This window comes from Simochromis diagramma, unplaced genomic scaffold, assembly GCF_900408965.1.
Source record: "Simochromis diagramma unplaced genomic scaffold, fSimDia1.1 OVJJ01000410.1, whole genome shotgun sequence".
In the NCBI taxonomy this organism is placed as follows: Eukaryota; Metazoa; Chordata; class Actinopteri; order Cichliformes; family Cichlidae; genus Simochromis; species Simochromis diagramma.
The window spans coordinates 62,602-134,690 of record NW_024387237.1 but is presented as its reverse complement, the minus strand read 5'-3'; the positions used below and the strand labels follow the sequence as shown (position 1 = coordinate 134,690).

The following is a 72,089-nucleotide window of genomic DNA, read 5'->3' as shown; positions in this document are numbered from 1 at the left end:
ATGGCAGCTAGAAACAAAGTGAGCAGCTAGCTTGTATTTGTGTAAAGTCAAAGATAAAGAGCAGCTGTACCTGGGCCTCCTTGTTCTGATGGTTGATTTTCCATAACTGACATCTTCAGTTCTCACTGCTGAGTCAGCTAAATCAGTTTCTGCATAATAAAATACATTTAAATTACTGCATGTACAACAACTGCAACAGTACTGTATTATCACACACAGCTATAGGAACTATTAATTTACTTTCTGCAGCATCAAGAAACAATTAAGTGATGATGTTTACAAACTGCATCAGCTTTTCAGAGTTTCCTCCTCTAAACACCTGCTGCTGACCACAAAGCATTGGGGGGCATTTCTGAGAAAAAGAAGCTGGACGACCACAAAGCTGCCATCTTGTTTCAGTGCAGCCGGAGATACTTCACCACAGAGCACAAAGCAAACACTTTCTCACAGCATGAATAATATTATTAACAAAGCAGCACACATTGCAGTGAGAGGTCTGATCAGACTGACAGCAGGAAGTAGCTGCTGTGGTTTTACACGCAGAACTTTAAAAATGATTCATGCTTTAAAGGACGGGCTGGAAATGAACAGTTAATATTCTTTCTTCACTGATCTGTCTTTTCAGTCTCTCTGTTTATGTCTCATAGTAAAAGTTATTCCTGCTAATTAGGCTAACAGCTAGTGTCAGCACAGACAGACACATCTGAGCTGCTTTTACTGATCATTGGTTAGTTCTAACATTACTGAATGTTGTCTGCACACATTACAGTCTGATCTATATCTTTTATCTATTTATTTATCCGTAGTCTGGGATGTGTGGTGTTCTTGTCACTATTCAGACAACCTCTGAACTCTGAGCTGCACGGTGCTAGGCTGTGAGCTAAGGTCCCACTGAAACAATGCCAGGACCTGATACTAGTGAGAGTTTAGAAACATTCTGGCAGGAACACAAAGGAGCAAAAATCTTAAAGAAAATATGTGAACTCAAATACTACCTCTGCTTTGCCAGACTGGCTGTGGTTCTTATCTTGACAGCTTTGTACATGACATGAGTGATGATGTCATCCTGTCCAGCATTCAATTGATCTGCTGAAATTTTCCAAAATTAAGAATAATATAAATTAAATATCTAAACAGAGATTATAAGAAATTATTATTATTATTATTATTATATATATTATAAGAAAGTTGTTGCTGTGATCATAATGAATGTGAACTTTATTCTACTGAACAAACTCAGACATGAAAGATCAGGAAGTCTGAGTCTCACCTTCAGGTTTCCTGTGAACACATCGTCTCACCAGCAGAACCAGTAACACCAGTAGAACCACAACACAGACTGATACAACAGATGACAACACAGAGAGAACAGGAGGAGAGAGTGATGCAGGAAGAGTGAGGGAGGTGGAACCAGGAGGAGGTGTGGATGTAGGTGGAGGTGTGGATGTAGGTGGAGGTGTGGTGGTGTGTTCCCCTAAAATAAAGCAAACACAGTCATTAAGTTGTCGTCACATTGTGAATGTTGAAACCTGCAGAAACACAGACAGGTGAGTGTGTCACCTGTGACAGTGATCCAGCTGGATGGAGACTCTCCATGACCGCTGATGTCACACTTGTAGAGGCCTTCATCAGACCTGGAAACATGCTGGATGGTCATGTGACCTGTAGGCTGCTTCCTGATGAGGGAGCCATCTTTATAGAAAGCAGCTGGGAGGTTGGAGGGAGTGGTCTTTGTTTTACAGAGCAGAGTGACGTCATCTCCCTCCATCACAGGGAGGACAGGACTCTGCAGGATCACTGATCCACCTCAACACAGAGACAAACTACAGCATTTCATCCATTTACACACAGCTTCATCAACACTAACTCCACACACTCAGCTTACCAGTGACTGTCAGGTTAACCATGTTACTGATGGGACCCTCTCTGGACTCACACCAGTAAACTCCACTGTCAGATGGGTAAGCATAGCTGATGTTACAGGAAGAACCAGCTGGTTTTCCAAACCCATCTGTTCCACACTGACTCCTGTGTTGTGTGCTTGTGTTTCTCCTCAGAGTCCATCCAGCAGAGCTGTCGTCCTCCTCACAGCTCAGAGACACAAAGACTCCTTTAAAGAACTGAGAGCTGCTGGGACTCACAGTCAGACGAGCTGTGAGGGTTACAATGAAAAACTGATGATCTGTTAGATGTTGTCAAGAGTTATAATACTGTAAGAAATCCTTCATCTAACTAGATTTATATGTGAGCTCCATTATTAAGTATGAACCCAACACTGGTCATATCAGTGAGCATTTCTCAGGTTTAAACTGTGACAGAAGAAGGTTACTGACCTTGGTTTGTTGTGCAGCTCAGCAGTGAGATCAGAACTAAAGAGAAATGACACTCAGGTTGATTTGAGGTGAACATAAAGAACAACTCCACACAAACAGCTGACAAACACACAAACTCATCTCTCTGATATATCTGCCCATTTTCAGAACTGTAAAAGTGTGTTTAAAAAATGAAAGAAGCTGGTGGAAAATCCATTCATTCATTTTGTTAACCACTTATTCCATCAAGGATTAGCTGAAACATGTCTCAGTGTCATCGAGTGAGGTGCAGGGTATAAATTCAGATCACTAGTTCAAAACAGAACTAAATCAAAGAAATGAGAATTGCTCACACTGAACAGATGGTGTTTTGAACTTGAATTCAGCCTGATTTGTTTTTCATGTCTTCTCCTCCATCATCAGTTATCAGGAGAGCAGACAGTCAAAGTACAAGAATTCAAACAAACACAGAGATTCTACTTACAGAGCAGACACAGCACAGATGTTTCCTTCATCGTCCTTCTCACTCATTTGAGCTTTTTTTCATTTCTGTCACTGACACCAAGTAAAGCCCGCCCTCTTCCTCTGAGCACCAGCTTTTCTATTGGTTCAAAGACAGAGGTGGGGGACTCACTTTTTTTGTTTGTGGAAAGACACAAAGTGATACAATCATTTTCACTTTATGTCTTTAAAAACATCTTTCAGCTGTGCAGAGGCACACTAAAGACAGACAGACAGAACGCTAATTCAAACGCCACTTGACTTCTACATGGATATAAGCATAATAACACTCCAGCTGCATTTAAGATGTGTTTATCGATCACATGGGTGGTAGTTAGAACATATTCATTTCGGTTACACAGCCACTTCAGAGGATGGCACATCTATACATGGTGTAACAAGTTTTACTGCGTCTCCCAGAACAATCTCAAATGTTTGGAAAAAAGAGATGGACTCTTACAAGAGGACACGGGGACAGGGCTGTAGATTGGATTCAGGACAGACAGTGTGAGGGTGAACAGAGACACTGCCAGAGATCTGATAAATAACTTCTAGCAGCTACAGATGTCGGACAACATGGGGCCGTGTTTGGCTCCGCCGCTTGTGCAGCTCGCTGGTATAGTTTTACACTGGTGGCTATTGTTGTTTGCAATGTTATTTTAATTCTTTTGTGTCTAGACTTTGTTTCTGCTGCTAGAATTCACGATCAGGGCACGCTGTTGCACATTAAAGATTCAATGGAGCGCTACAGATGGGACAGTTACAGGAAAACTTTTCCACCTTCTTTTATATGTTCCTCACCTGAGTGCACGCTACTGTACATACCGGTGGGATTCAATCAGAAGAAATGAAGGCGGGGAACCAGGGCTGGTGAGACTGAGAAAGTACCGATGGTTAGCTTCTTGGTTGTGGGGAGATTCCTGCACACTACCATTCAGTGTGCAGCCCGGGACCCAAGGCTTGATGGCAGCAAGTTCACCTTGCATCCGGCATCTGTCCACCGTTTTGCTGGCAGTATATACTATCACGTAGTGATGTGCGAGTCATAAATGAATCGTTCAATACTCTAGAGTCACTTTACTGACTCGTGAATCATGATTCACAAGCCCAACTGACTCATTCGCTGACTCGTCCCTGTTACTGTTAGCAAACGAATTTCATTAGCAGAAATATATCTAGCTTATAATTAAAATTGTGGGGGAAAAAACAACAGCCAGTTTCTTAACAGAAACATTTCTGCTCTGAATTGGAAGAAAAAACCCTGAGTAGAAGCTGGCATCAAGACAATAGCTCCTCAGTTCACAGTAGCATCGCTCTGCTAACATGCTAACAGCACATTTGAGTTACTCACCCCCTCCTTGTGCAGAATCGTAGCATGAACTAATCACTCAGTTCCTCCGCCTCATTCAGGGCTAAGGACTCACTCACCCCTTCCTCTCGGCTCTCAGCTGCTGAAACTCAGAGGGTGTTACCATGGAAGAGTCGCTCCTACACCTGTTTGTTTTGCAAAGGCAATAAGCAGTTTTTTAAGCTCTACAAACATCAGCAAACACACAAACTGTTTGTGTGCAGTATGTGGCACAGTGTGTTGCTAGCTAAAGGCCCAACTGCTGTACTTCAGAGGGAGACAAAAGAAAGAGAGCTAACTTTACTCAGAGATGGAGAAAAATCAGAAAATACACATGAGAAGACAGGTTGGATTTAAAAGGAAGGACTACTCAGTGGGATATGATAAACTGGAAATTTAAAACTTACATGAAGTCTTTATGTTTTTAAATCAGATACTGGGCCTGTACATGTGACATGTTTTGTTTCATATTGTGAAATTCCCAAAAGTTGATTCTGTCCATCTGGACATAGCGTTTTCAGCAGGAGAAACATTTCATCATCCAAGTGACTTCTCTTATCTCAGCTGACTGCACATTTCCCCAACCTTATAAACAATAATTTCCATAATGACTGAAACTAGCACCATTTGCTCAACAACCACTGATCAATGGCCATGAGTCCCATTCACAGAGAGTTGGGGAATGGCTGCAATCACAGCATTGTAAGATGGTGGCAGATGTACCCTTAGGCCCCCTCCTCGATTCAGAGATGCTCTTTTCCTTTTCACTTAAATGGCCTCCTTGACTCCGTGCTCAAACCAGCGTTCCTCCCTGTCCAGGATGTGTACATCCTCATCATTGAAAGAGTGGTCATTGATCAGTGATCAGTTACCAGTGGTCATTGATTTTGTTTTTTTTAAAGAAACAGAATTCTTCTACTGTTCATATTAGAAGTATTACAGCCTAATGAGGAAGCCAACAGACTCCTTAAACGTGTTTCCACTGTCTGTTTCAGCAAACTATATATTTGTGTGAAATATAATACTGCCATTGTATCAGAAACTGCACAGCATTTTTTTTTTTTTACAACAAACGAAGAAAGTATCATAGTGTGGCATTTGAAGTCCAACATCTCCCTCTAGTGGCCAAATATGAACCATGTGTGAGGATGGTGTTAATGTAAAATGTGAATCATAGTGTTCCAGTCAGTCATCAGTGTGTCTCTGCACAGCTGTAATTAAAATGTGTTCAGAGGGCCTCAGTGTCTGAATGGTTCCAGTTCAGCTCCATAACAGCAGCGTCCCTGGTTTGATTCCTGTGTTTCAGCTCATATCTGCCTCTCTCACTTAAGGGGGGATTGAAGGAGAGAGAAGATATACCTTGTGTCAAAAAGTGATTTCCAAAAAGAGCCTTTGTAATATTTTGCCTGCTGTGGTCTAGTACATGTATTGATTGCTTCACTACGATGAAAATCAAAAACAGTTTTTGTAGTAATTTAATTGGATGTAAACATAACTTCTAAAGACAAGTTTAGTCTTACTGCAGAGCTGCTTATCGTCTTCCTGTTCTTTGGACTGTGTGTGTTTGTGTGTTCAGAGATTCTAGAGATCACTGAAGGAGTTCACCAGCTTAACTATTTGTGTTCTTTTTTATTAACCATAAAAAATATTTTTCTTTTTAGGCTAAAGCCCATTAATAAATTAACTTTAAAATGGAGAAAAAAGAGGATTAAAATCAGATAAAAATATATTTTTTACCTTTCACTCTCTTGTCTCACCATGATTCAACTAATTAGTTTAAGGTGAAAACAGAGGTGAATAGCAAGAGCACAATGGCAGCAACTACAATTAGGGATGCACCGATACCGGTATCTGGTATCGGCCTCGATACTACATTTTCTAAAGTACTCGTACTCGTTAAAAGTCCCCCGATACCAGGGACCAATACCACGGTTTGAGACCTGTCTATGTTTGAGCAACATGTAAGGGGTTAATCACAGGTGCCGAGTGCCCACCCCCAGGCCCCGGTTGCAGCTCGGAGCTGAAAGAAGGCGAGGCGAGACAAGTCAGACGTGTGGAACTATTTCAAAGTGAACGAAGACGCGAAAACAAAGGCGGACTGCAAATTGTGCTCAGCAAAATTGTCCAGAGGAGGCTCAAAAGGTAGCGCATTTAACACAAGTAATTTAATCAAGCACCTAAAATCCCAACACGACGACAAGTACAAAGAGTTTACCCACGCTTATTTACCCACGCTTATTAGCACAGAGGAGCATAGCTGATGCTATAGCAGTGGGATGGAAAATAGTTGGGCATTTTAAACATTCCGCCTTAGCCTACTCCCGCCTCGAGGACATTCAGGGACAGCTCAACCAGCCAATAAAGAGACTGCAGCAGGACGTACAGACGCGCTGGAACAGCACGTATTACATGCTCCAGTCCCTCATTGAGCAAAAGCGAGTGCTGGGGGTGTATGTGTCCGAGCACGAACTCCCTGACTATCTCACCGCTCACCAATGGGCTCTTATGGAGACGACTGTTGCCATCCTCGCCCCCTTTGAGGAACTAACTAAAAAAGTGAGCAGCTACGACGCACTAGCCTCTGATGTCATCCCAGCTGTGACTGTGAGACTTCTAAACAGAGAAACAGACGAGTAAATGCCTCTCAGCCCCATGTAGCAGTGTGGAAAGTGAAAGGCTTTTTTAGCTCAGTGTCACACATGATAGATGAAAACAGAAACAGTCTGACTGCTGAGAATGCAGAAAAGCTACTTTTCTTAAAAAAAAAAAACCCTGCCAGTCACTTTTTCTCTCCATTAAGTGAGTCATCTTAGACTTGATGTTAATACCCACCTCAGTTGCACTGACTGCCACAGTTCTATGTTGGTGGATGTTGTTAGTTTATTCAAATATTGTGCACTAAATAGCAAAGATGTTTATTAATGCCCCTTGTGTTGTCCAAAGCGGCAGAGTTTACAATAAACTGAAAACAATACTTGAGTTGCACTGTCACTGTTTAATTTTTTTTTCATAATTATTTATTCTGTAATATGTTGCAGACATGCTTTTCATTTTCAATAAATGTTCTTAATTCCAAACCAGTCCCTTGTTTTGTTTTGTTTTTGTTAAATTATAGGACTAAAGCTGTTACCTGTAAATTTAAATCATGTTTTTATTAAGTACTCGGTATCGGTATCGGCGAATACTGAAATGCAAGTACTCGTACTCGTACTCGTTTCCAAAAAAGTGGTATCGTGCATCCCTAACTACAATATTATCTTTTCCCCCTCCTATCAGTAAAGTTTAAAGCTATGAAATACTTCATTGAAAATTGTACACAACAAAATTGCAGATACGTTTAAGCTGTGTTTTGGTTTGAGAGTGTGTGGATTGTTCTGTACTACCTGTCAGAAACTGTGATACTTGTGCAGATTAACTCTTCATCAAATCTGCATGTTTTTGACCTTTGACTTTGTGCCTCTTGTTATAGTTAAAGCTGGTCATTCATGAAATTAACCAACTGTATAAAAACCAGCTTATTGTTTATGTCAGCCTTCACTGAGAGGGTTAACAGGAGGAGGGCTGAGCTGTTAAGGAGATGGGATCCAGGAGCTCCAGTCTAGGTCACATTTTCATGAGTCTGTCGCGTATCAGACACTCAAATGCTTCAGCTCTTTGTTTTCACCATAAACTACTGAGTGTGACACTATGAATGTTTTTCAGTGGAAGGAACAATAAACAAAAAAATGAACAAACAAACGATGATCATTACTGACGGCACCATATTTATTCACTTCATTGGTAACATAATTTCATGAAACATAACAATAGAATGTTATTTACGTCTTCTTACAGATTCCTTTGTTTTGTTTAAGCAGAAGTGAAAAAGCCCAAATCTGAGTGTGCAATCATTAACCCTTTAAAGCCGTTTTGCGCAACTACTTTTAAATCCCGGTAGCACTGCAACCACGTAAGCTAGCGCAATAATTTTAGTTTATTTTGATGCATATGCTGCTTTTTTGCAAATTTGCATTATAATATTTATTTTCATTTTTCCTGCAGTACATAAAAATTGGTGTATTTCAAAAATAAAACTATGACGACACTCAAAATAAATTTCCTGTGGTGGGAAACTATTTTGTGCAACTTTTTTGTATTTACAGTTTTGAGGGATAAGCCTCTTAAATTTCTCTAACTAGAAATATATGTTAAAAAAACAAAAATGATTTCAAATTTTTTTGTAGTTTATTGCACTTTTTTGCAATTTATGTAATTACTATGCACTTAATGCAGACATATCATTAAAATCTGGGCTATAATGGTTGTATTGATGTATAGCAACTTGAAATGCTCCCAAAAATGGCTCCACAGCAGGTAAAAATATAATATAAGCTCTGGCGGACTTGGTTCTTGATTCTTAAAGGGAAAAACAAATCTAAAAAAACAAGGAAACACTCCTGTTTGAGCTCCTATCACCTGTACTAAAGCTTTTCTGTGAAGTTTGGTCACTGAAGGGTGTTGATGCTGTTTTTTATCTGAAGTTGGCATTTAAGATTTTACCTTGCTTTCAGCACTTAAGAGAGAAGTATAAAAGTTCCCACTAAACAGTGGACATCAGATAAGCATGCAGATCATGTCTATATTGGGTGCATCAGTCCATGACCAAGTCTGGACATCTATACGACCTCTGAACTTGGCCCACAATTAGGACGTCCAACCACAACTCAAACTGGAAGTCAATGTAACGTTTAACATTTGAACTTTGGACTGGCTAATTTTTTAGACGTCATGTGGACATCTATTATAGTTGAAGGGAATTTACATGATTAATAAATATATTTTTTTTTAAATTCACAAATATCAAAATTGTTGTTATGAAAATGATACGTACAATTATTTATAAACAAACAGAATTTGTTATGTGCTAGCCTTTTGATTTTTTTTAGTTTGTCTTCTGTTTATGTTTTCCGTAGATCAAAACACCAACAACAGCAACAAGAAGCACAGCAGAAACTGACAGACCAACAATCAGTCCAACAGGTCCAGCCTCCTTCCCTCCATCCTCTGTGTGTCCTCCTGTCTGACCTGCAGGTGAGAAACAGGTGTGAGGTGTCAGCTGTCAGGTAGGTGATGGGTGAAGAACAGAACAGAATCCATTTCCTCTTCAAACTGCTGTCAGACATTATCTACTGCACTCTGATCACATCACTCAGACCAGCTGCTTTCTACAAAGTCTCATCAACAACATCTTTAGAACAAACATCAACAACCAGGAAGCAGCTTCACCTCTGATCACACACACACTCAACTCTACTCACTCACCTGGAGGGACAACATGAAGGTGGATGATGCTGATGGACTTCCAAGAGCGCGTTTCATTTGTGAAGATACGACACTCATACTTTCCAGTGTCATTAATCGTCACATCCTTCAGAATCAAAGACACGTCTCCATCCTTCATCTGTCTGTCCTGCAGATCCACTCGGTTCAGAAAAGATGGATGCTGTAAATATGTAACTATCCTTTTCTTCCAATACAAAAGGACAGACTGTGACTCCAGATCATGTCTGCTCCACTCTACAGCTGGTATGAGGAGGGTGTTTGGAGCTCGACATGGAACAACAATGTTCTGTCCAGACTCAGCTGTGATGTTGTTGACTTTCTGGTCTGAAAGAGGAAATGACACAAAGCAGAGAAAAGAAGAAGAAAAGAAGCGTTTTACTACAGCAGTCAAGCAAAGAGATGCTTGTGCTCACAAATTTTGAAGCCATCATGATGATCTTGTCCCACCAACGATGTGGAGGTCTACCTTTTTTATATCCAATTAAAACCAATTCACTCAAAAAGATTCTCTGAAAAACAGAATTATTGGAAGAGTTTAATACACAGAATCACATGAACAGCAAAATCTTACATTTTACAGCAAAATAATAGCAGAAAACAAAGTGAAGCGAGAAGAGCTTGTAAGCACAAACAGCAGAGACACACAAAATGACAGACAGGGAAAAAAGAGCTGGTCTTTTATATCAGATTTATATCTTTTTTTTTCTTTTATATCGGATCAGTGACCCCTCCTCCTACTGTAACGGTAACTTTTTCCTTTTTTTTTTTTTTAAACTCAGACCATATTAATTTTACAATTTTCTCAACTCTACAAATGTCAATATTATCTCAATTATCAATACTTTTTTCCAAATCAGTTGTCAATTTGCACTTTGTTCTTCTTAAATCTCCGACACTTGTGTTACATAACTTTCTGGCAGTACTACCTAACTCTTCGAGCACTGTTCCCAGCATCTGTCATTTTTAATTGGATCCCTTTGACAGTTTTATGAGTCTAAAAGAGTGAGTCCAAAAGTCTGCAAAACTATATATATCAAACATACTGCAGGGTGAAAACAATTAATCCTCCTGACAACTTTGTCGAGTTTGCTGCCAGAGTTGGGCTACTATATCTGTTAAAGAAGGGTTTTTCACAACTTTGGGCAATGGATTAATTTTGTACATGAAGCATGAAGCAGCTTTTACCACTTAGTGTAAACCACTGTGAGTCTTGCTGTCTCTTAAACTGCATTGGTAGAATGGTCTGCGTCTGCTTACTTCTCTACTGTCTAGGTTATATTTCTATTTATCAGCAAATGGGTAAAAATGACTAACATGTCTGAATTGGAGACAACAGGCCCAGGGATTCACTCCCTATCCTGCTTAAGACTTTTGAGAGACTTCCTCAGCTTACATCATTTATTTATTTATTTATTTTTCCTGGACATTTTTATAAAAAGTAATTTTCTATGTCACTATGACACTGAGCACTTGATGCATTTTGCTTATATTCATAACCAGTGTTGGCCAAGTTACTTGAAAAAACTAATCAGTAACTAATTACTGATTACTTCCCCCAAAAAGTAATCCTGTTACTTTACTGATTACTTATTTTCAAAAAGTAATTAATTACTTAGTTACTTTTTAAAAACCTGATTTATCACCTGAATAGGTGATAAAGCGATAGATCTTTCAGCCCAGTTCTACTTTTTCTACATAATCCATCATACAAAATGTAATCAAATGGAAAAGTCTCTTTTTAAAACTTGTTTTATCAGTTTTAACCTTTTAACTTTATATATCAAGCAACAATTTAATTATATGCAACATTCTCTGACTGGAAGAAATTAGTTTAACATTTAAAGCTATTTTCTGCACATTCCAGCACATAAAATAAAATATTTTTTGTGTTTACACTCACTCTTTCAAATAGATGCAAGTAAAACACAGCAGAAAATAAATAAAGTCAAAGACTCAGCGGTCCTGTTGCTCTATTTTCACCTGTAAAGCAGGACTGTGGTAGGCGGAGGTTTACCCTGGTGCAGGTGTGCCGCCGCGGTCAGTGGAAGAATCCGCGAGTTTCTCTGTGAATTTCCCATTACGTCGTTGCGCACTCGGTGCTTGCTTTGAAGTTTAGGGGTTTTTTCCGCTGTAAAAAGAAGTTTTCTTCCCACGCATGATGGACGCTAATGTTTTTGTCACTTTTTATGGAATCAAACTCAAAGTAAGGTCAGTACTTCCACGCTTTAAACGCTGCACGCTCATACTCTCTCCTACAATCGATATATGATCCATTGTTGATCTGCACACAGCTGTTGTCACGAATGTCGCACTTGCTTACGTCACTGTCGTGAGACATTCTCGCAAAAAAAATCACGGTTTTAGTAACGCAGTAACGCAGCGTTCCTACGGGAAAGTAACGGTAATCTAATTACCGTTTTTGCAATAGTAATCCCTTACTTTACTCGTTACTTGAAAAAAGTAATCAGATTACACTGCCCATCTCTGTTCATAACATCAATCTGTGGTTCTTTGCTTACTGTATCACTGCTTATTATTCATCTCTGACTCTCTTCCACAGCATGTCTTTGTCTTGTCTTCCTCCCCTCAGCCTAACAGATGGCCGCCCCTCCCTGAGCCTGGTTTTGCTGGAGGTTTCTTCCTATTAAAATGAAGTTTTTCTTCCCACTGTTGCCAAAGCACTTGCTCATAGTGGGCCATATCATTTTTGTGGGTTTTCTCTGTAGCCTATGTATTATTGTAGAGTCTACTGTACAATGTAAACCACCTTGAAGCGACTGTTGTTGTGATTTGGTATAGATAAAAATGATTTATTTCTGTGCTACATTTGTGTTTTGCATATCTGCTCTACAGACCACTCTGTAGCCACAAAAGGGATAAAAAATATGGACCAACATTTTGTAGCGCTACATGTTTAACAGGAAGTAGTTTCTCTCTCAGGTCAAAAACCAGGAAACACTTTCACCACTCATCACAGACTGACCTGGGAGAACAACACTCAGGTTGATGATGATGGGATCCGTCTTTAGATAGACTCTCTTCCCATGGTTTGTTTCTGTCTGGACAACACGACACTCATATGTTCCACTATCAGCAGTCGTCACATCCTTCAGAATCAGAGACACGTCTCCATCCTTCATCTGTTTGTCCTGCAGATCCACCCGGTTCTTAAAAGATGGATGCTGATTTTCTGGATCAAACTGCTCATCCCGGTACAAAAGGACATATTCTGTGTCTAGGTCACGTCTGCTCCATTTTACAACTATGATATGTCTGTGTTTTGGAGCTTGACATGGCAGAGTGACCGTCTGTCCAGGCACTGCTTTGATGTTTTTTTGGTCTGAGAGAAGGCACAACAGAGCAGAGAGGTTAAAAGCATCAAGTGCAACTGTTCATGTCCCAGTTACATTATAATAAAATTAATTTCACATTTCCTGTCTTTACATGTCAAATCATTATCCAGTTTGAGCGTCAGATCCAAATGAGTAACTTTTAATTAACCTTTTGTGTTGCAGCTGGGTTTTTTATTTTTATCTTTTTTGGGAATAAATTAAGAAATGGGTGGTCAAAAGACTCAATGAGATTTTTTAAACTGGATAAATAAAGGACTAATAAAAAAAGGTCAAAGGTTCTCCTATGAATGTATAAGCTAACCATTTTTTTTGTCCATTTTTTTAAAAATCCTATAAATATGTAATGCCTGTGATATTCTACTCTATTTGTGTGATATGATATGATTTTATGTCACATTTTGAATTTGATTTGTATTTATTTATTTACTTTTTACACAATTTACCAACTTTATATTAATTTGTTAAACATATGAACTCTGTATTCCACAAAATGTGATGTTGTGACAAAGGAGTGTTTAAAGCAGGGGTCTCAAACTCAAGGCCCGGGGGCCACTTGGAGCCCATGTAACCCCTACTGGAGGTCCATATATTGACATGAAGAAATATGCAATTTGGCAATTTGGCCCTTGAAGTTAGTTTTTTTTTGTTAAGGTCGATTTGTTTGTTGAGTCCAAAGTTAAAACAAGTTCTTCAGCCCTTGTAATGTCCTCTCGGTTGCCATAGATATAAAGTATACCCTGTTTTTGAGTGAAAATAAAATGAGACAATAAAATATGTAAATGTTTAGATCATTTCGACTATTTGACTAACCACAGAGTGCTATATGTTAAACTTTAGTGAGAATGGGTTTTTTTAAGCATTAAAAAAATTTAATTGAAGCTTAATTCAAACATTTTGACACTATTTCTTTATTCAAATTTAAGTCTGATAAAACCTCATTTAAATTAACCTTTACTTTTGTCACGGCGAGTGAGATGAGCCGTGTGGAGATAATGAAGTTGGATCCAAATGCAGGCACTTTGTAAAGGTGAGAAGGTGGTTTATTGAAATACACGGCACAGGGGGGAAAAAGGCAAACGGAGAGAAACTAAACTATACTGGAAACAACTAAACTACGGAACATGAACATGAACATGAACATGAACGACAGCGAGCAGAGGCGGCTGACGGTAGACAGAAGGGAAACACACAGATGAACCAGCAACTACAAAACAGAAGATGCGACTTAAATACACACAGAGAAACACAGGGAGATTACACACAGGTGGTGGACACAGCTGGGAGTAATCAACAAGACGAGACAGAGGTAAAACTGAACACACTCACATGAGACGCAGACCTTCACAATAAAACAGGAAACAAGAGATCACTACACGAGGACGCAGACAGGATACAGAACTAAACTCGCACAAAACATGAGAACAAAAACAAAAACCCTGTGAACAAAACCCCAAACCAGAACCACAGTAATAAAATCTATCGTAAATAATCAAAACACCAGAGAACCCCAAAATACTCCATAATGCAAAAATAAACCCAAAACATAATAAACTCAGAATGCTGGGTCGAACCGACCGAGAACCGTGACCGTTGTTTTGGGGTAAAAAATAAATCATCAGTTATTGTGATTATCGTTAACAATCAGAGTCGGTTGCTTTAACAGATTATCACAGACATCATATCATATGTCAAAGTTGATTTAGTAAGCTGTCTTTAAACCACTTCAGGTTTTTTACTGGCAGCGAATAATCACATCTATTTTTCTCTGGGGTCAAAAATGAACGTGTCTGGTTTGACTATTTATAAAGGATAGGGTATAAAATAACATCCATCTCTGTGTTTCAAAGTTTTATTCAACTTTATTCCAACTCATTACCTGACATTTTTCTGTGTTTTGGCATGGTAGGAACACCAGGGCATGGGTCTTAGTGAAGGCAAACTTTCATGAGAACAAAGGTGTGTCCATATTTGACCCAAGTGCAGGAGGAAGCTGTTAGGTTTTGTATTGTTGATTGTCATTTATGCTTAGAAATATTTACTTATGTATGCTTAGAGTTTTATAATTAGTTTTAGATTGGTAGAGGTTTGATCCTTAATAGTCTGCAAACTTTGTGTGCATTAGAGAGCAGTCTGGGAGCATGGGAGAGGTCGTACCTTCTCTTATTGTTTTATGGTAGGATAAACGTGGCTATATTTGTTTTAGGCTAAGTGCCTTTTGTTTAGATGAACTGCTGGACTTCGAGACCAGCAGGTTTAGGGAAGTCATTTATGGGGTCACACTCTGACCCCACACACACACATACACACACACACACACACACACACACGGTACTCTTTGTTTGTATGTAGACGTCATATGTTAATGACCCTATGCATATTCATGTAACCACAATAAAAGGAGTGCTATGGGGAACCTGGCTGAGAGTCTGACGGGGGTCAAGTGGTGGAACGACACTTGGCTCCAGGCAGGTCTCCCTCATGCATGAGTAACACGAAGAACTTTGCCTACTTGGTGTTCAATGCTTTTGCTGTGTAATTATATTGTCTTCAACGTTCCAGCGAATAGGTTCAAGCTACAAACCTATCAGAAGCTCAGGTTTATTCCTCTGCACTGGTCCCATCATGGACAGCTTTCTTTTTCTGCAGTTGCAGGCCAAGGGTCATATACAGTAAACAAGTTGTTACAGGTATCATTTTCATTTGGAGACCTTCTGCAATGTTAGGGACAACTCGCGTGCCCTGAATGCAGGCCAGACAGTTTGCCATCGTACACTATGTTCCATGTACAGCTGTACCTGGCATCACATACTGCCCATGTTTTTATCTCATAGTTCCCCTGTTTACTTGGGATGTTCTGTTGGACAGAGTCCTCTGAAGGGGACTTGGTGCTCATACAGTCACATCAGTACCTGGATCGTACATCATCAGCAGGAGAAACACCCACTTGTTCCATACACTTCATGGGAGCACGTTTGTGTCATTAACAACGATCTTCTATTGTGTCTTTCTCATGAAATGATATCACTTTTTAGATTCTATGACTAATCTTGTGTCAGTCACGGTAGCATGAAAACTTCCCTACCAGACTCAGGATGTCATAAACTGGCCTAGCAACTTTACTGGATGCAGGGCAGTAAGAATCAACATACCCACATATGGGTACCTAATGTGTACATTTATGTCTGCATTTTCATTTTGTTAAAAATGAAAAGAAAAAATGTTTTCAGTTTTGTCTGTTTGAAATAAAAAAAAATGAGGTTTGAGAATCCTGGTCTAAAGGTTTACTGGACTACTTTTATGTAAACTGTGACAGCTACAGTAGGCTAATATATTCCAAACAGATCCACCATGCCCAAAGATCACTGTCTCCACCCTTACACTGATTACTGACTGCTACATTTTAATGTTTGTAAAGCATGTTAATAACTTCTGCCGATAACCACTGTAACAGAGGACTGTAACAAAGGGCCTTCACAGACAACGTTACAAGTTGAATAATGATTACTGATAAGCATCCTCAGACACAGTTCGCCCGCGGAGCTTTCCTGACCTGGCAGGTCACACAGCCCCCTTAAACACACTTTAAAACATCAGTATGAAGAGAATTCTTAGTGATGTTATTTTATAAATCAGTTATTTTGTAAATCAGGAAACCCAGTTGTCTTTAAAATGTAATCTTACCTGCAGAGATAAACAGGAAGCAGACAGAGAATAAAGTGCAGCAGAGTAATACAGAGGTTAAAGCAGGCATTTCCTCTTCATCTGAAAGTATGAAGACTTTCAAATGCTGGCAATATTGCACAATAACTAAATATCTGGGTTTAACTTATGTCTACATTAAGCTAACGTTTTTAAATACAGCTGAAAGTGTCTGAATGTCATGACACTTGTTCCGTTTTTGCTTGTTATATTTGCATGGTAACAAATGGGTGGAGCCATGAAAACGCTCCTCAGGCTCCGTATTTCATACCTGAGCTCTTAGGCCTGAATGATGCAGGATTTACTGTGTGTGCATTCATATTGCTCAGAAAGTCTGAATTTTAACTTTATTGAAACTTTTTACCAGTGCAGATCTTTATTAGTAAAACCAGTGGCCCTTTTTCTCAGATATGTCTATAATACATTCAATATTTTTGCTAACATGGCATGATTTCCACCATGCAATCAGGACTGTTTTTAATTTAACGTTGCCTGGGCGCCTAAATATAATCAGTCCAGGTTTTTCAGCCTTGATCCTTCCCTGCATACTTTGAATGGCCCGTGAAGATGATGAATCCAGTTTACTGTTCACTTCCCAGGCATCTTTCAACTGTACATTCCTTTAGAGCCGATCGGAGCAGACACGCTCTGTTTTGCGTAACTATTTTTAAATCCCAGTAGCACTGCAACCACGTAAGCTAGCGCAAAAATTTTTTTTGCATATGAAACCGGAGGAGTTGTACTTACATCTTATGCCATCAGCTTGTCCTAGGTCACGGTTTCCTTCCACATAAAGCTTCGCAAAAACTGCATAAAAAGCACTTGCAGCAACAAATACATAATATTCCAGAAACACGCTTTACCGATCCGATCAGCTGTTCATAACACTTCCTACTTGGAATAGACGTCAGCACGAAATTTTGCATTTCTGCCATTACCTTCCCGAAACCGGAAGTGACGTCATTTTCGCGGAAATGTAGTCTTTTTTACTATCAGGCCCTCAGAGCCTATACTGGTCTTTTTAAAAGTTATGTTTGACTTTATGACTTTCTGTGTCGTTTCTGGGATGCTTAGGACTCATATTGCACTGCTGGAAATAGTTTATTTTGATACATATGCTGCTTTTTTGCAAATTTGCAGTATAAATTTTATTTTTGTTTTTCCTGCAGTGTATAAAAATTGGTGTATTTCAAAAATAAAACTATGAAGACACTCAAAATAAATTTCCTGTGGTGGGAAACTATTTTGTGCAACTTTTTTGTATTTACAGTTTTGAGGGATAAGCCTCTTAAATTTCTCTAACTACAAATATATGTTAAAAAAGCAAAAACGATTTTCAATTTTTTTTGTAGTTTATTGCACTTTTTTTCAATTTATGTAATTACTATGCACTTAATGAATACATATTATTAAAATCTGGGCTATAATGGTTGTATTGATGTATAGCAACTTGAAATGCTCCCAAAAATGGCTCCACAGCAGGTAAAAATATAATATAAGCTCTGGTGGACTTGGTTCTATGGTAGGTCTTATTATTTGCAAAAGAAAATTCTCATATTCTAAATTTTACAAAAGTCCTCGATAGTGTAAAAAAATGTTGTTTTTGATATTTAGGTATTTGTGTGTTTGTCGTAAAGTTCAATAAAGAGCCCAGTTCCAAAAATGAATTTTATTTTTCTGGCAATTTAAAAAAAAAAAAAGACAAGTAACACATGAATCTTGACAGCACCTTCTTTTCAGACCGACTCAGAGTCATACTGAACACAAAAGGTGAATCTGCCCATCTTCTCTACTACCCACATGTTAAACGGGTTATGCCTTAATGAGCCCTGTGGTAACATGAGACAAACAACAAATATATAACCTTAAATTCATATATGGCTGCAGGAAAATAGGTCATAATAATTAAAGATATATATAAATAATATTAAAATAATTAAAGATAATTAAAGAGGAGTTTCTGCTGAGAATAACTTTCACAAGTTGTGACTCATCACTTTGAATGTGACTTAACTGTCACATAATCCACAACAACACTGCACTAACTGGCTTCAAATTTATATATAAAATGTATATACTATATTCCAGTGTATACTATAATAACCTTTGCTACATTGTTGTGGGAAGCATTTGAATTAATTAAAACTTTACTAACAGCATGAATTCATTTTTTTATATAGCACCAAATCACAAAAAGAGTCACCACACGGCACTTTATATTGTAAGGTAGACACTACAGTAATACATACAGAGAAAAACACAACAATCATATGACCCCCTATGAGCAAACACTTTGGCGACAGTGGGAAGGAAAAACTCCCTTTTAACAGGAAGAAAACTCCGGCAGAACCAGGCTCAGGGAGGGGCGGGGCCATCTGCTGCGACCGGTTGGGGTGAGAGAAGGAAGACAGGATAAAGACATGCTGTGGAAGAGAGACAGAGGTTAATAACAGATATGATTCAATGCAGAGAGTCTGTTAACACACGGTTCAGTAAGGACAGATCATTAGAAAGAATTAACATGATTTATTGATTAAGAGAATTTAGATAAAAGTTTTTTGTTGATTAGACTCTGATGGCTTGTCTTGGCAGAATGGAACCCCAGCTGTGAAAGGGATTAGAGCAGAACCCCCCCGGAGTCTAGATGCTTGTGGTGGAGATCCAGGTGGCTTGAATGGAGCTTGAGTAATGAGAGGTGGAGATGGGGAGGAGGTGGGTGCTATAAAGGCGTCTGCAAAGGAGAATGACCAATGTGCAATAAGATTTAAACTACGCGGCATGAATGCTGATTGGCCTGGAGAAGGTGATTGGACTAGATGACACAAACAGTTTGACAGGGTGGGGAAGTGGAAGTGATACAGCTTATATTCAGCAGGCACCTCAGAGCTGAGGGATGTGAGAGGCCATTCTTTATTAAACTTGCTTCATTGAGTAAGAAAGGTGACTGAAGAAGAAACACTCAGCGCAACATGGGAATCCATCCAGCCGTCCACACCTATTGCAGCATAGCTAAGGGAGGATTCAGGGTCACCTGATCCAGCCCTATATGCTTTAGGAAAAAGGAATATAATTTGTTTAGCCTAGCATAATAACTGGAAACTGGTTGAGCAGCTAGCTTGTCTGTATTCAAAATTAAAGATAAAGATCAGCTGTACCTGGGCCTCCTTGTTCTGATGATTGTTTGCCCATAACTGATGTTTTCAGGTCTCACTGCTGAGTCCACTGAATCAGTCACTGCATAATAAAATACATTTAATTTAGTGAGGTACAGCAACTGCAAATCTATACTATTATCACACACAGCTATAGGAACTATTAATTTACTTTCTGCAGCATTAAGAAACAATTAAGTGATGATGTTTACAAACTGCATCAGCTTTTCAGAGTTTCCTCCTCTAAACACCTGCTGTTGACCACAAAGCATTGGGGGGCATTTCTGAGAAAAAGAAGCTGGACGACCACAAAGCTGCCATCTTGTTTCAGTGCAGCCGGAGATACTTCACCACAGAGCACAAAGCAAACACTTTCTCACAGCATGAATAACATTATTAACAAAGCAGCACACACTGCAGTGAGAGGTCTGATCAGACTGACAGCAGGAAGTAGCTGCTGTGGTTTTACATGCAGAACTTCAAAAATAATTCATGCTTTAAAGGACAGTTTGAGAGGCTGGAAATGAACAGTTAATGTTCTGTCTTTAATGATCTGTCTTTTCAGTCTCTCTGTTTATGTCTTATAATAAAAGTCAATTATTCCTGATAATAAAGCTAACAGCTAGTGTTAGACAGATAGATTACAGACACATCTGAGCTGCTTTTAGTGATTATCGGTTATTTCTAACATTATTGAATATCCTGTGTGGTCTCTGCACACATCTTTCATCTATTTATATTCCTACCCTGTTTATTCTCCTGCTGTAACTATGTGAATATACCAAGTCTGGAACTAATAAATGCCATCTTATGTTTTATTCTCCATAAAACACAGCAGTGAGTCCCACTGGTAAACTGGCAGATATGTTGATGCATTTCTGTGAACATAAATAGGAATGAAGTAAAAAACGTTTAACAAATTATTTTTACTAAGTATTTTCTGTCTGACCCTCTGTCTCTAAATCTAGATCAGCTGGTTTAGGAAAACGAATTAATTGTGATTGTAAAATAAAGATTTATGTGTTCAGCTGGAGCCACAGAGCAGAGAAACAGGAAGTGTTCTTGGTTTAAGATACACTGTAACAGAAAAAAAGGAACCACTAAACGTTATAACACAAAATCAGTTACACTTCAGGGATGTCAAACTCTGTGTACATCTTCTTTCCCTTTTTTTATTTTTAAATAAACAGCTTTAAAACAGGATAGCATTTAAGGAAAGTATGAGTGAGGGTGTTTAAATAAATTAAAACCATGTAACAAGTGTTATGTGTCTCTGCCACGGTACTGGGTCTATGACCCAGTGTTTTGTGTTTGCTTAATTTATATTGCTTGATTATTTGTGATTCATGGCTTTGGTTTCTTGCTGGTTTTCTGTGCATATTATATGTCTCTATATGTCATGACTCTGAGTCTGCGTCTTTCTGAATGTCTTGTGCTTCCCGTTTTATTTTGATAGTCCTTGTCCTATGTCAGTGTATTCTGCTCTGCTTCCTTTGTCTCGTTATGGCAGATCAATTCCAGCTGTGTTCCCACTGGTTCCCCGTCCTCTGGTCGTCCTGCCTGTGTATTTAAGCCCTGTGTTGTCCTCTGCTTGTTGCTGGTTTGTCTGCTTGTCTTCCTCTGTTGGTCCCTCTGTGTTTCAAGTTTTTCTTAGATCTTTGTCGCTGGTCGCATATTCCTTGTTAGCTTTCCCAGTTTAGGTTTTTCTTAGTTTAAGTTATAGCCATTTCCTGGCTTGGTTTATATGTTGCTTTCCACTATTAAAAAAAAAAAAAAAAAAAAAAAAAAAAACTCACTCAGTAAGTTGTAAATGCCTGCTCACATCCCGGTTCACAATCCTCTTTAAACTTAATCTTTTCAAATCTCTTAGACTGAGTTTCTGAAGTGTTTTTTTTTTTTCTTTCTTTCTATCAGAAACAGGATGCTGGACGACTGCAGAGCTGTTAGCTTCAGTTAACCACAGACCACAAACACACAGTCCAGCCCACAGTGAACAACAATAAGTAAGCACAGAGTTAAACACATGATTACATCTGAAAAAGATCAAATATTACAAAAAATAAAAACTTGAACATTGTGAATTCCAGTTTTGATAACACTAAATCAGGAAAATGTTTGTTTACTTTTCCTAGAATCCACATTTACTATACGTCACTATATACTTCTGATCATCCCTCACATACTCTATAGTGACCTTAAAATCATTAATCATATAATTAAAGTCAAGATCAGGCTTCAAAAACCTACATCTGATTCTGCACTCATATTAAATTCAGTTTAAGATACAGATACAAGAAGCAGAAAATGTCAGAGAAAACATCTTCATAATAAAGACTGTCATCACAATGTACATGTATGGCCTCACTTCAAAACTGGGAAACTGCACTGAAGTCCTTCTAGAAGCAACTCTTATTGCTCACTAGGTTTTGGAAATTATGTCCCTAATCTGTGTGAAGTAGTGCGTTATACAGCTTCCATTGAGATTTATTTATTTAGTGGCAATTCAACAGTAATTTAAATATAATTTCTGCTGATCAAACTGAAGTAAAGAGATACAAATCTCAAAAATAAGCAGATGCAGTTCCTCTATTGTCCTCTTGAAGCATCAATAGTGAGTCAGCCCCCAAAGACTAACAGAATTAGTTCACTTTAGTGATTTAAAAAAAAGAACACTAACTAACTTTATTATATTACAAATGGCTTGAGGAAAATATGTAAACTCAAATATTACCTCTGCTTCATCAGATTAGCTTTTGTTATCTTGACAGTGTTGTACATGACATGAGTGGTGATGTCATCTTCTCCAACTTCTGCTTGATCTGCTGAAATGATGCAAAATGAACAACAATATAAATTAAATATATAAACAGAAATTAAATTTAATAAAAGTTGTTACTGTGATCATTATGAATGTGAACTTTATTCTACTAAACAAACTCAAACCTGAAAGTTCAGGAAGTCTGAGTCTCACCTTCAGGTTTCCTGTGAACACATCGTCTCACCAGCAGAACCAGTAACACCAGTAGAACCACAACACAGACTGATGACAACATGGGAAATACAGGATGAAAGAGTGATGGAGAAAGAATGATGGAGGTGGAGTTAGGAGCAGAGGATGTAGGTGGAGGTGTGGTGGTTTGTTCCCCTAAAATAAAGCAAACACAGTCATTAAGTTGTCGTCACATTGTGAATGTTGAAAGCTGCAGAAACACAGACAGGTGAGTGTGTCACCTGTGACAGTGATCCAGCTGGATGGAGACTCTCCATGACCGCTGATGTCACACTTGTAGAGGCCTTCATCAGACCTGGAAACATGCTGGATGGTCATGTGACCTGTAGGCTGCTTCCTGATGAGGGAGCCATCTTTATAGAAAGCAGCTGGGAGGTTGGAGGGAGTGGTCTTTGTTTTACAGAGCAGAGTGACGTCATCTCCCTCCATCACAGGGAGGACAGGACTCTGCAGGATCACTGATCCACCTCAACACAGAGACAAACTACAGCATTTCATCCATTTACACACAGCTTCATCAACACTAACTCCACACACTCAGCTTACCAGTGACTGTCAGGTTAACCATGTTACTGATGGGACCCTCTCTGGACTCACACCAGTAAACTCCACTGTCCAACTGGAGAACACCACTAATGTTGCACGTAGAACCAGCTGGTTTTCCCCACCCATCTCTACACTGACTCTTCTGTTGTTTGCTTGTGTTTCTCCTCAGAGTCCATCCAGCAGAGCTGTCGTCCTCCTCACATCTCAGAGACACAAAGTCTCCTTCAAAGAACTGAGAGCTGCTGGGACTCACAGTCAGACGAGCTGTGAGGGTTAAAAGGAAAAACTGATGATTTCTTATACAGTGGAACCTCGACTTACAAATACCCCATTTAACGAAAAATTCAAGTGACGAAGGCACTTAACGGCAATATTTCTACCCCTGTTACGGCAAAATGCCCGGTATACGAAATCCGCTGGCTCTGATTGGCTGAGCCCAGAATGCTGATGCATACAATCCGAATCATGTGACAACCCTCTTGGCTTTCGTACTTGCGCTTTGCTGTTCCACTTGAACGACGTATTGTTGTTGCAGTTAGCAATTAGTTCACTCAAGAGGCGCGATGGGTGCTTCGACTTACTAAAATTTTCGACTTACGAAAGACCCTCAGGAACGAATTAATTTCGTAAGTCACGGTTCCACTGTACTTTTTTTTTTTTCAGAACTGAGCTCCATGGTGAAACATGAACCCAATCAGGTCATATCAGTGAGCATTTCTCAGGTTTAAACTGTGACAGAAGAAGGTTACTGACCTTGGTTTGTTGTGCAGCTCAGCAGTGAGATCACAACTAAAGAGAAATGACACTCAGGTTGATTTGAGGTGAACATAAAGAACAACTCCACACAAACAGCTGACAAACACACAAACACATCTCTGCAACATGTTTCAATGAAGTTTGGACAACAAAAGTCTGAAAAAGTAAGTCCCATAAAGTCATGTGTCCACTGCCTGCTGTGTTTCCTCGACTCCTGAGCAAAGATAAAGAGTCAGTTCAGACCTGCAGTTGGTCCTCGTGGTGTTTGAACTTGAATTCAGCCTGATTTGTTTTTCATGTCTTCTCCTCCATCATCAGTTATCAGGAGAGCAGACAGTCAAAGTACAAGAATTCAAACAAACACAGAGATTCTACTTACAGAGCAGACACAGCACAGATGTTTCCTTCATCGTCCTTCTCACTCATTTGAGCTTTTTTTCATTTCTGTCACTGACACCAAGTAAAGCCCGCCCTCTTCCTCTGAGCACCAGCTTTCTATTGGTTCAAAGACAGTTTTGGGGGACTCACTTTTTTCTTTGTGGAAAGACATAAGTGGTACATTATAAATTCACATAACTGTAGAGGTCTCTCATATACGGTATGTCTTTTTAAAAAAAGTATTTCAGCTGTGCAGAGACACACTGAGGACAGAGTGGAACATTGATTCAAATGCCACAAGATGGGGATGTTTGACTTCTACATGGACTTTGCACAATTACTCCAGCATTTAAGATGTGTTTATCAATAACATGCCTGTTAGTTTCAGCATGTTTAGGTTACACAGGCACATCAGAGGATGGCACATCTTTACATGCTGTAACAAGTTTTACTGCGTCTCACAGAACAATCTCAAGAGTTTGGAAAAGAGGACACATGAACAGGGCTGTAGATTGGATTCAGGACAGGCATCTGTGTGAGGGTGAACAGAGACACTGCCAGAGATCTGATAAATAACTTCTAGCAGCTACAGATGTCGGACAAGATGGGAACCGTGTTTGGCTCCGCCGCAGCTCGCTGGTATAGTTTTACACTGGTGGCTATTGTCCGTTGCAATGTTATTTTTACTCTTTGGTGTCTCGACTTTGTTCCTGCTGCTAGAATTTACAATCAGGGCACGCTGTTGCACATTAAAGATTCAATGGAGAGCTACAGATGGGAGAGTTACAGGAAAACTTTTCCTCCTCCTTTTATATGTTCCTGTGCATGCTACTGTACATACCGGTGGGATTCAACCCGAAAAAATGAAGGAGGGGAACCAGGGCTGGTGTCAAGGTGAAGTACCGAAAGTTAGCTTCTTGCTGTGGGGAGATTCCAGGTTCCTGCGAGTAGTCCATTTATTGTCACCTGGGGACGCTACTCCTCAGTCTGCAGCATTCATGGCTTGATGGCAGCAAGCGCACCTTTCGTCAGTCATCTGTCCGCCGCTTTGCTGGCAGTAGCGATAGACAACCATGGATGTTAGCTTCGCCTAGCCTTGGAGTCACCGCCCATCGCGGCAGGTACGCAGGTGTGCACAGATGTTTAATTCAAGTGCCACAGCACTCAGCTGTTGAGTGCGCCAACCGAGCGTCATCAATTTGGTTTTCCCTGCTTAGCGCTCGTTCAAATCGTTTATTTTAAACGATCACTTCGTGAAGGAATCTCTAAACTTTATGTGTTAAACTTAGACGTGGCAGCAAAGCATGTATTCACTTGAAGGAAATCTACTTGGCTGGAAGCGCCGACATCGCTTGAGCTGCAGATAGTGATGGGCAGATGAAGCTTCATGAAGCACTGAAGCTTTTCATCCAATTGGTTCATCCCAGCGCAAAGCTTCTTGAAGCTTCATTTGCTCTAGTAGGACATCTACTTGTTACGATTCGGTGTTGTCAGTGTTTTGTTTTAGGCGTGACGGTTGTGTTTCCTGCTTTACTTTGAAAGTCTGTTTTATCTCAGTGTGTTCAGTTTACGCTTCCTTGTCTCGTCAGTTCTGATTTGCCCCAGCTGTGTTTCCCTCCTGTGGTCCATTCCCTGATTGCTCCCTCTATATATTTAAGCCCTGTGTTTCACTTTGTGATGGTTGCGATCTCCCCCCGGTTGTAAATGGTTTGGTGGTTTGCTGTAAATAAATGTCCGATTTTGCTTTGATGTAAATAGTTGTCAATACGTTCTGGGATTTTTTGTGGAGAACTGGGGCCCGTTCTTCGTACCTCGCTAAGTAAGTTAGCTGGATTAGATTGTTGACGATTTCGCGTGATCTTGGATCGTTCGGTTCCCCGAAGCTCATCCGGGACTTGCTGTCATAGCAACAGAGCCGTAAGTGTAAACCTGCTCGGGAGCAGGTTTACTTTATGTAAACAGGATTAGATCACGGCCACGCAGGTATGTCCGCTTCATTTATAGGAAAGCAACAGCGATATTTTACCACTGTTTCACCATAAATAAATAACATCAATGTAACCAAAGATAATGCAGTATTTGATCCTTTTATTGATTTCACACAGATACATACAGGTCATTTCCTAAAAAAGGGAAATGTACTATTAACATTCTATTACATGTATGTGATTATTACAGATGTAATTCATATTTCAGAGTAGTAATTGCAAATTACTTCGTGTAATCAAGATGGGAGACCACGGCTATAAAAGCGAAGGTGGATTTGGGAAGCCTGTCGCAGCCATGTCCTGTCCGTATACGCGAGCCACCCATTGCGGAAGGTACAAGATTGATAAGGAGAGTTTTCAGAATTCAGCGTATATTGCGGGATAGACAGGATCCTTTAGCTCAGCGACAGTGTGCTCATAGAGAGATATCGATTTTCCCGTGATGGTATTATTCACTTAACCAACTTGTTGACGAGGGGGTGCAGGACCACCACCTGTCTTTTTCTGCTCTGCCCTTTTCTTGGTTTCTGTTATGAACAAACAAACAGATTATTTCAGGGTCTCTTTCCAAGAGACGAAAAGCAATATAAGTGATAAATATTACCATTCTGTAGGATATTCTTATATTCCACTTTTACTTGTTCCCATGTTCTAGTGGGTCCTGTTGTGGCTCTAATGTGTAAGGGGATATAATATAACATAATATAATATAATGTAATATAATATTGGATAATATAGTGTGATATGATAAATCTACCCTACCGCCTACTGGTGCTGGCCAGAGGGGCCGATGGCGCGATATGGCAGCCTGGCTTCTGTCAGTCTGCCCCAGGGCAGCTGTGGCTACAACCGTAGCTGCCTCCACCAGTGTGTGAATGTGAGAGTGACTGAATAGTGGTATTGTAAAGCGCTTTGGGTGCCTTGAAAAGCGCTATATCAATCCACTCCGTTATTATTGTTATTATTAAATTACTTACGAGTTTAATTTGTCAGCAACTTTCTGCCAGCCCTCTCTCCTTGCTTTTGCAGCCTTTGCAGTGTTCCCTTGCGTTCTGATTAAACTCTGAAACTCCTGAAATCCCTCACTCATGAGTTCTTGCTCTGCTGCCGAAAAATACCTTCGACATTTTCGCCAACCAATCAGAGGGTTGCCGATCAATGTTTCTACTATCGATGCGTAGCCCCTTTTACGACACCCAGTGATCTCACATTACTTCATCCAGCTGTACTAATCGTCAACAACAGGTGTGTTCGGGGAACCAGATTAGCGAGCTCACGGTTAGCGCAATGGTTTGGTCTTGGATGTGTCATTTGATCTTGGATGTAGTAAGCGAGGTACGAAGAACGGGCCCCTGTAGTAGTTTTTTTTTGTTTTGATTTTTTTTTTTTTCCCTTAGTTTTATTTTTTCTGTGTTGCACGCCGGTTGCCTAGGCCGGGGTGTAACATAATGGGGGCTCATCCAGGATTCGCTGGAGGGTCCGAGGACCGCTCCAGCCTTCGTCCGCCTTCGCTGGAGGGTCGGAGGGACCGCTCCAGCCTCCACTGGAGGATCCAAGGGGCCCGTCCAGCCATCAGCGTCGCCTGCAGAACAGCAGCCGGTGCCGTATGCGCTGGTCATGAATCAAACATTTTCTTTGGGGTTACATGTTTTAAATGTTTGATTTTTGGGTGGGGGGAACTGTTACGATTCGGTGTTGTCAGTGTTTTGTTTTAGGCGTGACGGTTGTGTCTCCTGCTTTACTTTGAAAGTCTGTTTAATCTCAGTGTGTTCAGTTTACGCTTCCTTGTCTCGTCAGTTCTGATTTGCCCCAGCTGTGTTTCCCTCCTGTGGTCCATTCCCTGATTGCTCCCTCTATGTATTTAAGCCCTGTGTTTCAGTTTGTGATGGTCGTGATCTTCCCCCCCGGTTGTAAATAGTTTGGTGTTTTGCTGTAAATAAATGTCCTATTTTGCTTTGATGTAAATAGTTGTCGATACTTTCGTTTTGGGATTTTTGTGGAGAACTGTAGTGTGTGTGTGTGTGTGTGTGTGTGTGTGTGTGTGTGTGTGTGTGTGTGTGTGTGTGTGTGTTTTGATTTTTTTTTTTTTTTTTTTTTTCCCCTTAGTTTTACTTTTTCTGTGTTGCACGCCGGTTGCCTAGGCCGGGGTGTAACATACTGGACGTAAAAATATTAGTTGGCATGAATTTGAAGAGTGTGGCATTTTGCACACAGCCTGTAAATGTCAACAACAAAAGGAGTGTGTAAAACATGTATATTGTAGTGATGCAGTATACTGTGTATATTTATACTGGCAGTATGGAAAATGATTATTTGGAAATGCTTAAAATGGAAATGATCATTTACTGTGAGGTGAGGTGTGGTTGGGGTGTGGACAGTGGTTGTGCTTTTGCAACGTTGAGGTATGGACAGCTACACACTGAGGCGTCAGTCCTGCCTGTTCACATTTTATTCAGTAAAAACTAAATTTTCACTGCTTTTATGACCTTTTTAGTGGGGAGAACGTAGCTAGGATTTAATGATTTAACTAATCTTTTAAATCCTTTGTCCTCCACAATGTTAAATCAAACACCCACATTTTGGATGAAGTCTGAGGGGTTTATATCGCTGTCATAGCTCGCGGCAAAGTCCGAACCACTTCCTGAAGAAGTCACGTGGTACAGCCGGGCAGCGAGGTTTCGGACGTCATCATTTTCAGCTCCTCCCATAAATGAAGCTCGCGGAAACGCCCCTCCATTACTCGACACAAGCTTTGAAGCCTCGATACAGAACGTCACATCACTAGCTGCAGATGATTAAGGTTGGTTCTTTGCGAACCCTTTATTGAATTTTAATTAACCAAACTCCTGGACTTGCTGGGGCCTTTGTCTAACTGAATTTAACGACCTTCTGTTAAGATATTCATTGTGTGTACTCATGTTGGACAGTGTTTAACTGCATTATGGTTACTGTGGTTTAACAGAGACAGTATTTTAGTTGTCACCACAAGGAGGCACTGTTTCATTGTAAGAGCACGGATGCTGCGTCATCACGCCCCAAAGAAGAGGGGAAAAAAAAAAAAAGTAAAACGGATTGTTTTAGTGAATCAGCTGTTTAATCCTAATGGGCAGCTTATGTCCTATGCAGAATTCTTAAACACCTATAAATTTCCAGCCACACCCAAAGAATATGCCATATTATTTGATGCAATACCTACGGGTATTATAATGCTTTTTAAAGGTATTCAACCTTGCATATCATCTGTTTCTCTCCCCAACCCTTTAGATTCACACATAGGAAGAATCTGTCTAACAAACCACAGTAAAAGTAATAAGAATATTCGTGCTTTGTTCCAGACAGAATCTCTAACTATCCCACATGTGGTCTCTTATTGGAATTTCTTTGTCAGTGACATTAACTGGAAAAGAGCATGGACAATTCCTAACAAGTATCTGGTAACGAATAAAGTGAAGGAAGTCTCATTTAAAATACTGCATAAATTTTATCCTGCTAATCATTACATGACGAAGTTCAAAGGGGACATAAATGTGAACTGTGGATTTTGTGGAAGCCATCCTGAGACTGTGCAACACCTCTTCTGGATCTGTTCATACGCTAGAACATTTTGGAAAGACTTCAGTAGATTCATTGCTGGACATCTCTATGAAGACTTTACTGTGAAATGGGAAAATGTTGTATTTTGTTTCTTTCGAAGGCAAAAAAAAAAAGATGTTTACTTTATAATAAACTTTTTAGTTATCTTAGCTAAATTTTATTTTCACAAATGCAAATACAGTAACAAAAAACCTAATTTTAAACATTACTATAATGATGTTTTATGTTACATAAAATTGATTAGTGGATCACTTAACAAAAAGGCTATGAAAACTATTACTATTTGTAGTAATTACAAATTATTTGAATGTTTGTAATTCTTTGTATTACACCCCCTGGTATATGTTAATTTTGTTCTGATTGTATACATGTTCTGTATACTGTTTCTTAATAAAGTTTAATATTTTAAAAAAAAAAAAAAAAAAAAAAAAAAAAAGGCACACAGCCCCAGTCAATACACGGATATACGGAAATGGCTGCTCCAACATCTACGCCCTTCTTCTGGTTTGGCTACTTGTGTGTCGTCGTGTTTGTGTCTGCAGGTGAGAAACAAAAAACAACATTTCTCTTTAACATAGTATGAGCCAGAGTTATATAACAATACATTATTTAAATACTATCCATACCGATCATGTTTGAAACACTGGCGCTAATCTCTGTGATCGAAACTATTCTCGGTACGCCTGGAAACAGAACTGCAGACGGACTAATGCTGACGCCGTTTCTGCGAATAACGAAGTCAGACTTTCGCTTATAAAGTGAAAATATAATAAGTGTTGTTTTTTTTAAATGAGCGCGACTCTTCTACACTTATCTGCAGCCGTGATCAGAGTTGAGCTGGCTGCATTCTCTAAATACTGAAAACAAAGGCTCCATTGCTTTATTTATTATCTTCTATAACAGTTAAAACTCTTAAACAGCGTTTGTGAAAGGAGATGGGTTAATATTGTCCTCACAGTTCATAGTTAACGTGACCATCAGACCAACTGATCAAGATAACTAAGATTCCTTAGTAATTCTCAGAGTAACCAAAATTATAATTTTATTTTTGCATTTAATTCCTTCAGTGCAATAATGTCACTGTGGTCAGTGTGACTAAACCTCTGTTCTATATTTAAATGACAGCATCTGCAGTTCAGTCTTTTTAATGTTTTACCCAAAACATTTTCGTCCAAGGGATGATGTCAGCGTTTTACTGGGACAGTCATCAACAACACAATAAAGTGTGACTTTTAATTCAAGCTTTCCTTTGAAAATTCATGTATTAAAAAATGCAACAAATACACATAAACAGGTTGTGTAGTGTAATAGAAGAAATCAACTTGTTGAGCAAAAGGAAAGAAGAGCTCTTTGTAGAAACAAGGTCAAATATGTGAATCAGGGGTTTTAGTTTTCAATAGAAACTAAACAGAAAACACTTTTTCATTCGTATTTATAATATTAGTTGTCATCAACTAATAATTTCACTTTTTAAAATCAAAATGTAAACTGAGTAAAGCTAATCAAAGCTGTGAGATTAAGGAGTATAGAGTTAAAATAAGCCACCCAAATACACTACAGGTAACTTCAAATAGTACCTAAGTAAGTTAACTAAATCTACTATATCTATTAAGTTACATTCAGCTTCCCACAGCATATATTTATTTTAATATATTTATTTCAATTTAAACATGCAGAAACATGCAGAAAAATGATCTTACTCTTAGTCACCACAGGTCAAATGTCAAAAACTCTTCTACTGCTTATTTTACTGAACACTGGGGTGTTTTGTGTCACAAAATATGTATATCAATTAAAAAATTGATAAAATAAGGGTTAGTGTAATCACCAGAAATGTGCTTTGTTGTTTGAGAACAAAACTATAGAGGATTGACGTGTATTTAAAAAAAAAAAGAGTTAATATTTTTAGAGGTTTAAAGGATATTAATAATAGTAACATAATAGTAATTGGTCATTGGTATGTATAAATGATCATAAGCTTATAAGAGATGGCATTTATTACAGCTTAATGACATCAACACAAATATACTAATTTATAATAGCTATTGTATTTGTTAAAGATAACACGTTTTTTGTTTATGACTCAGTGCTGTCATTGAGCAATTAAACGATAACTTTACTATTGTAAAAGTGTGTTTGTAATACAGTATGTTATAGATTCTGTATTAAAAAGATTCTCTTTTAGTGTGTACTCAGTGTAGAGCTCAAGCCTCTCTTTTTGCTTCATCTCAATCTGATCTGCTATAGATGTATGTTATATGTTAATGTTATAATTGTTGCTATAATCAATTATATATATAATCAATTATATACATTTATAAATGTTGCTATAATCTCAATCTGCTATAGAAGTGAAAAGTTGTACTAAAACTTTTCATCTGTGTTGTTTCCTCTTTCAGACCAGAAAATCATCACAGCTCCATCTGGGCAGAACATCAGTTTGCCCTGTCGAGCTCCAAACAACAACATAGTTGTAGTGGAGTGGAGCAGAACTGTGCAGAATAAAGAATATGTCTTTTTGTATCGGGATGGGCAGTTTGTTTCTGAACAGCAACATGAATCTTATGTTAACCGGGTGGATCTGCAAGACAGACAGATGAAGGACGGAGACGTGTCTTTGATTCTGAAGAATGTGACTACTGCTGATATTGGAAAATACGAGTGCCGTGTCTTCATGGGAGAAACAAATCGCGGGAACAGTGAGCTCATCAGCAACATCACACTGAGTGTTGTTGATCCTCCAGGTGAGTGAGCAGAGTTGAGTGTGTGTGTGATCAGAGGTGAAGCTGCTTCCTGGTTGTTGATGTTTGTTTCTAAAGATGTTGTTGATGAGACTTTGTAGAAAGCAGCTGGTCTGAGTGATGTGATCAGAGTGCAGTAGATAATGTCTGACAGCAGTTTGAAGAGGAAATGGATTCTGTTCTGTTCTTCACTCATCACCTACCTGACAGCTGACACCTCACACCTGTTTCTCACCTGCAGGTCCGACAGGAGGACACACAGAGGATGGATCTGTTGGACTGATTGTTGGTCTGACTGTTTCTGCTGTGTTTCTTCTTGGAGTTGTTTTTTTCATTCACAGAAGATGTAAACAACAACCTAGTCAGGGTTCATACCAGCCTCCTACTGGAAAGTAGCAGGTTGACATTTCTCAGGGAAAGGAAGATGATAAGATGACAGAATTTATTTTGATGCTGAACGTCCAGCAGATCAATATCAAACATGTTTGATTTGATTTTACATTTTATATTATTAGTCTGCTGCTGTAGGACTGACAGTTGGTGAGTCTGTCTTCTTTTTGCTTTTAGTGGTGGTAAAACAGATAAGTCAAAGTCTGCACAAGCCTCCAGAGAAGGAGTAAAATTACTTGGCTAAGTTAGTCATAAAAAATGTGGTTTTTTTTTTTTTGTTTTGTTTTTTTTAAGGTCGTCTAATTTCAACAATAGTTAAAAAAATAGTGAAAGATCAACAGTCTAAACCAGCCATTTTGACGGCAGTTCAATTTGTGCCTGCTACTTTTTTTTCATTTCAAATTTATGATTATCTTTACTTTTCACATAAGTCCATAGTTTGACTGTCAAGTACTCCTGCAGTATAATCCACTAAAGTCTCAATTTCATTGTTCATATTTGAAACCGCAGGAAAAATATATAAATATGTTTAAACATTTAAGCTGCAGCATTAAAATACAAGGTTCAAGCTGCATTTAATCTGGTTTTATTGTGTGCATATTTATGTCTATATTAGGGCTGCCACAATTAGTCGACTAGTCACAATTACTTCAATGACTAATTTAATAGTCGACGCATTGTTTGAAGCTTTGTAAGATCCTGAATGATGCAGGAATAAGCAGTAGGATTTAAGAGTGTAATAACTGACTGAAACAGAAGATGGCAGCAGTGCATGGCTGCATTTGTAGGCCTATTACATCACAGCAATGCAACAAAGGCTGTCCTAATTCAAAGACTCCTCCAAATGCGGCCGACAAATGCATCCTCTTTTTCCCCAGATTTGAAGGATGGGTTGGGTGTATCCTTAGTGGCCCAACCTATCCCAGAATTCATAGCGCGGCTCAGCCAATTCCAGTTTCCAACAATGGCGGTAGCTACTTATTTTTAATATTACTCTTATTACTCTTTCTGGGTCCCAAAATAAACTTTTAAGATATTTTCAGGCGACATGTGCGTTTTACGTCCAATGGATGCATGATCTGATTAGTCGACATGATCTGATTGGTTGACTAATCTCAAAAATCATCGGTGACTAGTCGACTATCAAAATAATCGTTTGTGGCAGCCCCAGTATATATATACTGCATCTCTGTGTACCATCTGTCAGATGTTTCAAGAACTACTTTGCGTCCTCATTTTCAGTCTTCTGATTAGATTTGTCATGGAGAAGGAAAAACTACTACTACTACATAAATTTATTAGTTCTTTATTGTCTTTGTTACAGTATCAGAATCAATGACTGTTTTAGTGGGTTTTTGAGTTTTGGTGACTCTTCCGTGTGCTACTTCATATTAAACATTCCAAGAGAGAGCCAGAAATTCATGATTTTTTAAATTTATTTATTGTTGATGGTTAATAAAGTTGTATCTGCATGAAAACTAAATGATTCAGTCATCATTAATTAATTTTAGTGCTGTTTTTCTTTTTTTTAATTAGATGTTTATTTAGATGTTTTCTGACATGACCAGTGAATCTGTCAATGCTTTTATGTGAGCTGGAATCAGTCCAAATCAAACAAAGCGACTATAGACTATATGACTATAGAATAGAAAAAAACCCAACAATCATATGACCCCCTATGAGCAAGCACTTTGGCGACACTGGGAAGGAAAAACTCCCTTTTAACAGGAAGAAACCTCCGGCAGAACCAGGCTCAGGGAGGGGCGGCCATCTGCTGCGACCGGTTGGGGTGAGAGAAGGAAGACAGGATAAAGACATGCTGTGGAAGAGAGACAGAGGTTAATAACAGATATGATTCAATGCAGAGAGGTCTGTTAATACATAGTGAGTGAGAAAGGTGACTGGAAAGGAAAAACTCAATGCATCATGGGAATCCCCGGCAGCCTATGTCTATTGCAGCATAACTAAGGGAGGATTCAGGGTCACATGGTCCAGCCCTAACTATATGCTTTAGCAAAAAGGAAAGTTTTAAGCCTAATCTTAAAAGTAGAGATACTTCCAAACTGGAAGCTGGTTCCACAGAAGAGGGGCCTGAAAACTGAAGGCTCTCCCTCCCATTCTACTTTTAAATACTCTAGGAACAACAAGTAGGCCTGCAGAGCGAGAGCGAAGTGCTCTAATAGGGTGATATGGTACTACAAGGTCATTAAGATAAGATGGGGCCTGATTATTTAAGACCTTGTATGTGAGGAGCAGGATTTTGAATTCGATTCTGGATTTAACAGGAAGCCAATGAAGGGAAGCCAATACAGGAGAAATATGCTCTCTCCTTATAGTTGTTGTCAGTACTCTTGCTGCAGCATTTTGGATTAGCTGATCAAGAAAATGATCTCACAGATATGCCAAGTCCAGATGAATAGAATGAACTTTTTTCTTTACCTGGAAAACAAAAATTGCAAAAATTTTAAACATCTTAACATCCACCAGCAGACCAAATTACTTTGGTGTAGGTCAGAAACATTGCTGTTGTATGATCAAAATAACAGCAGAATTTGTGTCATTTTATCATCATCAATGTTAGTTTAAAAAAAGCTGTTTTTTTTTTTAAAGAGCCTACTGACGAAGCCAATGGACTCTTTAAATCTGACAGTTTCCACAGTAAGTTTCATCACCATTCAAACTACATATTTACGTGAGGTCAATCTTTATCCACAGTAAAACTGCCACTGTGTCAGTGCCACTTTTTTTTTTTTTTTTTACAACAAAGTATCATAGTGTGGTATTTAAAGTCCAACATCTCCCTCTAGTGGCCATATATAAACATGTGTGAGGATGGTGTTAATGTAAAATGTGAATCATAGTGTTCCAGTCAGTCATCAGTGTGTCTCTGCACAGCTGTAATTAAAATGTGTTCAGAGGGCCTCAGTGTCTGAATGGTTCCAGTTCAGCTCCATAACAGCAGCGTCCCTGGTTTGATTCCTGTGTTTCAGCTCATATCTGCCTCTCTCACTGAGGGGGACGTCCACTACATGGACATGGATTTGTTCATCAACCAAACTACAGATCACTGAGAGCAGAGGAGATTCTGTTTTTTTCTTCTGATTTTTCTTTTCATCTGTGTCAAATAATGAATGTTTGAGGGCACTGTAGATATGACATTTTCTAGACTAGGTTAGAAAATTTCTTATTACATGTATATATGTATGCAAATATATTTTACCTTTGTGACAACATGTATCCTAAAGTTTTCATAATTTTGTGTGTTTGTGTTATAGTCTTTAGCTAAAATGTAAGTGTGTTACAATAAAAGAGACATCTTACAGTATTTTTTTTAAATAAGTTTTATGATATACCGGTATATCTTTACACAAACAAAAAAAGAGTTTGTGTCTCATTGTCTTTGAACCAATAGAAAGCTGGTGCTCAGAGGAAGAGGGCGGGCTTTACTTGGTGTCAGTGAGAGAAATGAAAAAAAGCTCAAATGAGTGAGAAGGACGATGAAGGAAACATCTGTGCTGTGTCTGCTCTGTAAGTAGAATCTCTGTGTTTGTTTGAATTCTTGTACTTTGACTGTCTGCTCTCCTGATAACTGATGATGGAGGAGAAGACATGAAAAACAAATCAGGCTGAATTCAAGTTCAAACACCACGAGGACCAACTGCAGGTCTGAACTGACTCTTTATCTTTGCTCAGGAGTCGAGGAAACACAGCAGGCAGTGAAAAGATCAAATCATTCACTCATTATATCAACACAGCTGGACAGTGACATGAACTTACTGTGTTATTTAAAGTATACAATACAGTCGGCGGACTCAAATATAATTATCATTTTGCTGTTTTATCAAGTGCTGTTTTATTAGATTAAAAAAGACAAAGTAAAAATTCGATTTTAATTAAGTAGCAGTCAGAAAATAAAGTGTAAATTAAAAAATGTTAATGAAAAGAAAATTAAAAGATTTGTTAAGCATGTCTAATAGTACAGGTGTCATAGAGGTTAGTATCATTTTAAGTTTCCTCTCACAGTCCAAAGAAATGTTAGATTAATTAATTAACTGGTGATAAACTGACCGTAGGTGTGAATGTTAGTCTGTGATGGACCGATGACCTGTACTCACCTTATAACACGTGGAATATGGATTTGAGAGCTTCATGTTTTGTTCAGCTAAACAGCTAAATAGTTTATTAAATATATTAAATATGAATAGTTTATTCAGTCATCTGTTGTCCACACTTTATTGACACATGTTGTTGACATCAAACTGAAAATGAGCAGATATATCAGAGAGATGAGTTTGTGTGTTTGTCAGCTGTTTGTGTGGAGTTGTTCTTTATATTCACCTCAAATCAACCTGAGTGTCATTTCTCTTTAGTTCTGATCTCACTGCTGAGCTGCACAACAAACCAAGGTCAGTAACCTTCTTCTGTCACAGTTTAAACCTGAGAAATGCTCACTGATATGACCTGATTGGGTTCATGTTTCACAATGGATCTTAGATATAAAACTGATTAAATAACTGAATAAGTAAAACACATTTCACGATTCTAATAGTAGGAGAAAATTACTGTACAGCAGATCATCAGTTTTTCATTTTAACCCTCACAGCTCGTCTGACTGTGAGTCCCAGCAGCTCTCAGTTCTTTGAATATGACTTTGTGTCTCTGAGCTGTGAGGAGGACGACAGCTCTGCTGGATGGACTCTGAGGAGAAACACAAGCAAACGACAGAGGACTCAGTGTGGAGATGAGTGGGGAAAACAAAGTAATTCAGCAAATTCTTCCTGTAACATCATCTACATTTACACATCAGACAGTGGAGTTTACTGGTGTGAGTCCAGAGAGGGTCCCATCAGTAACATGGTTAACCTGACAGTCACTGGTAAGCTGAGTGTGTGGAGTTAGTGTTGATGAAGCTGTGTGTAAATGGATGAAATGCTGTAGTTTGTCTCTGTGTTGAGGTGGATCAGTGATCCTGCAGAGTCCTGTCCTCCCTGTGATGGAGGGAGATGACGTCACTCTGCTCTGTAAAACAAAGACCACTCCCTCCAACCTCCCAGCTGCTTTCTATAAAGATGGCTCCCTCATCAGGAAGCAGCCTACAGGTCACATGACCATCCAGCATGTTTCCAGGTCTGATGAAGGCCTCTACAAGTGTGACATCAGCGGTCATGGAGAGTCTCCATCCAGCTGGATCACTGTCACAGGTGACACACTCACCTGTCTGTGTTTCTGCAGCTTTCAACATTCACAATGTGACGACAACTTAATGACTGTGTTTGCTTTATTTTAGGGGAACACACCACCACACCTCCAGCTACATCCACACCTCCACCTACATCCACACCTCCTCCTGGTTCCACCTCCATCACTCTTCCTCCATCACTCTCTCCTCCGGTTCTCTCTGTGTTGTCATGTGTTGGATCAGTCTGTGTTGGGGTTCTACTGGTGTTACTGGTTCTGCTGGTGAGACGATGTGTTCACAGGAAACCTGAAGGTGAGATTTGGACTTCTCAGTATTTTACTGAATTATTTAATAATTTTTCTAATTATTTAAATAAACTGTTTTTATTTTTTGTTTTTTACATTTTGTTTTCTGTCTGTGCACATTATCAGTTCAAAGTTTTTGTTCCTTTTCAAACAATTGTTCTTGGATTAATTATCAATCTAGACGCTTTTCCCAAAAAAGTTTGCTGGTAAACTTCAATCATTTTAGCTGAACAGGATGAAGCTGCAGAAGATAACATCACATACAGTCATGTCATGCTATCCAACTGCCAACAACAAATCGTCCAGAATAGCAGAGGTAACTTTTTTTCTGTCTTTTTTTTTGTCTTTATAAAAGAAGATTATTTTAGTGCATTGTTGACATTTCACAAGGTGAGGTTAAATGCAGAAGGGACACTTAAGGACACATTTTTATGGCAGTGCATAATGCAAAATCAGCAGCAAACAGTTAGGTTGCTGCTGATTTCAGGACAGCCAGGAAAGCATGTGAGCCACACTCTTGTACCTACAAAATAAGTTCAATAAGGAGATATCATTAGAAGGAGTTGGATATGATTTATTGGTATAAATAATCAACAGTCAGACTGCGATGGTCCATCACATCAGAAGGGAATCCTAGTGCTAATAGGGATTAGCGGCAGACCCACTGGAAACTAGATGCTGGTGGCAGAGATGAAGATGGAGTCTAAGTGACAAGGGAGAGACGGCGATGGGGAGGAGGTGGGCTGTACAAAGGTGCCTGCAAGGAAGAATGACAGATACGAAGTGAGATGTAAAGTATGTAGTGTGAAGGCTGACTGGCCTAAAGAAGGCCAGCAGAAAGTTGATTGGACTAGAGCAGAGATGTCAAAATCAGCTTGACAGCTTTGAAACGTGGAAGTGACGTAAAGCTTAGATAACCCACCATTACCTAGGAAGTGGAAATGTGTGAATACAAATCTTCCATACTGAACTTGCGCATAAGCTTTATTTATTTACCTTCAGTGCAGTTTTTGTGGACAGGAAAACTGCAACTATGCAAGCTGCAACCGTTTCACCACTGATCTGTTAATTATAAAAACGGAAGGAACATGCATTCATTTTTATTATTATTATTATTTTTTATTTACTTTTTTTTTTCTTTCATCTGTTTTAGAAAGCATTCTTTTTTTTCTTTTTGCCTGTCCCATTTGGTTCTTTTGCCATCAGAATTATTGTCTAAAGGCGAAGAAAGATGACCAACGGATTTACTTCACCAAATGGACCACCCCAGCCTTGCCGTAATGGTCTATTTGATTCACCTTTTATTGTTTATTTTATTTTTTATTTTCACTTGCTAGATACGGGACAGACTTGAATGAGGAAAAGAGAAGGGAGGAAGAAAGAGGGAAAGAAAAATAGCAGAGAAGAGGAACGGGGATAAAGGGCAAAAAACAAAAACCACCAAAATAAGCTGACAAAAAATACATATATCAATCACCTGGATCACCTGTTGAGAAAGAAAAAAGAAAACAAGCAGAAGAAAACGAGAGCAATACAATAAACAACATCATGATGATATATGGGAATATAACAGTAAATACTAAATATTAAACATTATTGTGCAGCACATAAGATCAACAGAACACAGTGTGCTTTGAGGTAGGAGCCAAAAAGGGTGTAGTTTGTGTGTGTGATCACCCGTGTGTACACCTGTGAGCATGGACGCGCTTGTTTTTTTTAAAAGGTTCCTTCATGTAATGATCTGCTAGAGGGTGTGGGGGAGCCACTGCCCCATCCTCCAGGGCATGAAGCAGGTATGGAGGAGATCAAAACTCCAGACATCCAGAGGCCCCCAGAACACAAGAGACCAAGGAAGACCAACAGAGGGGCAGCCGCGCCACTGTCCCAGAAAGAGCGGAGGAGAGTCCCAGATGAGGGCTCACTTAGCAGCCGCGGAGCAGAAGCCAGGGAGGGTTGCAGTGACGTGCCCGTGAGCTCCGCCGGCAGCCAGCTGCGCCAGAGTCACCGAGCCCCAGGCCGAGAGGCCGGGGGCACCCCACCTCCGAAGTGGCCCTAGCAAGCCCCAGGCTCCAGGCCCCGATAAGCAGCCACCAAGGAGTGAGCCGGTGTGTACCTGGACGCCCATCCCCGGACACAAAGAACCACCAACGCACCGATGTCTGAGGGCGTCTGCCACTGGAAGGGGAAGTGGTGGTAGGGGGAGATAGGCCTCCAAACCTTGGAGGGCCTGAGATGTCCCCAGAGAGGTGGCGTCTGATACCCGACCTGACATACACAGATACAAACATCCATTCCCACCCTCATATGATAATAATGGATTGGATTTATACAGCGCTTTTCAAGGCACCCAAAGCGCTTTACAATGCCACTATTCATTCACTGTCGTATTCACACACTGGTGGAAGTGTGTGAATGTGACAACTTCCCTGAGGCAGACTGACAGAGGCGAGGCTGCCATATCGCACGCCAACACCAGTAGACGGTAGAGTAAAGTGTCTTGCCCAAGGACACAACGACCAGGACCGAGAGCCTGGGGATCAAACCGGCGACCTTCCGGTTACAGATGCGCTTCCCAACACCGTGAGCCACGGTTGCCCCATATGCAATTACGGCCAACTTCTCCTCCTAGCCCCCCCGCTCCAGCAGGTCGCAGAGAACGGGGGTGAGAGAAGACTCCAAACCTCCCTCCACCCGCTCATATGTAGTGTTGATGCATGTGTGTTCTAAGGTGCATTTAAAACCCAGGAGGGCATGGAGCTACCTGCCAGAGAGCAGCAGGTAAGCGCATAGCCCCTCCTGATAGCCCTCAGTGTCTACGTGTATTTAAAATTGAGAGGTGGGCAACAACGCCAGGGGTGGGGTGTACACCCTGATGGTCTTTTGGAGTCCGTGTATCGTGCCCACCCCCAAGATCCTATATGTATGTGTTATGAGAGTGTGAGTAATGTGAATGTCTAAGTTGTGAGATAAAATTGAGGCAGAGGCAGCCAGAAGGGGACAGAGGGGGGGGGGTATGCCTCCCCTGCACCCTGGTGACACACCTTTACCCCAAGGCCCTGCATGTGTGGGTGATTGTGGTGGAGCGGGAAGAGGGAGGCAGCTGGAGATGGGGAGGGAAGGAAGGGAGGGGCAGGTGACCTCTCCCAGTAGGCACCCCCATACTCCGCAACCCTCCAGGGAAAGGGGGCCCAGGCCCATCCGGACCGGGGCCCAGTACAGCAGCACCGCCCGGCCCCACAGAGCCCGGGACAGTCCACCCAACCCCACCACAGAGAAAACTGCACCCACCCCGTCATCCATTCATCTTCCAGACTACACAAGACAATAGACGCCCAGGCTGAGATCTTCCTCCACCTCTCCTGTATCTCCCGTATCTCTGTTGGATCATTTTTATTGACCACCACCCAGGGGCAACCAGGCTACCAGGTCAGTAACCCACGTCCGTCAGCACAGACCCTCCCCTAGCCCCGCTGCACGCAGCTACGAGGAAACCGTCACCTACGAGCCAACAGAGCCCCTAATTGGCCATGACCGCTACCCCGGGTTGAGCCCTCCACGGAAGATGCCTCGGGGGAACCCCCCGACGCCCTAAACCTGTCCCTACCCCCACACCAATCACAACAGCGAAGGTGGGACCAAACTATGACCCCCCACCCCCACTAAGTGATGGAGCTGATCAAAGGAGCCCAGAGCAATTGATCTGATGTGGTGGCAGAGGCTGTATCAAGACTAATGTAATCTAATAGATAATTTCTATATTGGTTAGAATTAAGATTCTTTTTATTTTTCCAGTTCATGAGGACAGTTTTCTTGGCTATGCATAGAGCAGTGAAAACCATATGGGCGATATTCTTTTCTGTAGTGACATTATCTAAGCTGCCCAACAACCACACTAAGGGGGAAGTTGGAATGTTACATTTCAGACACTTCGATAAGTCTTCACATATCTCGCGCCAAAACTTCTGCACTGGTGGACAGAACCAAAGAGCGTGGATATAATTGTCCGGTGAATTGGTTTGGCAGTGTGAGCAGTTGTTGGTAGACGTAAAGCCCATCTTGAACATCCGATGACCTGTATAGTGCACTCTATGTAGTATTTTGTATTGAATTAATTGAAGACTGGGATTTCTAATTAGATGAAAGGTTTTTAAGCAAATCTGAGACCAGAAGTTTAGGTCTAAGTTAACTGATAAATCCGCTTCCCATCTTGCAATAGGAAGTGATATTGATTCATCTGTTTTAGAAAGCATTCTGTATATTTTGGATAGTAATTTGGGGGTTTTAAGAGTAAGAAATTGAACCACACTTGGTGGTGTTTGTAGTTCAACTTGACCCGGTTTAAATTTCTTTTTTACTATGGATTTAATTTGTTGATATTCTAAAAATCTTTTCTTGTTGATCCCATATTGTGTAACTAGTCCGTCAAATGAAATAAATTCTGTTCCTTCTAGTATATGTTCTAAATATTTGATTCCTTTACCACTCCAATCTGAAAAGTTTATCATATTATTGTTTTGTAATATGTCAGGATTGTTCCAGATAGGTGTACGTTTGCATGGGATTAATGAAGACTCATCTAAGAGGGTATGTTTTAGCCATCCTGAGATAAACTGAAGCCTGTTGGCTAAGAAGTAGTGCTGAAAGTTAGGTAGTTCTAATCCTCCTTTATCCTTGGTCTTTTGTAGTGTTTTTAAGCTTATATGTGGGTGTTTATTTTTCAAAAGGAACTTGGACATGTATGAATCTAGAGATCTGAACCAATCCAATTGAGTAATCTGATATTCCTGCAAAAGAGTTTATCAATTCAATCACCCCAGAGATATTGGTTTGTGAATTTTGGAGAAAGAGTAACACATCATCCGCATAAAGGCTGATTTTATGTTCCACGTTCTTGCATTTTATGCCCTTAATTACTGAATTCTGTCTAATTGCTGCTGCTAGTGGTTCAATAAAAATTGCAAACAGTGAAGGGGAGAGTGGGCATCCCTGCTTGGTGCCCCTCAGGAGACAGAAGCTGGAGGATGTTTGGTCATTTGTTCTAACACAAGCTGTTGGGGAATTATATAACATTTTTAACCAGTTAATGAAAGAGGATCCAAAACCAAATCTGTGTAAAGTTGCAAATAGAAATTTCCAGTTTACTCTGTCAAATGCTTTTTCTGCGTCTAAAGAGAATATTGTAGTTTCTAGGTTTTTACTGTATGAGTAGTCTATCAAATTAAATAATCTACGTGTATTTGTTGATGAGTGCCTACCTTTTATGAAACCAGTTTGGTCAGGATGAATTAAGAGGGGGTTATTTTCTCCAGTCTCTTTGAGAGAGCTTTGCAGATTATTTTAAGGTCGACATTTATAAGGGATATTGGACGATAGCTTGAGGGATATACAGGGTCTTTGCCTGGTTTCAGCAGGAGATTAATGTTTGCAGAATTCATATTTGATGGAAGTCTGCCCTTTTCTTTAATTTCCAACAATGTTCTGTAGAAAACTGGTGCTAGAATCGACCAGAATTCTTTGTAGAATTCTGCAGGAAAGCCGTCTGGACCTGGAGCCTTATTATTGGGCATACTTATCAGAGCTTCCTGGAGTTCACCTGGTGTCAGTGGTGAATCCAGTGCCATTGCTTGAGTGTCCAATAATTTTGGAAGAGTTATGTTGTCCAAAAACTGATCAATTTCTTTTTTAGATGGGTTTATTTGTGGTGAATACAACGTTTTATAGAAATCCCTGAAAATGTTGTTTATTTGTTTCGGTTCATATATTGTGTTCCCAGATGAATCTTGAACAGCACATATAGCTGTTTTTTCTTTCTTTCTTTTTAGCTGGTTTGCTAGAAATTGACCGAATTTATTACCATGTTCATAATTTTGTAAGCGTAGTCTTTGTACTAAGAATTTTTTTTCTTTTTTTATCAATTATCTCATTTAATTCTAGTTTTGTTTTGCATATTTTGTTCAATGTTTCCTGATCTTGGTGGGACGCGTAGGCTTCTTCTAGTGATTTGATGTTTTTTTCTAATTCCTGAATATTTTTGTTTTCTTTTTTCTTTTTAAGTGATGAGAAAGAAATTATTTTACCTCTCATCACAGCTTTCCCTGCTTCCCATAGAACAGAAGCTGATGTTTCAGGAGTGTCATTATAGTGTAAATGTGAAGTCCACTCTTTTTTAAAATATTTAATAAAGTCTTCATCTTTAAGTAGTGATGTATTAAATCTCCAGTTTTTTCTTGGCGTAGTATTATTCTTGTGCATTAGTGTTAAAGATACAGGAGCATGATCGCTGACAGCTATAGGATGAATCTCAGTGTCTGAAATGTCATTCAGCAGTGAGCTGCTGACCAAAAAAAAAATCCAGACGAGAGTAGGAGTGATGGACATGTGAGAAAAAAGTATATTCCTTACTGGTGGGGTGAAGGGAGCGCCATGCATCGCAAAGACCAAAGTCGCTCATATACTGTTTGATTATATTTATGGACTGCCAATTATGCTGAGTTCCTTCCTTATTATTATTATTATTATTATTATTATTATTATTATTATTATTATTATTATTATTGAAATGGAATATGCAGTTTTGAGAAATTGGAAAAACAAGTTTTTCATATGAATTCACATAAAACTAGAAAACAGTATATTATAAATACAGGGCTACAATAAATACACAAGACTGTGTATAGAAATATAATACAAGACATCAAAAAGGAACATCAAACGTCATTAAAACTTTGCCTAATGTTTAATCGTTATTAATAAAAAAAATCAGATTAATAAATGTAAAGTTCACTGATCTATAGTACTCACTCAGAAGTGTTAAGCTACCTCTCATTTCGCTTTATATTTTGATAGGAAAGTGGTAGTTAGGTGCAGTGAGTTATGTATAAACATAAATAGAAAGTACAGTTTATAGGGCAAAAACTGAGTTTGCGCAGTTCTAATGATCTTGAAAGTAAATTTTTGGTATGACCACCTTATTCTTCAGCACAGCCTGAAATCTTTTAGCCAAAATTTCTTGTAATTTCTTCAGGACATCCAAAGCTCTTCTTTGGATGTATCTCCTTTTTTCCTGTTATCTGTCAAGATATATCCCACAGTGCTTCAATAATGTTGAGGTCCAGGCTCTGGGGAGGAAAATCCATGACCGATTGTGTTCTACTGTGTATTCTTTACCTAGGTGCGATCGTGGCTCAACAGTTGGCCGTTCGTCTTGTAATCGGAAGGTTGCTGGTTTGAGCCCCCGGCTCCGACAGTCTCGGTCGTTGTGTCCTTGGGCATACACTATAGCACTTTACACTAGTGTAAAGTGCTTTGGGGTCCTTAGGACCAAGTAAAGCGCTATACAAATACAGGCCATTTACCATTTTACCATTTTTTGGTACTGCATTGGCAGTGTGTATATGATCACTGCCATACTGAAAATTTATGTTACCAACCAGACACTTCCCAGATGATATAACATTGTGGATGAAAATTGGACAAGATCTCAAACACCAAAGGTTAAAATGCAGCCTGAACAAAGAAAGAGTCCCCAGCATATGTTGTAGATGTCTGTAGACAATCACTGTTGTAGCTCTCTTCAGAAGTCCTCCATACATACTGTGACATACCTCAGCCTTTTGCTCTTGCTCCCCTTCTTTAGGAATGGTCTTTGTCTGCTGACAATAGATCAACTGAAGGGCCACACAACAATAGTTCATCACTTGAGTTATGTAGTTGGGTGCTTTTTTTTTTTTTTTTAGAATAGAATAATCCTTTAATTGTCCCACAAGGGGAAATTTGGTCAGCCAGAAAGACACAGAAAGACATTTTATACTTGAATTTAAAAAATATCCCCTGAAAATGGCCAGCTACAAGGAGTGGATTGAAAATGATTTGAAAAAAAAGCACCCATTGTCCAAAAATCTTTGAAAGATTTTCAAAAAGTTTGGTTGTGTTGTAATTGTTTTGTTGTTTTTGCATGTTTGCATTTTGTGTGTGTGTGTGTGTGTATAAAGATTTCTGCTAGAACAGTAGTTTCAAGAAGCTCTGCTATCAAATGTACTGCCTTCCCTGAGGTCCTCTGGGTGTGTTTCATTGTGCAGAGAGTGATCCAGCTGCAGTCTCTCCAGCAGTGACAACAGACTACATCACTTATGGGCAGATCATCATCAAAGACAAGCAAAAAAAGTCAGGTACAGCTGCTCTTCATCGTCTCCATCATAGTTTAGTTCTGAATCTAAATTGTAAAATTAGAATGCTGCAGACTGGTGTAATGTTCATAATATCCACCATCTTAGTCTACTCACATATATTGATTAACATCAGTCTTATGGAAACTTCCTGTCAGAGTTAGCTCCAGTTTCTGAGTTTTGATGGTGAAGGAAACTGTACTCACTGATACCTTGACTTTCTTAGCAATTTATCTGTAGGAAAGACCTACATTTATAAGTGTTGTCATGGTCTGTCTCTCTTCCATTGTTAATTGCCTTTTTTGTAGCAACATACTACTTTCTGCAGCACAAGATTGTTCAGCTAATGCTCACGAGGGCATGGTACAACAATCTGTTCCAACACTGCTTATATGTTGGAACACATACATAAACATAAAAACACAATTACTTAACCCTGGGTCCTAATAAGCTGCTTTTTGCCACAGTCATGTTCCCCAAGCTCACTGAAGCCCCTGAGATCCTCAAAGGATGCTGTTTAGGCTGTCTTCCACCTATTCCATCCAGAATCGTTCCCAGTATCAAATACTACGCTCAACCCCTGGAAAGGCTGTGCCCTTAGAGTGAGGGAAATGGAGGGGTCATCCTGAGAAATCTTCTGTAGGAATTAGTAGCACCAGCTTCCAAGGCTTTATCAACCTCCATTGCTGCAGAACAGCTTTAAATTGTTAACCCATTTTGCATTCGATGAAAAAAGGCCTTTTTGCATAATTCTGAAATGTACATTATTTTTCAGTTAGGGTAACCTCACCTTACCCAAACCTTACCTCATAATCTTACATGTTTTTTTTTTTCTAAAACAGCTGAATTATGGTTTCCGGAACAAACATAAAATAATGAGTATTCGATTTTTGCTGTGGCACCAGGACAGTGTGTGAGTCAAAACTGACGACAGTGTATGTGATGAATGAGCATAGCACATGTAACTCATCATTCTTAGTGCCATATTTGGTCTCAACTGACGCCCAGATAAGTTCGCTATGTAGGTTTGATGCACACACATTTTTGTTCATTATGTTACTGTTACTATGAGGCATTCAAACTCTCCATTAAAGCAAAGAATTATTTTCTAACCTAGTCCTACATTTAAAACCACAGCAGCTTCTTCCTGTTATTGACTTTAGCTGATGTGAAGCTCATAAAATTCTCATTGCTGTGTGTTCTGGTTTGGCTAATAATACAGGGAGTGCAGAATTATTAGGCAAGTTGTATTTTTGAGGAATAATTTTATTATTGAACAACAACCATGTTATCAATGAACCCAAAAAACTCATTAATATCAAAGCTGAATGTTTTTGGAAGTAGTTTTTAGTTTGTTTTTAGTTTCAGCTATTTTAGGGGGATATCTGTGTGTGCAGGTGACTATTACTGTGCATAATTATTAGGCAACTTAACAAAAAACAAATATATACCCATTTCAATTATTTATTTTTACCAGTGAAACCAATATAACATCTCCACATTCACAAATATACATTTCTGACATTCAAAAACAAAACAAAAACAAATCAGCGACCAATATAGCCACCTTTCTTTGCAAGGACACTCAAAAGCCTGCCATCCATGGATTCTGTCAGTGTTTTGATCTGTTCACCATCAACATTGCGTGCAGCAGCAACCACAGCCTCCCAGACACTGTTCAGAGAGGTGTACTGTTTCCCCTCCTTGTAAATCTCACATTTGATGATGGACCACAGGTTCTCAATGGGGTTCAGATCAGGTGAACAAGGAGGCCATGTCATTAGTTTTTCTTCTTTTATACCCTTTCTTGCCAGCCACGCTGTGGAGTACTTGGACGCGTGTGATGGAGCATTGTCCTGCATGAAAATCATGTTTTTCTTGAAGGATGCAGACTTCTTCCTGTACCACTGCTTGAAGAAGGTGTCTTCCAGAAACTGGCAGTAGGACTGGGAGTTGAGCTTGACTCCATCCTCAACCCGAATAGGCCCCATAAGCTCATCTTTGATGATACCAGCCCAAACCAGTACTCCACCTCCACCTTGCTGGCGTCTGAGTCGGACTGGAGCTCTCTGCCCTTTACCAATCCAGCCACGGGCCCATCCATCTGGCCCATCAAGACTCACTCTCATTTCATCAGTCCATAAAACCTTAGAAAAACCAGTCTTGAGATATTTCTTGGCCCAGTCTTGACGTTTCAGCTTGTGTGTCTTGTTCAGTGGTGGTCGTCTTTCAGCCTTTCTTACCTTGGCCATGTCTCTGAGTATTGCACACCTTGTGCTTTTGGGCACTCCAGTGATGTTGCAGCTCTGAAATATGGCCAAACTGGTGGCAAGTGGCATCTTGGCAGCTGCACGCTTGACTTTTCTCAGTTCATGGGCAGTTATTTTGCGCCTTGGTTTTTCCATACGCTTCTTGCGACCCTGTTGACTATTTTGAATGAAACGCTTGATTGTTCGATGATCACGCTTCAGAAGCTTTGCAATTTTGAGACTGCTGCATCCCTCTGCAAGATATCTCACTATTTTTGACTTTTCTGAGCCTGTCAAGTCCTTCTTTTGACCCATTTTGCCAAAGGAAAGGACGTTGCCTAATAATTATGCACACCTGATATAGGGTGTTGATGTCATTAGACCACACCCCTTCTCATTACAGAGATGCACATCACCTAATATGCTTAATTGGTAGTAGGCTTTCGAGTCTATACAGCTTGGAGTAAGACAACATGCATGAAGAGGATGATGTGGACAAAATACTCATTTGCCTAATAATTCTGCACTCCCTGTATAAAGTATGCTGCAATAATATAACAGTACTATTGCAGCTGTTCTACCTGCAGAAATGTATATGTATTTTACTCTGCAGAGAACGATCCAGCTATAGTGTACTCAGGAGTGAGAACAGAAGACATCAATTGCGGACAAATAGCCTTCAGACCAAAGAGGAAAAAAGGTAAACCTGCTCTGTACCTTTGAACTGGTACTTATACATTGCTATTCATTTATACAATTTAAGGCAATAAATTAAGGTGATAAAAGATCTGAAGATGTGTCCAACTGAATTCAATATGAATGCAATTTTAATTTGAACTCTAAAGACAGCAATGCTACCATCACGGTCTAAAAAAAAAAAACTAAAGTAAGACTATCATGGACATAACATAAAAATACAAACAAAAAAATACTGTAATCACCAAATGGCCAGATCAAGAAGTCAAGTCTGGTGCATTGTTAAAAAGAAGGACTGCAGCTACTTCACACTGAGCTGCAAATCCCTCTAATGCACACTGGAGGTTACGCACAGATGAGGCCAGAAGAACCACATCATAATAGAGAGGTCATACCAAGGCCACCAAAGCAGAAACACTCCACCACTTAGCTGCACCCAGATGTTTTATCCATAAATGTTAGGAAGAGAATCAGTGATGAAGTGCAGATTCCTGTTTCCAGTTCTGATGATTATATGTTCCAGTTGGAACATGTTATCATCAACATCATCATCAACAACAAATAAGATTTACTAACAGAAATGCAAACCAGGATCTTGCTATGGTTGTGCAGGGACTGATCGGCCTGTAGCAACAGATGAATGAGGTAATATTTCCATTGCATGTCTACATCTTCAGTCGAGGTCAGCAGCGCTCCATCCACACTGGATTTACTGAGTCACTTAATGTTTTGTCAGAATTGCTTCAAGGCCGATTGACCGTTTTGCTCCATTGTCTCACTGAGTCCTCCCACACTGGAGTTTTTACTTCACACTACTAGGCCTGTTGGGACTTGTCATCTCACTCCAGAGTCACATAAACCAGCTAAGCTTTATAGGACTTCAACTTCATGGCTTGTGAGTTTACCATCTGTTTTGGGGGTCACTGCCATAACAGGTACCTATAGCCTTGCAGCTGCAGCTCTATAAAGCAGTTTCAGCTATGAAGGTGTGGAACATCGTCCATTCAGACTCAATATCCCAAGCCTCCTTCAGAATGCTGCTGAAGTTCTGCTGGAGATGGGAATTAAAGATCTCGTGAATTGGGCCATCTGTCAGACACAACCAATACTTACCCTTGAGATTTGGGTGTGCCTGGTTTATCCAGCATCCTCCCCACTACCTGATCCAACTTAGCATCAGGTAGTGATCACTTGACAGCTCTGTTCCTCTTTTACCTAAGTGGAGAGACTGTGGTCCAACAACAAAACACCCCTTGGGTTCACTCCTATCCTGGAGCCAAGGAGAGAGGTGCTCGTGGGGGAACTGGGGCTTAGCCCATAGGGCCCAGTAACACATAGTCTGAACGAAACATGTGGACCTGCCCTCCACTGGGTCTATCACTCACATCAGGGCCAGAGGTCCTGCCAGTCCAATCCCTGATTAATTTGACTTTAAGAGCAGGGAAATACTGTGTAAATGTGTTTATGTTTCCAGTACCATCACTCTTCTTTGTATTTATGCCTGTTGACTCATGTTTCCTCAGCAGTGATTTGGTTTCTTTGCACAACAAACATACATTTGGTTTTATGTGTGTTTCTCACGTGGTTACGTGATCACGTGGTGGAATTCACCAAAATGTCAGATGCAAAATTTGACTTGTTCTGGTTTGGTTGCGGCTAACGTGTCTGCTTTCAGTCACAGTAATTTGAACATTTGATCTCATTAACAGAGAATTGTTAGTTTTTCTTTTGACATTTTACAATTAAGTTTAATCAAATTTTGTAGTCATAAAGAAAAATGGAGGATTACTCATTAAAAGTTACTTATAAAAACTCCTCACTGTATAATTTCTCCCTTTCATTGCAAATCACCACCCATATTGTACACTTAAATTCTGAAATTATCTTTGATAAAGTTAATGCTTTTGACATCTTGACAGGTTGACCACATACATTCATCTTGCTGATTATGATCATTAAATGTTATTTGATTGGGAAGATTGAGTTTAACATTTTTCTGATACAGACCATGAGACCGATGAGCTGCACTGAGTTTAAAGCTGTTTGCTTATTTGCAAAACACTACACAGTTCTACCATACTCATTTAAATGAAACCAATACTGATAAAAGGCTAAAAACCAAACATTTTTAAAATCATGAGTTCATTTAATATACAGGAAAAAAGCCATCCAAGCCTAACTGGCCCTGTGAAAAAATGCTGAATATATATTTTTAATTTCAGCCACACTGCAGGGTTCTCAAGGTTCTCAAGGTTCTTTATTATTTGTCACATGCATAGTTATACAAGTATAACACACAGTGAAATGAAAGGGTTTAGTATGTATGGTCTCTAACGTTATGCCAAAGCATCCTAAATATAATTAAATAAATTTTGACTAGGGCACCCCAAAAATATCTTTCTTTATTTTGTCTATTGAGAGATGGAATTGCTGCTGCGAGTTTGGATCATTGTCATGCTCCACAATCCAAGTGTGCTCGAGCTTCAGGACATCAACTGATGGTTTTCTCCTGCAAAATGTTCTGATAGAGGAAAATTCATTGTTCCACCAATTAAGCAGCAAAGCAGTCCCAGACCGTCACACTAGCATCACCAAGTCTGACTGCTGGTATGATGTTCTGCATTCACGGTGTGTTTAGTTGACATTGGACCATTATCAAAGATGATTTAATCTGGGAAATTAAATCTGGCAGCACTGGTTTCAGTCAGTTCCTCCTGTATTAGGTCAGTTTAAACACCCAGGAAGTGGGATTTTGCTTGAAGCTAACTACTAGCGTTAGAAGGTTAGCAGTAGGTTTAACGTTCATCATGTTCACCATCTTCTCACTATGCTAACATTTGATGATTTGGATGATGATGAGGAAATGATGACGAGTTTCAAAGGTTTTTTCACTATAATCCTGGAGCTGTCACTATGAGACGTATGAAGACATGAACGGAAAAGTCTAGAGATCCTTAACTGAGTGCACCGAGCCTCTGAAACTGTCCTTTAATAGAATGAATCAACCTTTTTTGTGAACATTTTTAAAGTTCTGCATGTAAAACCACAGTAGCTACTTCCTGTTTACCCCAGTTAGTCTGAAGCTGGTGAGAATTGTCTCTGCTGTGCGCTCTGGTTTAGCCAATAGCAGTGTTCATGCAGTGAGAACCTGCTTGCTTTGTGCTTTGTGGTGAAGTGCATCAGTCTGCATTGAAAGAAGATGGCAGCTTTGTGGTCGCCCACCTTCCTTTTCACAAAAATACCCCCCAGCTCTTTCTGGTCATTTGTTGTTTTACAGTACAGATGCTTTGAGAAGCATCTAAACATCTGCTGCGGTTTATGCAACCTGTCACTTCATCTAACCGAATGCTTAGATTAAGCTAATGCAATGATAAGAATAGATAAGTATAATTCACTTTAATTGGCTGGTCAAAAAAAAAATCCTTGACTCTGGGTAGCGCATAAAATGGCGGCGAAGACTTGTTTTTTCATTTTCTTTTTTTAGTGCTGCTGTTTGTGATCTGCTCAGCCTGTTAATCTTAGGGTGGAGTGAGAAAGAAAAAGCTGGCTGTGTCTGAGCTGGTTCCCTTTGAAGTCTGAACTGGGACTGTGTGTGATGCAGAGAGGTGGAGACTGGAGGGCTTGATTGAACTACAAAGCTTGTAGGCTAATCATGTTTCCTGTTGTTTTGTTTGTTTGTTTGTTTGTTTTTAATAACTGTGTGTGTTTGTGTTCAGACTTTAAACCAGAGCCAGATGTTGTCTACTCTTCACTGAAGTAGTCCACCAGTCCAACCACTGATGTCCAGCTGCTGGTCTCTAACTGGTCCCCCCAGCACCTCCACAGACACATCCATATGTTGAAAAGATTTCTTTTTGATGTTTTGTGTCTTTTATTTCACTTGTTACATCCTCCTCCACTTACAAATTCAGGGTTGCAGTGGGACTGGAGCCTATCCCAGCTGCCGTAGGACAAGACTCAGGGTACACCTTCAGCAGGTCCCCGTTCTTGCAGGGCTAACACAGAGAGAGAATTTAGACTCATCAACTAACCTAACCCCACTAACTGCATGTTGTTGGGCTGTGGGAGGAAGCCAAAGTACCTGCAGAGACCCACACAAACGCAAGGAGTACATGCAAACTTCAACATCAGCAATATTAATATAAATATTTTAATATATCTTATGTTGTCAGTAACTTTACTGTTATTTCCATTCTTGTATGTTGGATCCAGCTCGTGTTCTCATGGCAGCGATCTGATTTCTTATTAAACTTTTGTTCTCTTGTGTGTTTCTCACATGGTTCTGTGGGTTTCATTGAGTTGTTAAGTGACAAATGTGAACAGTTCCGGTTTGGTTGTGGCTAACCGAAACACTCAGTGCTGCAGTCAGTACAGTCAGTTTGAAGAGGAGTTAACTTGAACATCGGTGTATAACCATGGACAGTTTTTCATTATATTACATTACTGCTGTTTTTCATCAAATGATATAGACGAGAACAAACACAGTGCTGCTAGTAGAAAATCATTAATTGACTGTTTATTGTTATCGTTATCAATTATTACTATTATTATTATTACTATTATTATTATTATTATTATTAGTAGTAGTAGTAGTAGTAATATTGCTACTCCCCCTGGGAAACATTCATAGTATCTGTCTCTATACTTTGAAATGAAAACAAAAGACTTTAGTTTTTGTCTGATAAACTAATAATAAACTAATAATTCATGAACATGTGACTCAGACTTCATACTTTTATGAAGTATAATGAGAGCACATTATAATGAAGCACATTTCCTGACCCAGCACAGAGCCCCTCCTCTTAAACCTGTCACTGAAGCTTGAAGTGGCCGTGCTGATTGTCTATTGTCATCTACTGTTAAAACCGGGTCACACAGCGGGGCAGCTTTTAAATTTATATTTATACATTTTAAATGACATTAATGCCACTAACCGGAGAGGTTTCATTTCTCTTCTGACCTGGAAGCATCTCAGGATGACTTCACAGTAAATACATTTGGACAAAAGCCAAAGTAACAGTCCGTAAAATCCTAAAAACAAGTGACCTCATTTCATTTGTTAGCTCTCAGTTTAAAGCAGCACACAGTCAGAGACCTGAAACAGCAACAGGAAATAAAATGAGAGCAGCACCACAAACACATAAAAAGACAGACAGCACGAGGTTTAACCAGTGACTTTGCCTCAATACTAAACAGAAAATCCCTCTTTGATTTAGTATAGATTAATTACTGAATTACAGGAAAGAAAAATAGAATTAAATAGATTCCATGACCCCAAATTATTGATTCATAATCATAACAATAATTATAATAACAATAATAGTAGTAGTAATAAACTTCTCAGATCAGATCAGTGTCACATTTAACCTGGTCACAAAGCCCAAACACTCACAGTGTTTATTTAATCCCATCATGAAAACATACTTAAGTGAAGATAGTTTTTATCCACAGTTAATTAAAATAAAACAATGCCGTCTTATCAGGAAGTGCAAATCCTCACTGTTTTAAGTGTGCTGTGGAAGTGTCATTGGTTATTTGATAGTCAAACATCTCCCTCTAGTGGCCATTAATAAACAATTCACATTTACACCGCTAATTCATCAGGACAGCTAAAGACTCAAGAGTGTTCTTTCCTTAGACTGTACAGAAAAATACTTCTTCTACTGCGTGTCTTTCATATTAAAAGCTCTTTGCGAATGAATGGCTGTAAGGCTTTAATGTGAAAATATCAGAGCAAGTTTGAACAACCTTACCAATATAAACACTGCAAATAAACATAAACCACAAGAAAATATAGACTCAGTGTGTCTGATTTGTGCTTTTGTATTAATGTAGTTTAAAAAAAGGGTCAAAGTCAATATTTTACATCAGCTTTTAATGGGTATAATAACGTTATGGTCCACAGGCAGGACTTTGTTTTTCATTTCATATAGTGAAATGTGGGCTCAACATGTTTAAAATGATAAAGATCCACAGAAGCAAATCCTAGACTCCAGTTTTTCATCATTCAGTGCTGCAGTTTGTTTTTCACCTGGTGTTGCCAGCAGCAGAGCTCAGTTGGCGGGAACTGAATAATTAGATTTCCAGTTACATTAGACATGTACAAACATGATCATCAGCTGCAAACATCCTTAAATTTTACCTCTAGAGAAGATCAAGTTAGCATGAATCTGAAAGTTTGTTTTTTTTAGATTAGTTTTATTTAGTTTGTAGTTATGTTTTTTTTGTCACCTTGTCAGGCTTAAGCTGGCGTTGTATTCACATTATTAAACTCTTGAGATCACAAACTCATGAGAAACGTTACTAAAATTAAACACTTCTTTCAAATTGTACAAATAAGGTGGACAACAAACTACAAATTGATTTTCAGTCAAATCTTCTCTGATGTCAGAGTTTTACAACCTGGGATCAAACCACCGACCTTCTGATTAGTGGCTGACCTGCTCTGCCACCTGAGCTACAGCCACCCTGACTCCTCCCTTAGTAACAATAGAACAGGCTTTGGCCTCTCGGGGATTCCCGTGATGGTTTTAGTTTATTTTTCAGTCATTTTTTTCACTTCCCATCTGTTTACACACTCCTACAGTAAGTGTAACACACACAGATTCAAGGTCTGAACATCTGTCTCAGATGTGGGAAAAATATGACAACCAATAAAATTGTAAATGGGAGGGAACAGCAGTTGTCCTCAACCCACCAGTCTGTTAGCAGGTCAGCAATCACCCCGGCCTCAGCAAGCCAATCCTCCCTTGAGGCTGTGGTATACAGTAGGCCCAGCCTGCACAGACACACAAAATATCAGCTCGTCAGCATTTTAATAATGCAGAGAGCAGCAAACTGTTCATCATACACATTTATAATCTAAGCCATCTTGAGTCTGGCCATATACCTGCACACAGAGACACAATGTCACAGCAGTGTTTACAGTGCAGAGACTGTTATCTGCCAACATCCCTCACCACACAGCCTTGTGCTGTTGGAGGCTTCTTGCTGTTAAAGGGGGATTTTATTGTCATTACTAAATGTTTGCTCACAGTGTGAGAGGTGGGACTTTCTCTCTATGGTTCAGTATAAAACACCTTGAAGGAATGTTGATTTGCTGCTATTTGATTGATATTGATGAACATTAACTGAAATGAACACAACTAACTTCCCCTCAGGGACTTCTGAGAAACTGACTCATCCATAAACCTGGATTTCAGTCATGTAAAGACTTGTTTTTGTTTACTTTGGAATTTATTTTCCAGCTGCAGCTCTCACAGCTGCTCCATCAGAGTTGAAGGACAAAGGAAAACTAACACATTGTAAGGTACTTTAGATGAACTTATCATCTTATAGTGAGAGATTAATCAGACTAATGTACAATGAATAATCTGCACTGAGACACTTTAAGATTGTTTAAGATTTGAGTCCAAGGCTGAAATCAAATAGTCAGAACATTCCCTGCTCCGTCTTTTCCTCACTCGGTGGACATCCATGGAAAACACGATGAGTTGAAGGAAACGTTCCCACAGTGTTCCTTCATACAGGTCATGTAAACATGTATGAATATCTATAACATTATTACCAGGGTTAAAAAATACACAGTGATATTTCTCATCCACTTGATCCTTTAAAATATGTTAGTCTTTTTATCTTTCCAAAGCCAACATTTCAAAGTGTGTCACAGAGGAAAGAACTTAATGTGAAGAAGGTTTTAATAAATAGAGTAACATGTGTACAGGTTTCTGTCTGGACAGCGAGTGAGGAGGGGCTTTCACCCACCACAGACGTGCTCGTGTGTCACTGGAAGATGATGACCTATGAGCCTGTCAAAGGCTGAACGTTTAAGTGGTGCAGATCCAGGTAAGAAAGCAACACTGAATTGAACAGTTGAAAAGAAAAACCACAATAAAAAATATTTAAGAACACTGGATGAAAACACAGACAATGGCTGCTGTGGGAAATTTAGTTTAACACTCAGTTTCACTTCAGTCTTTGTGCTTCACTTTCAGATTTTAAGGCTTACTTGTGGTTCCTAAAGTATTTAAAGGTTTAGTGGGACAGTGTCACCAAATGGTGGCTCTGATTGTTGGTGTTTTCTCTGCATTATTGTAATGTCCTTACTTTGCTTTATAAAGAACTTTGAGCCAACTGTTTGATTTGATGCTACATAAATAAAACTGAATTGAACTCAATTGAGTGACGGCCCAAAGACTGCACAAAAACAGTGGCACAGTCTCATGTACCACCAACTACACATGCGTCCATGCAGGCGGCATCCTTCAAGTTGATTTCAAAGAAGTATACAAATGTGTAAAATAGTAAATAATCTGATTCTTGTAAAGTGTGTTTCTGCTCTCCTGCAGCACTCAAAGCACTTTACGCATTCATACAAGCACTTTTTTCTATAACAAGTGCTTTCTGTCTAATATTCATAAATTCATACTCCAGTGCATGCCTCAGACCAACTTGGTGTTAATATGTTGCCCAAAGATGTTTGACATGCAGACTGGGGCTCAGCCATCAACCTTCCAATAAGTAAGTGACCTGCTCTACCTCCTGAGCTACAGCCACCCCAAATGTACATCCTCACGCTTGTTTCCATTCGGACAGCAAGCAAAGGGAGGGGCTGTTCTCTCCCACTGGATACTTGCTTCCTCACAGTCCTACAAAATACTATCTCCTAACTTTGTGGAAGTAAATGCTGTATATGTCTGAGGGATGCTGGAATGGGGACAGTACCAGGATATGTGACCACTGTAGCCACTGTCTGTGTTTTAGCGTAAGAGTGGATTTCACTGTTGTGACAAAACACAGACAATAGCTGCAGTGAGCTTTTTACTTTGTTTTCAATTCTCTGGCCCTTTGTATGCTAGCACTTCCCCTTTCTCCATCAACACTAAAAAAACCCTCTCACTGCAACCCACACTGAACTGTAAACTCTCCCTAAAACCTCGATTACACTCATTAGACTCCAACATGGACGGCTGAAAACTCTATGGCAGAGCAATCCTTGAGGTCTGTTTGAAGTTTGATGATTAGGCGTTGTCGGCACATTATAATACAAGTTGACTGCAGACGAGACACAGCTACAGTCAATTTATAATCATTATTTAATCCAACAGTTTATTGTTTTGTAGTAGAAAAACATGTCAATCATGAAAACATCAGCTAAAAACCCAGTTTGACTCTTTATTCCTGTTGATTTGTAGAAGAGAAAAAGAAAAAAAGCAACAGAAAAGCAAAACATCCTTTCACTGTTTGAAGACAGGAGGATCTCACATGTTCACACATGTTGTATGTAGTTCCTGTCTGGGCCTGTTACGCAGCAACAGAAACAAAGTGCAGAGCCTGATTTAGTTCATGCTTTCAAGCTTTTTTATCTCCTTCACCACCGTTGGTGGTGTTGGCGCTTGCTGTCTCACAGATAGAAACCATTAAAAGAACAGTACGGTGTATCGAGAGAGTACAATTACTTCGTAGTGATGTGCATCTCACACTGCTGTTATTGACTCAGAAATTTAACACTCCTTCTTTCTCCTTCATTCGATTTTTTTCCAGACAAAAACAGGTGAACTCCACAGAACGGACCTGGCTGCTGTGTGGAGTGACTCACACTCAAGTTTATTCCGAAAGTCCCATGTTTTCAGTTTTCTTTATGAATCAGTTAAATTTCCCCTCTGAGATCAGGATCAAGCACTGATCCTTGTTAAGTCCTTGAGCATTTCCTCTTTATTTATTCTTATCTTTCATCAGTTCTGCTTTCCAACCAGTTCATGTAAAAGAGTCGTGCAAGTTTTTACCAAAGATAGCTCGTGTTCAAACATGACATGCTCGAGACAACATCAGGATAGGAATGATGGACCCATAACATTTTACAAATCAGGACATGTGTGTGTGTAAGTGTGTGTGTGGGTGGGGGCATATTTTTCCACTTCATGTTCTCATTCAAATGAAAACAACTCACTGAGGGATGTGCCTGTTCTTCAAGGTTTAAGGCTCTGTCCACTGTGAGCTCCTTTTTCTAAGAATTTGAAGGCTTCATGCATTATCCGTGGCGATCGAGGATATAACTTTTGGGAAATTAATCAAGAATTATTTTCTTTTTAATAATTTAAACCCAGTGAAATCGAAAGAGTTTGTGACATGTTTCACTGTGACTTTGGTCAAGACTCGAATTTGATATCACGCAGTCAAATTTGAACTCCGGTCCTGTTATTTACGGATTCACACAGGATTTTTAAAAACAAAGATCATCAGACATGTCTGCAGGAATATGCATATTTTTTTGCTCGATTCTGCTGCTTGCTGGCGTCTTTGTGTCCGTGTGTGCAGGTGAGATAACTGTATGTAACATAAAGAAGAATAAAGAGTTTCAGAGTGGTTTACGTGTGTACAATATGATATAATACAAAGGTATTAGGTGCTTGTTAGACAGTGTATTTGTTTGAAACTGAATATGTGATATAATTGTTTAATAAATAAAGTTTGCTTTAAGCCGCCCATCATCAGGGCATGTTTCTGTGGATCTTGCAGGAAGTCAATTAAACATGTAAGCCCTAAACAATAAGAAGACAAAGGTCTGTGGAGTCTTTCCAAAATGATCTGGTGCTGATATTAAAACGTCTCTGAGAAAACCATCAGCTTCCATTTACCACGAGCTCCTTATTCAATCTAAACAGACTAGCTCTTATGTAGTACTTTTCTACCTGAGCAGTCAGATCACTTCATACATGTCTCAATCAGCAGTGCTTTATGTCATATTTATTCACACTCCTGCTCTACCTCCTGAGCCACAGCCACTCTAATCTACAACTGTCATCAGAGTTTTAGACAATTCAAGCAGCAGGACTTTGACGTTAAACTGAGGTCAAAGTGCCCACAGATGATGAGAATTCAAACATGCCCCCTGATGTCTTGGCAATCAAGAAAAAAAAACAGATGTACTTCATATCATAAAAATAAAAATAATTAACTCAAATGTCAAAGACAGTAAGCAGCATATTAGAAGTTAATTGTTATTTTTTGTGAGTCCACTGATGTGGCACACTTGGTAGTGTCCACTAAATACTTCTCAAGTGTGCAGGTTTCTGAGGCTCCTCTTTTGACCCACAGTGTCCTCAACATCAGTAGGAAAAAGTTTTTTGAGTGTCTTGACTGATCCTCACTCACTTTGCTCTGTGTTGTTTCCTCTTTCAGAGGACAAAAGCATCACAGTTCAGTCTGGACAGAACGTCATTCTACCATGTCAAGGTCCAAATGATACGGGTTCCATCAGAGTGGTAAAGTGGACCAAACCTGACCTACAAAAGAAAATAGTACATTTGTATGTGGATCGGCGATTTGATCTCGAGGATCAGAATCCATCTTTTAAGAACCGGGTGGATCTGCAGGACAGACAGATGAAAAATGGAGACGTGTCTTTGATTCTGAGCAATGTGACGATTAATGATGCTGGAAAATACGAATGTAGTGTTACCCAGAAAAAAGACTTCAGCCCTTTCACCACCGCTACTATAACTCTTGACCTGAGAGTTATTAATTCTAAAGGTGAGTTATGAGAGTTCAGTGTGTCAGTGATCAAAGTTGAATCTGCTTCCTGGTTGTTGGATTCTGTTCTGTTCTTCACTCATCACCTACCTGACACCTCACACCTGTTTCTCACCTGCAGGTCAGACAGTAGGACGAAGTGTAAGTGGCTCTGCTGGACTGGCCATTGGTCTGTATCTTCCTGTTGTGCTTCTCGTTGTTGCTTTTGTTTTTTAGCTACAGAAAATGTAAAGAAATCAGTCAGTGTTCAAACCAACCTCAGTTTTTTTTGTTAATGAAAACAAGAAAAGAAAAATGATCTGAGGACAGACGGACATTAAAGATGGGGAACATTCAGCTGCAGATTTCAAACATCTAAAATTTTAATTTCGTTCACATCTGTTGGACTGATTGTTGGTCTGACAGTTTCTGGTCTGCTTCTTCTGGCAGTTGTTTTTTTCCATCCACAGAAGATATAAACAACAACAAAATCAGGGTCCATACCACCCTTCTGCTGGAAAGTAGTAGGTTGACATTTATCCAGAGAAAGGAAGATGATAAGATGACAGACATTTTAATGCTTAACATCCAGCAGGCCATATCAAATGTTAAGGTCTTGATTTGATTTTACATTTTAAATGTTCAGTTTCTTGTGGTTCCATCTGTTGGACTGACAGTTGGTCTGTCTGTCTTCTTTTTACTTTTGAGGGGTTAAAAGAAATGAGTCAGAATCTGCACGAGCTCCCCAGAGCAGAGTAAAATGAGTTGGCTAAGTTAGTCATAAAAAGATCAACATTCTAAACCAACCACTTTGAAAACAGTTTATTTTGTTCCTGCTATACTTTTTTGTTTTACATTTCTAAATTATGATTATCTGACTGTCAAGAAGTCCTGCACTACAATCCACTAAAGTCTCAATTTCATTGTTCCTGTTTATAAAAAGCAGGAAAAATCCATAAATATGTTTAAACATTTATGCTCCAGTACTAAAACAGTCAGTGTTCAAACCAAGCTCAGTTTTAATGAAAACAAAGATGATCTGAGGACAGACAGACTTTAAAGATGTTGAACATTCAGCTGCACATTTCAAATATCTAAAACTTTTAATGTTTTTCGCATTTCTCTCAAACATCGTGTCAAGTCTGCCTGCAGCTTTATGACCTACAGTTTTCGTCCACCTTCAGTATTTTAATATGTTTTGCTCACACCAAGTTAAACTGTATTACGCAGGAATATTACTCTATGTTCTGCTGTATTAGAATCAGTGAGCCGAGTTTATATTCTTTTTAAAATATCGTTTATATTTCTGTCATGCTTTTGTGGAAAATTCACAAGTTCACTTTGACCCAAACCCATTGTACATATGTGCATATTATGTTGTGTTTTTCTAATTAAATATCCAGTGTCGTGTATGTTGCAGTGTTGGAATCAGTGAGTGTTGGTTTCAGCTTCAGGTTCAGCAGCTGTTTGTGACATCTGGATGGGTTTGACTCATCATGTTCAGTCAGCATAAATACAGATGCTGACTAAACCAACTCACAACACAGACACAAAAGCATGTCACAGTGTGTGGAAAAATCACTGTGGATTATAGAAGGTGATAATATGACAGCCACAGGACTGGCTGCGCTTTCCTTGTCGGTTTTGTCTTTTCATCTGTGTAACATAAGTAAAGTTGCATATTTGGGAACACCTCATTGGTTTTGGTGTGATTGTTGGTTTAGTTAGTTCCCTTCACACACCAATGACTTGGGCTGTGGTGTGTTAGTAAATCAAAAAATTAACTGCCTGAACAATAATGTTCACTTGGATGGGTTTCAGTGAGTGATTAGAGGGACTGCTGTCCAACTTGCCATTCTTTGTGAAGTTGATTTTCCTGATTTTTAACTGGTTTTGAAAATAACTTCTGGAATGAGTATTGATTTGCTGCTATATGAGAAACATGAATTGAAATGAACACAAAAATAAAAAGGAAAATGAAACTGAACTTATCAGTCCCAGTCTGGTATTTCGTGAAATCTAACTTCCCCTCAGGAGCTTCTGAGAAACAGACTCCTCCATAAACTTGGATTTCAGTCATGTAAAGGCTTTTTTTTAAAATTCCAGCTGCAGCTCTCACTCTGATCACAGCTGCTCCATCAGAGTTGAAGGACAAAGAAAAACTAAAACATTGTAAAGTACTTTAGATGAACTTATCATCTTATAGTGAGAGATTAATCAGACTAATGTACAATTAATAATCTGCACCGAGACACTTTAACATTGCTTAAGATTTGAGTCCCAGGCTGAAATCAAATAATCAAAATATTCCCTGCTCTGTCATTTTCTAAGTGGACATCCATGTTGCTTTAGTGTTCTTTCATGCAGATAATATAAACATGTATGAATATCTATAACATTAATACCAAGGTAAACAACTACAGTCATATATCTCATCCTGTTTATCCACTTCATCCAAACTAGGTTAGACTACTACAACCTTCACTTTAACACATTTTAGTCTTTTTATCTTTCCAAAGCCAATGTGGCAACGTGCTACACAGAGGAAACAACTTAACACAGAGAAGGTTTTAATAAATAGAGTAACATGTGCACAGGTTTCTGTCCGGACAGCGAGTGAAGAGGGGCTGTCACCCACAGTCGTGCTCGTGTGTCACTGGAAGATAATGACCTATGAACCTGTCAAATGCTGATCGTTTGACTAGTGGTCCGGATTAAGGTAAGAAAGCAACAGTGGATTCACCAGTGGAAAAGAAAAACCACAATAAAAATTTTAATTAAAAAAAAAAACAGAATGAAAAACACAGACGGTGGCAGCAGTGGGGAATTTTAATTTATTTTAACACTCAGTTTCACTTCAGCTCTTTGTGTGTTACTGCGCTCTCAGACTGTGGGCCTAATTGTGGTTCCCAGACTATTTCAAAGTTTAGTGGGACAGTATCACCAAATGGTGATTCTGACTGTTGGAGTTTTCTCTGCATTATTGTAATGTCCTTACTTTACAATATGAAGCACTTGAGCCAAGTGTTCTGATTTGACACAATATAAATTAATCTGAATTGAGTGATGGCCCAAAGACTGCACAAGAAAGAATGACCCACAGTCACACCATACATTCCACCAGCTACACATGCATCCCTGCAGGCAGCATCCCTCAGGTGGATTTCAAAGAAGTATAACGTCTAATTTATGGTCCACAAATGTGTAAAATAGTAAATAATCTGATTCTTGTAAAGTGTGTTTCTGCTTATGGGCTCAAAATGTGGTCATAAATATTTTGTACTTGTAAAAAAGATTTGTGTGTGTGTAAAAAAGATTTGTATGTGTGAAAAAGATTTGTGTGTGTAAAAAAGATTTGTATGTGTGAAAAAGATTTGTATGTGTGAAAAAGATTTGTATGTGTGAAAAAGATTTGTATGTGTGAAAAAGATTTGTATGTGTGAAAAAGATTTGTATGTGTGAAAAAGATTTGTATGTGTGAAAAAGATTTGTATGTGTGAAAAAGATTTGTATGTGTGAAAAAGATTTGTATGTGTGAAAAAGATTTGTGTGTGTAAAAAAGATTTGTATGTGTAAAAAAGATTTGTGTGTGTAAAAAAGATTTGTGTGTGTAAAAAAAGATTTTGTATGTGTAAAAAAGATTTGTGTGTGTAAAAAAGATTTGTATGTGTAAAAAAGATTTGTGTGTGTAAAAAAGATTTGTATGTGTAAAAAAGATTTGTGTGTGGACTTAGCCCAAAAAAACCCTGCAAGTTAGAAGTATGAATTTTGACCCTATTTTTCTTCCTTTAAGGTGATTGGTCAATGTCATGTCAATCACAAATTAAACAATCCAATCAGAGAACAGATGGGTTTGGCTGTCGGAGGGGCGCTTTTTTGAACTGCAGGTCCTTGAAGGGTAATTTCTATATAAGCGCTGTTGAAAAGGCTGTGGAAGTCCCTATATTAAACACGTAGACCTGTGACACAAAAATCACCAAACTCGGACGACCACAGACTGTTTTCCTTCATGGTGATGAAGGAAAACGCTGGGTTGGCATGTAAAAGGGCATTTATTCCCTTCAAAGACCTGCAGTTCAAAAAAAGCGCCCCTCTGACAGCCAAACCCATCTGTTCTCTGATTGGATTGTTACATTTGTGATTGACATGACATTCACCAATCAGAAGAAAGGAAGAAAAATAGGGTCAAAATTCGTAGTTGTAACTTGCAGGGTTTTTTTGGCTAAGTCCAAACACAAATCTTTTTTACGCACACACAAATCTTTTTTACACACACACAAATCTTTTTTACGCACGCACAAATCGTTTTTACACACACACAAATTCTTTTTACACATACAAATCCTGATTTACAAGTACAAAATATTTATGACCACATTTTGAGCCCATATCTGCTCTCCCGCAGCACTCAAAGCACTTTATGTAATATGCATCATTCACCCATTTATACAAGCAGTTTTGTCTATACCTACGTGCTTTCTGTCAAATATTCATAAATTCATACTCCAATGGATGCATCAGATCCAACTTGAGGTTAATATCATGACCAAAGATATTTGACATGCAGACTGGGGTTCAACCATCAATCTTCCAATCAGTAAGTGGCTGTTCCATTCGGACAGCAACTGAAGGGGTGCTATCATCCACTGCAGATATGCTCCCTTGCAGTCTTACAAAATGCTAACTGCACATCATTGAAAGTAAATACTCTATACAAAGTTGTGCCAAAACACAGACACTGGCTGCACTGGGCTTTTTGCATTGTTTTCAACACTCTGGCTCTTCACATGTTAGCACTTTGCTCTTCTCCAGGCCACAGGGTGGTTGTGCCACATATTGCTGTCACTGCCTACATTGACACTAAAAAAACTCTCCCGCCGCCGTCGTGTTACCTACGCTGAGCTGTAAATTCTCCTTAACGCCTCGATTGCTCTCATTATAGACTCCACCATGGACAGCTGAAAACTCTACAGCAGAGCAGTCCTCGAGATCTGTTAGAAGTTTGAAGTAGCTCCGCTTCAGTCACAGGATGTTCTTGTAATGACTGTATGAATGACTGGAGATCCTATACAAACAGCAGAAACACTTCAGATTCCTCTGCTTCTTCAATCTCGTCCAGAGCACTTTCTGCCAGCCGCATCAGAGCACGTCGGGACTGTCCTTTAAAACCCACCACTGTTGGTTCGCTGCACTTAAGACGCTGGCACACCTTTGTGAGTTCGGGTTTCCCATGGGTCCACAATGCTGTTCTGATGTCATCTTGTAGTTGTTCCATCTTTGGAAGATGTTAATTCAACACGTTCTAGATTTTTGTCCAGAGCAGGAAACATACTCTTGGCTGGTGGCTCACCAGATGATGTTACACACTGAAGGAAGACAAGGTTCATTCAGGTGCACATTGAGCTTTGTTGCTCTCAGCAGTTCTGTGTTACTGATGGCTTCCATCACAATAACTGGCCTGCGTTACTTTTGCAGAGGATTATTTGTAATCAGCCTTTAGAGAACAGAGTAAATGACAGTAAACAATACACAACATGTACCAGCTGGTTTACCAAAACATTTCTGATAATTTTAACTTAAACCAGCAAATATTTTTCTCTGTCATATTTTTGATGGTACAACACTTTGCAAAGTCTAATGTAGGATTCTAGGACACCCATGTTGCTAGATTCATCCACAGATAAGCTGAAGTAACTCTCTTATTTGGACACATTAATGTCACATTAACAGGAATTACACTCAAAAAATATTACTTTACATAAGTGTTAACTTTACATAAGCCTATGCAGTGCTCGTATACTGCTTTCACCTGAAACACAGCAAAACAGCAGTTCTTTGTTACTGACGGCTTCCATTACAATAACTGTCCTGTGTTACTTTTGTAAGGGATTACTTTGCCAGTCTCCCATTTTTCTGGGCCGCCACTGCCACCTACTGACCAAACTAAATATCACCCTAACAAATATCACCCTAACAAATGCGTTTTGCTCTGTGATACACAACAAAAGCAGGAAAGAAAAGTGAGGGGGGGGTCACAAACACTGCGAGCTGAGAGTTGTTGACAGTTCAAACATTCAGGGTACCACACCAACAGGCATTTCATTCTCTAATCCAACATGTTATTGTTTTGTAGGAGAAAAACCCATGCAGGTACAAATATCAAAATATTCCCTGTCTGACCGGACTTTGTCCTGTTGACTTATAGAACAGAAAACAAAAAGAAAAACAAACCTTCCTGTCACTCTTTGGCTAACAACAGAGCTCCAACATGTTCACACATGCTGTGTACAGGATCGGTCAGACTGATTTTGTTTGTGCTTTCAAGACTTTTTAACTCCTTCACCACCATTGAATTGAGGAAGCGAACAGTTTCCTCTTCATTAAGACTTCACAAAAAGTGGTGATGCATATTTGTAGAATTTAAATCGCTCCAAGAATTAGATAAACATTTTAAACATGGTAAAAAAAAAGTTTCATGTTTTTGTGTTAGGTAGTTTTAGTGTCAGCCCACTCAGTAAACACGCCACATCATCCCTGCTAACAACAACACTGCAGCATGTTAGGCAGTATTTGACTCATTTGCTGCTGCGCTTGTCTCACAGATAGACCACATAAAAGCACTGTATGATGCACTGAAAGAGTACAGTTACTTCAGCTCTCGCTGATGTTATTGACTCAGAAATGTGCGACCCTAAAACATTAATGCTCTTTCTTTCTCCTTCATTGGATTTATTCCACACAAAAACAGGTGAACCACAGAGCAGGATCAAGTCATTAGGAAAGTCCCTTATTTTCACTTTTTGTTACAAAACATCAAAGTCCCCTCTGAGATCAGAATGTAGTAGCACTGATACTTGCCAAGTCTCTGAGCATTTCCTCTTTATTTATTTTTATCTTTCATCAGTTCTGCCTTCTAACCACAGCTCATGTAAGAGTTGTGTAAGTTGTCTGAGAGTCTGCTCTGAGTCTTCTGTGTTTGTATTATATGCTGACTGAAGTTTCTAAACAAAGATAGGTCGTGTTGTGTTGTAACTTGAGACAATATTGGATTAGATGTGATAAAGTATGGCATAAATGTAATATTTATTCTTTGACTTTAAGCCCAGAGTGAACACTGTAGGTGTTTAGGTTGTTTTGTTTATGTTTTGGATCAATTTATATCTGGCATGTGATTATGGAGTATGTTGTGTTTTCTAGTGTAGCTCTCCTGTTTGGTGGCTTTTGGGAGGCTGTAGAGCAGGTTGTTAACCAACTGGATCCGTGTTTGATCTCCAGCTCCTGCAGTTTGCATATTTAAGGAAGGTAAGATGGTGAACGCTGAGTTGCTTCTGATGCATCGATCTGACTTCGAGTCTGTGTGAATGTTAGAGAAAGTGCTTGTGTGATGGGGTGTAGTTCTCAGTTAGAGTAAAAAATGTGCAACATAATAAGCAGTTCATTTGACCATTTCACCATTCATTTGGGTGGTAGACGTTTGCTGTGTCTATAAACGTACCTATTCTGTCAAAAGCAGCACATAACTGAGGGATGATTAATGTGGTAACTAAAATAAAGTGTAAGTGTAAGAGCAGCTCTGAAGTAATGCAAGTATTTCTCAGTAAGACAGTTCAGAGATATGAGAGGAGCTGAAGGAGAATCAGTATGTGTATGTTTTCACCTTTAAACCTTGAAGCTGCAATCTGAAAGGAACTTCGCTTTAGTTCGATAAGAGGGAAATTAACAAAAGTCTTTCCTGTCTTTGCACAGTTTGACATATTTTCACTTCATGTTCTCGTTTATATGAAAACAACTGCCAGAGAAATGGGCGTGTTCTGGGTATTGTCTGCCCACTGACAGTTTAACGGCTGCTCCTGTTTGTTTTCCTCAGGCTTCATATGGAGCTCGAGGGTGAAGTTTTAGATGAAAAAAAAAAACAGATAAGAGGGACTTTTTGTGATAATTCAGGCGCAGGAAAATCGAAAGCGTTTATTCAAGATGAGCGGCTGAAAGAGATACATGTTTCACACTCGCTTTGAATTTGAACTAACGCAGTCAAGTTTTAGACCCCGGTCCAGTTATCCACGGATAATATCAGCAGGCGGGATTTTAAACAAAGATCGTCGGACTACAGCGCGGACATGGCTGCAGGAACATGTGCGTGTCTTTGCTCGACTCTGCTGTTTGCTGTCGTCCTTGTGTCCGTGTGTGCAGGTGAGATTTAACTGTTGGAAACCAAACAGCGACCATAAGCAACATAAAGAAGAATAAAGAGTTTCAGAGTGGTTTGCATGTGTACAATATGGTATAATGCAATATCAGCACACATAATATAGTAGTAGTTCATTGTTACAGAATGTTTTTGTTTTAAAGTGAATATGTGGTTTAGTTGTTCATTAAATACAGTTTGCTTTAAACCCCCCACCTCCCTCCCCCCCACTCATAACCGGGGAATGTTTTTGTGGAACCTGCAGGAAGTCAATTAAACATGTAAGCCCTAAACAATAAGAAGACAAAGGTCTGTGGAGTCTTTCCAAAATGATCTGGTGCTGATATTAAAACGTCTCTGAGAAAACCATCAGCTTCCATTTACCACGAGCTCCTTATTCAATCTAAACAGACTAGCTCTTATGTAGTACTTTTCTACCTGCGCAGTCAAATCACTTCATACATGTCTCAATCAGCAGTGCTTTATGTCATATTTATTCACACTCCTGCTCTACCTCCTGAGCCACAGCCACTCTAATCTACAACTGTCATCAGAGTTTTAGACAATTCAAGCAGCAGGACTTTGACGTTAAACTGAGGTCAAAGTTCCCACAGATGATTAGAATTCAAACATGCCCTCTGATGTCTTGGCAATCAAGAAAAAAAACACAGATGTACTTCATATCATTAAGAAAAAAATTAAGTCAAATGTCAAAGACAGTAAGCGGCATATCTGAAGTAAGTAATTCCTTTTGTGAGTCCACTGAGTGGTAGTGTCCACTAAATACTTCCCAAGTGTGCTGGTTTCTGAGGCTCCTCTTTTGACCCACACTGTCCTCAACATCAATAAGAAAAAGCTTTTTTTTTTGTAGTGTCTTTTCTGATCCTCACTCACTTTGCTCTGTGTTGTTTCCTCTTCCAGACCAGCAAATCTTTACAGTTTTGTCTGGACAGAACGTCATTCTACCATGTCAAGCTCTAAGAGATAAAGGTTCCCTCAGAGCTGTAGCTTGGACCAAACCTGACCTACAAAATAAAAATGTGTATCTGTATCGAGATGGGCGATTTGATCCCGCAGATCAGAATCCATCTTTTAAGAACCGGGTGGATCTGCAGGACAGACAGATGAAGGATGGAGACGTGTCTTTGATTCTGAAGGATGTGATGATTAATGATGCTGGAAAATATGAATGTAGTGTTACCCAGAAAAAAGACCTCAGCCCTTCCACCACGACCATAACTGTTGACCTGAGAGTTATTAATTCTAAAGGTGAGTTATGAGAATTCAGTGTGTCAGTGATCAAAGTTGAATCTGCTTCCTGGTTGTTGGATTCTTTTTAGCTCTTCACTCATCACCTACCTGACAGCTGACACCTCACACCTGTTTCTCACCTGCAGGTTGGGCAGTCCTACCAGTAGGACGAGGTGTAAGTGGTTCTTTTGGACTGGCCGTTGGTCTGTATCTTCCTGTTGTGCTTCTTGTTGTTGCTTTTGTTTTTTAGCTACAGAAAATTTAAAGAAAACAGTCAGTGTTCAAACCAACCTCATTTTTTTTGTTAATGAAAACAAGAAAACAAAAATGATCTGAGGTCAGACGAGCGTTAAAGATGGGGAACATTCAGCTGCAGATTTCAAACATCTAAATTTAAACGTATTTCACATTTCTCTCAAACATCTTTGTAATATCTGATTGCAGCTTTATGACCTACAGTTTGAGTCCATCTTCAGTATTTTAATATGGTTTTCTCAAACCAAGTGAAACTTTATTATATTACTGTATGTTCTGCTGTATCAGAATTAGTGATTTTGCTGTAGTAGAGTTTACATTATTTGTAAAATATTATATGTGAAAAAAACATATATATGTTATATATATATATATATATATATATATATATATATATATATATATATATTAGGGGTGCAACGGTACTCGTATCGATATTGAACCGTTCGATACAGTGCTTTCGGTTCGGTACGCATATATATCGAACAGTACAAAATTTTTAATTTATTTTATCAACTTTCCTTCTGACGATACTGTCTGTGTTGAGCGCTCAGTGGATCTGCGCTCGACAGTGCAGCCTAGGCGGAGTAGTCGAACGCAGATTCACTGAGTGCAGGGCAAGCTAGCAGACAGAAGTTAAGCTTTCCTTGCAACATGACAAATTGAACCTCCCCCACCCTCATTCAGATCTGGCGTTTGGAACTATTTTGGTTTTCATGTGACGTATGACCCTGAAGGTAAGCGCGTCATGGACAAAAGTAAAACAGTATGTCAGATGTGCCACGCAATGCTCAATTACATTGGTGGGAACTAGTTCGTTAGCGCAGTTAGCTTGTTAACGTGTTGACACCATCCAGCCCCACGCATGGGGCGATCCGCGGTAACTCATTAACGGAGATTTGCCACGTTATGGCGTTAATGTCATTTTAACGAGATTAACGCTGACAGCACTAGTGGGGACACAACGAATATGACTGCACATTTACGCCGACATCATCCTAGTGCAAAGACAAGTGGAAGCAGACAAAAACAACAAGCATGCATGCTACAAACTTTACCCGAGTCATTTAGACAGCCGTTAGCACATGATTCTCCTTATGGGGACCTGATATGTTTAATATGCTGCTGAGAATATAGCCCAGAAGAAGCGTATAGTATAGCTTTTATTTTGGAAAGAGAAATTTCTCTGTAATAAACTCTCTT

The 72,089-nt window shown here is 39.3% G+C and overlaps 2 protein-coding genes and 2 long non-coding RNA genes across 5 annotated transcripts in view; 1 reads left to right on the top strand and 3 right to left on the bottom strand.

The window, feature by feature from the left end:
- LOC120746978 overlaps positions 1-3,284 on the bottom strand; it is a 5,267-nt gene extending 1,983 nt beyond the window's left edge. The window contains exons 1-3 of one of the 2 annotated variants that reach the window (XR_005699001.1): positions 3,274-3,284; positions 1,271-1,296; positions 1-1,089 (exon numbers count right to left, since the gene is read on the bottom strand). The exon at positions 1-1,089 is cut by the window's left edge and continues 195 nt beyond it. This is a non-coding gene — a long non-coding RNA (uncharacterized LOC120746978). Of the gene's footprint in view, positions 1,090-1,270; positions 1,321-3,273 lie in introns of those variants that run through there. The other variant, XR_005699000.1, reaches the window with a different exon arrangement.
- Positions 1-16,692, bottom strand: part of LOC120746965 — a 253,809-nt gene extending 237,117 nt beyond the window's left edge. Inside the window, exons 1-3 of the mRNA XM_040052548.1 lie at positions 16,518-16,692; positions 12,467-12,823; positions 9,770-9,807 (exon numbers count right to left, since the gene is read on the bottom strand). Of these exons, the coding sequence (XP_039908482.1) occupies positions 9,770-9,807; positions 12,467-12,823; positions 16,518-16,587 (465 nt within the window). The 5' untranslated portion in view covers positions 16,588-16,692. The remainder of the gene's footprint in view (positions 1-9,769; positions 9,808-12,466; positions 12,824-16,517) is intronic.
- A 28,259-nt stretch (positions 16,693-44,951) lies between these two features.
- On the bottom strand, positions 44,952-53,621 carry LOC120746986. The gene is made up of 3 exons (XR_005699010.1): positions 53,610-53,621; positions 46,937-46,940; positions 44,952-45,073 (listed from the first exon to the last, which is right to left on the bottom strand). It is a non-coding gene; the product is annotated as an uncharacterized LOC120746986 (long non-coding RNA).
- Positions 53,622-59,626: 6,005 nt separating this feature from the next.
- LOC120746971 (sodium channel subunit beta-3-like) lies at positions 59,627-63,182 on the top strand. Its single transcript, XM_040052554.1, has 3 exons — positions 59,627-60,001; positions 60,866-61,216; positions 61,338-63,182. Exons 1-3 carry the CDS (start codon positions 59,929-59,931, stop codon positions 61,430-61,432), a joined length of 519 nt encoding a protein of 172 aa, XP_039908488.1. The 5' UTR covers positions 59,627-59,928; the 3' UTR covers positions 61,433-63,182.
- The last annotated feature ends 8,907 nt before the right edge of the window (positions 63,183-72,089 follow it).

Bases quoted from the DNA above. Each gene is read 5' to 3' on its own strand.
- LOC120746971 (XM_040052554.1), top strand. From the start codon at position 59,929: ATGTCTGCAGGAATATGCATATTTTTTTGCTCGATTCTGCTGCTTGCT. The intron at 60,002-60,865 runs GTGAGATAACTG...TTCCTCTTTCAG, and splicing joins CTTTGTGTCCGTGTGTGCAG to AGGACAAAAGCATCACAGTT. The intron at 61,217-61,337 runs GTGAGTTATGAG...TCTCACCTGCAG, and splicing joins GAGAGTTATTAATTCTAAAG to GTCAGACAGTAGGACGAAGT.